Here is a 72,089-nt window from a genome sequence, read left to right on the forward strand (position 1 = left end):
ATTAGAATGATTTAGATAAATTAAAAGAGGAAATAAATTTTTGATAAATATAAATATCTTTGTCATTGAGGTTGATAGTTATAGTTAATAGTAATATTTTTATATTTGATCAAACAATTGGTTTGATTTTATCGTGTAGAAATTTCTTGATTTGAGTCAACATATTCTTATTTTGATATACTAAGAGAAATTATCCATAGTTGAATGTACAAGGATTATATTTTTATTAGGTATAAAATAAGAGAAATTATCCATAGTTGAATGTACAAGGATTATATTTTTATTAGGTATAAAATCATGTGATATTTTATCCATAGTTGAATGTACAAGGATTATATTTTTATTAGGTATAAAATCATGTGATATTTTGAGAAAAAATTATTATATAGCTTTTGGGGATAAAAGAAAGATATTAAAGTAAAAAATAATATACAGGAGAAAGATGTTAATGATATATGTCAGAGTCATTAAAAACGCACCCAAAAACCCCTCTGAATGGACGCCAAGTGTCAAGCAATGAGGAATGTGAAATCAGATAATGGAAGACAGGTGTCAGCAGATGAGCAGACGTTCGTTTAGACGTGGGAAGCAAAACTGATTTTTTGAAAACCCGTCCCATTCTCTCTGCATGCACCTTCTTCCCCAGAACCTGATCTTTCAATTTCTCCTCCTTCTCTCTAGAATCTCGCCCTTCTCTCTACCAAAACTCATCCTTTCTCTACTCCGATCTTTGTTTAGGCACCGTGAAAGCACTTCCGGCGTCCCAAGCTTCATTTTGAACCGAACAAGTTTCAAGTTTGAACGGGTAAGTGTATCTGTCTTTACTCGTTCGTCTTCCGCTACATGCAAACCAAGTTCTGGTTGCATGCGGGCATGTAGTCTAAGTTATTTTTGGTTTCATGTTGTTTGGTTTAGTTTGAAGAGTTGTTGATCGTTGAGAGTAGAAAGATTTGTAGTCGGACGAACCAAAACCTACCTTTAGGACGTTCATTCACGTATCAGGTAAGGGAAGCTTATTAATTTAATTTATATGATTATGTGTTGCATGAGCGTTCGTTGATTTGATTGGATATGAAAAATGAGTGTGCTATGTTATGATGCATGAAATGTATGAAATTTCTATGTTTGGATGCTATGAGATATGAAAAATGGATTATTGTGTGAATGTATAAAGGTATGAAACTGTATGTTAAGAACTGAATTTGAATAATAACGATTCTGGTAAGAAATTTCCTAAGAAAGTGTACGTACGTTACTGAACGGTCCTTGACCGTTCGGTTTTCTAGTGAATTGAGAGTTGTAGTGGATTCTTTCATTTGTGAAGAATCCTAGTTGAGGACGAGCGTCTACACTTCGAAAGACTGTGCTTGAGCGTTTAACTAAGCATAGTTTTGTCTTGATATCTTGTTAGTAACACCTGGTTTTATATCAAGTGTTCATCCTAATAAAGTGTTTGGTCTTACACCAGGCACTCTTTCTATCTCCTTAAACAAAAATTTTCTAATACTAGCATTCGTTCAAACCACTAAGGTTCACTCCTTATAGTGTTCAGTCTTTAACTGACATTCGTATTTCTTAATACTAAATCTAAATAATCTAAGTCCTCAAAAACGCTCGGTTTATTCATGAGAATTCCTCTATGTATTATTCTTTGAATCTCTTGGAGTGTCTGTGTCTATTGGCTTCGGCCTGGAGCTTTAGTGCTGAGTATAGTTTTCTTTTTAGATGCTCGGTTAAAGTTCTTAAGAATCAATTCATCTAATTGACTCATTTTGCAAGTTACGTTCTTTCTATTCATTGGCAGTGATATTAGATTGTACTTCGTTTCTTTCTCAAACCGATAGTAAACCTCTTGGTCTAAATTTATTCTGGAATTTGAGGCCCTTGGTCTCGCTCCAAATTGTTCAGTCTCGTTCTGAGTCAGGGTTGGACGTTCGGTAAATGGTCTCCGAACGGGTCTTGGTGTGAAATGGTTAAGTAAGATGATTATTAAAGAAAAATGAAGATAATGAGATATGGAAAGGTTGTAGTTTTTGGACGAGCGTTCCGGGGAGGAACGACTCATGCTTGAATACTGAAATTGGTAAAGTATGATTGTGGGCATGCTAAGCTGGCTGTTCATCTTGATGTTCCGTGGGTACTCGTCTTCACGTAGAGGAAGGTAGGTCATGTGTGGGAACGACAGGAGGTCCTAGTCCTTAGGGGTACTTTGGACAGATAGGGTTAACCTCGGGTGGCAACTGTTGAGTGTATCCCAGTTACTACATCACCCGGGTGCACGAACGCCTGTAGCTACACAGATTTCATACAGTCCGGACAGTCAGTCTAGTGATAGGCTTTGTATGATGCGTATGATGAAAGTTATCTTGTGTGTTGGATTGTTTGAAATGTATGTGTATGTATGAATTAAATTACATAAGCTTACCCTGTGTTTTTCTTGTGTTGTCTCGTCTTGTACGTCCGTCTTATCGTTGCAATGATCATCCGTGTGGATGTGAGCAGAAGGGGACGCGCTGTTGGAAGATGCACTGGAAGAAGAGAATTTGGTCGAAGTTGAAGTTAAGACCGAACCTTAGGACGTTCGGTCATTAGAGTAGCAGTAATGAGGCGGTCTTTCGCCACTTTCTCATCTTTTCATGTATGACCGTTCGGTATCTGGTTTTTGGTAAACCGTTCGGTCAAACTCGTACTTATGTATTGTTTAATTATAGAAACTCTTTCTGTAAGGCCGTTCGGCCATGCACGTACGTTCTTTTAGTGTAAGACTGAATTGAGATATTATTAATTGTAATTATTCTATCATATAGTATATTGCTGTATTTTTGGGATATTACAATATAGTTTTAAAGTAAAATTATCCAGAAGGAATAGAAAATCACTTTGATTATTATATATTGGTTATTATTTATCTCAAATTAAAGAGAATCTACAGAATATATTTAATAATAAAAGAAGTAATTCAATAAATTAATTAATTAATATATTAAATAGCCTAAACATTATGTATATGGTGATTTTTTTTATAATTACACTTGATTTTAAATATACTTTTAATTTTATTATTAATGATAATTGTAATAATTTTGTAAATAAACTACATGAGAAATAAATAATTTTGTAAATGTAGATAGATATAATAAAAAAATATATTAAGTATGGTTTTAGTCTCTAAATTTTGAAACTTTGATTTAAAATTAAAATTCGTTATTTTTTAAAATTTTGATATGTTTCATTCTTTAAATATCGATATAATTTTTTTAACTTAATTATATTCATTTATTAATTTTTTTAAGTGTTAAATATATTTCATTACATACTAATATGTGAGTTGTTTATATTGATTAATATGTGAGTTGTTTATATTGATTAATATGTTTTTTCACTTTAATACTAGATGGAAAACATTTTTAACATGTCAAATTGAATAGCATAAAAATAATTAATCATTCATAAAACTCATTTTTATTTTATACCATGAGTTTTTTTTTTTAAGTTATAAATTAATCTTATTGTTATTAATTTAAATATAAATTTAAATCTCATGGATAAAAATATTGAATATCAAGGTATAAGGTATATAATTGAAAGTCTCCCCTTTAATGTAAGATGTGTAATAATTATTTGGTTAATTTGATTGAGAAGATGATTAATAAAAATAAATGTTGTATAAGCATTAAAAATATATTTAATCCTAAGAGAATATACGTAATAAAAAATCAACTTCCAATCATTTCGTCTTGACATGTTAATTATTTTTAAACATAGTATTTTATATTATATTATAGATTTAAAAATACTTTGTTTAAACTTCGTAAGTTAAATTTAAATACAAATAGAAATAGAAATAAAATATAAATCCAAAAATAAATACTTGCAATGTCATCAAACTATTTGGATGATTATTTGTTACTCATTCATATAACCATTGCACCCAAAGAAGTGTTTTTCATAATTTAATGATTGTTATGACCATAAAAGAGCGTTTTGATTGTATGAAAGTGACATCCACCATCCAAAAAAAGACTTCACATTTCAGATGAGAAATGCCGGCAAATTATTTTTCACATTTCTGGTGACATAATCATAAATATTGTCCACACTTATATTTTAAGGATATTATACGTTTTTAACTTGGAATATATAATTATGATTGATTAATCATGTATTTAAATATATTCAAACGTTTAAATAATTTATTCCCCAAATAAAACAATACTTGTGTTACATTCCAAATCATTTAAGACCTTAAATTTGTTAAATATTTTAAAGCAATATTTATCATTAATTTGACTTCCTATATGATACTATTAGATATTAATATTTTTATTAGTAAGACTGTAATTTTAAAACTGTATAATTCACCAATTGAAAACTTTAAGAAATACGGATCGAAAAGAATATTGTATTAATCTTGAAATTTAAAAAATTCTATTTCAGTATTATAAAATTGCAAGAGGTATAGAGAAAAGAAAATTGAAATTTCACTAAAAAGATTACTTATTTGAAAAATTTGAAGGTAATCAAGCATACTGGTCTTGGTTAAGGAAATTTGAAGCTAATTTTTCATTCGTAGAGACGCTGCTGCATTCCAGGTATTCGTTATTTCTCAGATTTTGGCTTGTTAGTGCGATCGTGAATATAATATTAATAAATTTTTTGGGTTCACCAAGGTGTTTAAGTAGCGAGAAATGTTACATATTAATATAGATTGGATATATATTAATATTGATTTTTATTTGATACATATTATAAATATAAACTAATTATAAAAAAAAATCTTTTTATCATAAAAGATAAAAAAAAATATGATGGCAAAAAAAATATGTAAAAGTATATGAGGTTCAGGTCTTCAATTTCTGCCATGAAACCTCAGCTAATACTGCAAGAGACTGCTACACAAAACCAGTGGACCTTCTTCAAACACATGAACCTTAACAAAGTTAGTGAACTTCTAAAAGTTATGTATTTTTCAACAATTTTATCGTTTAATTTCTCAGTAAATCCACCATTTAATTTCTCATTAAATCCACCAGTCATTTCACCTGTTAATGTTTAGACAATTATATATTAATACAACAAGTAATAAATATAAAATCAATAAAAAAATTATACGTTTGTGTCGAAACACTATAAAAACAAATATATGGCAAAATATATTTTTCTTTAATTTTTACATGTTATTTCCTGAAGTGGTGTGTTTAAAAGAAAGTTTACCTTTTTACTGAGAAAATAAAGTGAGTAAAGAGGGGTATTTACTGGGCAAGGTACGTTTTTTCTTGAATGAATTCTTCATTCATTGCTTCTACTTGCAGGTGGGGGCAGGTTTTGGACTTAGTTTCAGAAAGTGATACTCTAATAATACTGTTTCACCCAAATCCATGAAGAAGAAAACTTCAACTTTCCACACCCGCTAAAAACCATTGACTTGATGAATCCAAAGATCACCGACTGAGTCCAACCGAAGAAAACCCAATAAAAAATGTCTCACAAATTGCCTTAAATCCAAGCACAGTAGTCACTTTAACCAACCTTCACAAGTCCCAACATCTAACACGTTTCAACCCAATAGACACAGAAAATGTACCACAAAATTGTTACATAAACTGCAAACCGTTCGTACAGCTATTTCAATCGACCACATCAGATTCTTATTCATTTCGAAAAAGCAAAACCCTCTTGTTGCTTTCTCACAAAATATATGCCTAATCTCGCATATTTTGGCCCAAAAATCAACTTATGCCAAGATATTATTCTGCCACCGATTTGGGTGTGCATCAGTGAGGAGAGTTCACTGTCTAATAGTGACTCGTTCCATGGGCAAATTTTCTTGCTCCCAACTCTCCTTCTTATAACGTGGTTTAAAATTTTTCTGGAAGTGAGAATAAAATCTAAGTGGTGGAGTGGGTTCCGCTTAGTTGAGCATTGATGGGTGCTAGGAACCTCGTTATGCTCAAAACACACATTGAATCTATCAACTTGTCTTTTGCAAATGGTTTTGTTTATGAAAACGTGCTTTGGGCTTTGGCTTCTCTTCGGGTTTTCTTCTACAACTATGTGCTGTATTCCTTGGGTTTGATTCTCAGACATATCTTCAGGTTTGATGAATTTTCTCGTTTGGGTTATTTCTATTTATAGTTTTTATTTTTATTATTTTGCTAAGAAACTGGAAAATTGAATAATGATTCCTTTATTTCATGTTTCAGATTTCATGCAGAAGACAGGGAAAGCGAACACCTTATTCAACATGATCCACTCGATCAAACCAAGAGAAATCAGATTGAAGATTCTAACATTGACGGGATCGCAGAGGAGTTAGCTAATTTGCTGTTTCCGATCTTTGATAATTTTTATGTAGCAATTGATGGAAGAGAAGGAGAAACAAAGTGCCCTGTTTTATTTGCGAAGGACTCCGATGTAAATATTCATGAAGATGCTGATGATTTACACGGAGAAACAAAGTCCTCTGTTTTAAGGGAGATAAACTCTGGTTTTCATCAAAATGTAAAGAAATTAGAAGGAGAAACAGAGTGCTTTGTTTTAGAGGAGAAAGACTTGGATGTGTATGAACATGGTAAAAGAAGAGAAGGAGAAATAGAGGGGTCTGTTTCCATGGAGGCCGTCTCGTGTGTTCATGAAGATGTCAACAAAATAAATGAAAATGAAACAGAAAGCTCTGTTTCCGCAGGGGCAGATTCCAATTTACTTCGAGAAGACGAAGAAGAAGGTTCTTTCTTCACAAATTTTGAAGCCAGTGATTTGGAAGAAGAACCAAGTATGCTGACCTTCAGTTTCCGTCAAAATTTTATAGCTCCGAATGTTTCCCATAATCTATTTTCCAGTAATGAAAATATTTCAAAAATTGAATCTTTAGAGCATCATTTGGAGGAAGGCCTTGTTTCTCAAGAAGAACTGAGAAACATCACATCCATTTTCACTTCTGATCCAATCTCTCAATGTAAAGCGTTTTGTTCAAGTGATTTATTTGATGATGACATTCTAAACGATAGCACGTTTCAATCTGATTCTGGGTCAGAATCATGCAGCAACAACAACAATGACTATTCGGTAACACTTGAAGTTCTCAGTTCTAGCCCTTTTTGTGAAGTATTTGATACTGAGAGCCATGAGGAAAATACATATGAATTTCGTGAAGAATCTCAATATTCACATGACAGTGAAGTCTCACACGATCACAATTTTGATCTTGTTGAGGACAAAACTGAAAAGGAAAGTTCTCCATACCATGGAGAAGACACCATGTGGGAAGATAAATGGGATGAATCAGATTTTGACGAAGAAGAAGAAGATGACGATGACTTTGAATGGGAGAATGATGAAGTAGTGCAACAATTGAAAATGGAACTTAAAAATGCCAGACAAGGAGGGCTTGCCACTATTTTAGAAGAGGAAGAAGAAGCAGAGTCTCCAAAAGTTGTTGAGGATCTAAAGCCACTGAAGATAGAAAAGAAGATAGAATTCAAAGATCACATTGTTGAAATTCAAAAGGTTTATAGGTGCTATGCAGAGAAAACTCGGAAACTGGATGTTCTGAATTACCAGACCATGCATGCAATTGGTGAGGACCAATTTAATTTCATTTCATTTGCATGCATTTCACCTTAGATTGGGACATGATCTTTTTTTTTCATTGAGTTTTTCATTTATTTCTTTGGCAATAAACTTGTTCTTGGTTAGTGATTGACTGCATCACGGATTTTTCTGCTGTGTGTAGGACTTCTTCAACTAAAAGACCCACCAAAATTGTTTATCATCCCAAAATCTACCGTCCAAAGCATGAAGCCACTAATATCTCAAAATTTGTGGCCACGCAAGGCACTGAATCAGATATCTGATCCTATACTGAAGTTTATCGAAGATCTGCACGGAGATTTGGAATTGGTGTATGTTGGGCAAGTTTGTCTCTCCTGGGAAATTTTGTGTTGGCAGCACAAGAAAGTTAAAGAGTTACAACAATATGATTCTCAATGGCCTCGCAGCTATAATCTTGTGGCGGCTGAATTTCAACGATTTCATGTCCTCATGCAACGCTTTTTGGAAGATGAACCATATCAAGGTCCAAGGATTCAAAACTACAACAACAACCGTTGCGTCATTCGTAACCTGCTGCAAGTTCCACCCATTAAAGGTAACAAAAAGCTTAACTTCAATTCTAATTTTACACCTTTGATTGCGAATTATTGATGTAGGTTTATGGGGAAAATGTATATTTATAACTTATTTTTTAAACTTATCTATTTTTTTTAATTATCTTTACTACTATTTAAGAAGGGCATGCCCTACTTTTTAAGTATATCACATCAATAAGAGATTATATGTAATGATATGTCTACATCGTACTAAATTTTTTAAATTATGAACCAACAAAAAGTATTTAAATTAATAAAAAGTACACGTACAAAAACTAGTGAGATGTTATATTTGTAATTAACTATGCTCTTATGACTTTGTACAGATGACAATACGAAAGACAAGAAAATAATCAAGTTGGGTGAAGAGTATGCAATCAATAGCGAAAGGTTGGCAACAATCATCAAAGAGTCGATGCAGGTGTTTTGGGAATTTGTGAGAGCAGATAAAGATTATGGCAATGTGATCAAAGCTTCTCATAAAACAGGAATTGATCTCAAGGACGTAGCAGTTTCAGAAATTCTTGGGAATGTTCGAACTCAATTGCAAAAGGTTGGTTTTTTCTTGAAAGATTTACATTTTTAATAGGTTGCTTGACACTGTAAGATGATTATGATTGATCATGAATGTTGCAGAAGGAGAGAAAGCTAAAAGACATTGTAAGGAGTGGGAATTGCATAGTGAGGAAGTTCCAAAAACAGAATGAAGATCATATTCAACTTGATCAAGAACAGTTGCTTGCTCAAGTGGGATTGAGATTGGTGTCAAGGGTGTTACACATGAAAAAGTTGAGAAAAGATCAACTAATGTGGTGTAATGAAAAGTTGAACCGAATCGATTTTGTTGGCAGAAAGGTTCAAGTGGAGCCTTCTCTTTTGTTTTTTCCTTGTTGATTAATTCTTTTGGATTTATTTCGCAGAAAATTACACACTAGCATATACAGAAACAACACTTTTTATGTTATACATAATGTTGACATGATGAAATACTAAATCAGTTTTAGGATCAAATTTGCTTTCATTGTAGTGCGTGTTTGAGGGGAGGTGTAAGGAAGAATTTGCTTTAACATTTTTTGTTCGTTATATTTTGTTAACTTAGCCATTATATTACTTTTTTTTAGTATAGCTACAATAACAAAGGTTTTAACCTATATAACTGCGTATGAACGACTCAACTTTCACCATTCACCATTAAGCATATTGTTATGAAAGAATAAAAGGCCCTCTTAATTATATTAAGTTTATATTGTTTACCTAAAATATATGCCATTTGATTTGCTTTTATTTTAGAGACAAAAACCTGTTTCAAATTCCTTTTTACTTTACAAAATTAATGGTAAATATTAGATCTTTTTATTACGACTATCTTTAATCAACTTCTAGACAATGAGTTGAAAATTTAACTAACCATCATCAAATCTTTGTATATATTGTATTTTTTGTTTGATGGTTGAATAAAATGAATCAATTTATCTTTAATATACACTAAAATTTAGTAACTGAATTAGTCACCAATAGAAGCAAAAACCTTAATTGCAAATCAATTAGTTATATATTTGAAAATTGATCGTTCAACAACCATCAAAATTTCAGTCGCTAATTGATTATTAAAAATTTGATCACCATTAATTATTGGAAAGTAATTTTGCAATTGAAATTCCGGTCACCAATAAGAACAGATTTTAATTTAATAAAAATGGTTTTGTTAAATTTGTTGTAAATAGATACGATTTTTAATTTAATTAAAATAATAATCGGTGGTTAAATCAATGAATAAATTGGTGGTTAAATCAACTGCTTATATATAATTTTTTCACTTACTTATAAATGTTGAATATTTAATTATAGTAAATAACAATAAATTCAAATGTATAATGTAGTAAAAAATAGTATAAATTTCCATATTACATGTTCCAACATAAAATCAAAATGAAAATAGTTCTAAATACATAAGCAAGTTTTAAATTCATCTTATAATTAAACTTAACTAAGGTTGATGTCAACTACCATCACTAGAATAGTCACTACATCATCTCCATTGTTACGAGGGTTAGATGGACCTAAGGTAAAATTCTTCAATTGGATGTGTCATAAAATAATATTCATATGCTCTTTTTGTTGGCGTACGTGTTCATTCTGTTGCTCGTGATCTTGTATCAATTGCATCATCTTTTCTTAAAATGTCTTTGAAGTGAAGGGAAAACACTAGAAGGGGGTTGAATAATGCTTTCATAACATTTTTTCTGAGCTAAAGGGCTAAGTATGATGTACGTAACACTCATGAGTTAGTTGTGCTTTAACTGTAAAGGCAATTTTATGAAGATCGTTTACAGAACTAGCTCAATATTTTCCAATAAATGTTTAAGCAATAACAAGTTAAAGGAATAAACGCCAGCTAAAATTTTGATGCTAACTTTGAGCGTTTAGAGTAATTGCCTTCATCAAGAGCCAATTGTTTATAGAGAAAACTATAGCACACAGACAATTTTTATACCGGTTCACTTGTTAAAGCTACATCTAGTTCTCCTCCAATTTAACTTACAGGGATTAATCAAATATTCAATGAAGTGCAATTGAGTGTTTTAAACTACTCTTGGTGTTCCTAGTCTTATTGAGTAATCGTTGTTTCTTCTAATTAGTTGAGTTTGACTCACTTCTGATTGCGTAATATTATTCACCATTCATGGTATCGCTAGACACTTCTTGTATCACTATGATACATCGTCTAGTTGAGTATCACCTACTCTTGGTTGTGAAGTATTTTTCACCACTCCTAGTATCCCTGATCAGCGAATAACCTCTAGTTACCCTAGACCAGTTGAGTATTTTCACCACTCATGGTTTCTTAATCAACAAGTAACTGTTAATTACCCTTTACTAGATGAGTATTCACACCACTCTTGGTATCCTCAGTCAGCAAATAACCTTTTGTTACCCTAAATTGGATGAGTATTCACACCACTTCTGGTATCCTAAGTTAGCGAATAACCTCTTGTTACCCTAGACTAGATGAGTATTCGCACTACTCCTAGTATCCCTAGGCTCTCCTGGTATCCACTGATACCGCCTAGTTGAGTTTCATCCACTCTTGGTTGTGCAATAGTCTTCACCACTCTTGGTATCCCTAGTTAACGACTAACCTTTAGTTATCCTAGACCAGTTAAGTATTCACACCACTTCTAGTACTAGACAATTTCAGTATCTTCTTATATGTTGCCTAGATTTCCTTAACTTTTTAGAGCTAAGCTGCAAGTGTTTCGATTCTCTGCAGTCTACACACTCATAGGTGTTTCTCTCCTCAACAATGTAGTCTGAACACTCATAGGTGTTTCTCTCCTCACTCTTTTCTCTTATCTTACAAAAGTAAGCAAACAATACAATGAAGCTCAAGAGTGTTGTTTGACTTTTCTTTTTCTCTTCTTTTCTGGAGCTCTTTTTTTATTCCTTGGTTAGGGACTTTTTCTTTAATAGCTCAAAGAGATTTTCTTGCTCAATTGATGATAATACATCTTCATGTTTATCTCTCCTTCATCTTCATCATCTTCTTATTTTCTATTTATACACCTTGATAATATAGTCGTTTTGACGATGTTTGTCTTGAGATTTAATAAAATGACTGTTTGTCATAGCTAGTCTCAAGATTTGTTTTCTTTTGGCTATTGGTGTATATTTCTGTTATAGGATAGTCCTTTTGTCAGAGTAAACGTGCTTTTCAAAGCTTTATCAAAAACAAATTTGACTTCTTAATTAGCACAACGGTAAAAAATAACATATTACTGTTATCTGAGATATGAAGTTTTTAAGCACTATAACCTTTAAAGAATAAAAGAATCAAGAACTTATGTACACATAATAATTCTTTTTGTAACGGTTTCATAAATATATACTAATATGAATGATGAGTAGAGGTGGACAAATAGAATTGAACTGCACTGTAATACTAAAATGTGTACTGAACTAAAAACTAATTTGTCTAAACTGAACTGTAAAACAATTCAGACAAACTGAACTAAACTGTTTTTTGTTTTATCAAACTGGACTGAACTGAACTATACTGAATTGTACTAAACTACAATATAAACTAAACTGAACTACTAACTATATTAATTTTAAACTGAATTGTACTAGTTTTGAAACTGAATAGTATAACAATACATGATCTTTTTAATTGAAATTTATTTTAATATTTATTTTATTTTATTCATAAGTGTCTTACAAATCAACTTTTTAATTATTTGATATTATTATTTTCTATTTTATTTATATTTCTTTTATTATTATATGTGTATGGAAATTATTTTATTATTTATTTATTTATTTTATTTTATTTTATTTTTTATTTATTTATTTATATTTATTTTGTCATGAATATTATTTTACTTTTATATTTATTTTTTTAATTTTTTATTTATATATTTTTTGTTTTATATGTGTATATAATTTATTTTATCTTTTTATCTACTTATTTTATTTTAAAATAATTTTTTATTTATATTTATTTTGTTCCCTCGTAAAATTGTTTTATTAATCAATTATTTATTATTTATATTTTATTATGTAAAAATTAAACTAATATTTATTGATTATTATATATAATAAAAGATGATACTACAAAAATTACTCTTAATAAACGTTTGTTAATTTTTTTGTCATTTGATATTTCTATAATATTAATTATTTTTGCTACATTACTATTTTTTTATGATATTTCATTATATATTCATTTAATAAAATTTAACGTTAAAAAATATATTTTAGTTTTAGTATGTAAAATACTATCATTTAAAAATAATAATATTGATATTTATTTTAAAGTAAGTTGATTTTTAAAATAAATAGTTATTTTAGTGCATGCGCTTACACACATTTTAATATCATTAAAAGTTTTTTTAACATATTTTTACATATTTAATAACATGTTAAAGAATATAGTATATTTAAAGTATTATTTTTTATATATAGTCTTTTGTTTTATGATTTATATTACTTAATATGTAATAAAATTAAATTTTAAAAAATATATTTTACTTTTATTACTTAAAATAATATTATTTAAAAAGTAATATATGTTTATTGATAAAAGAATATAAAAGTTTGTGATAAAAAAATTTTGTCTTAAAAAATTCATTATTAATTTTTTATTTGAACGGTTTTTTTTATTAATATTAACGTTTTCTTAACAAGATGGAGTAATTGAACGAGAACTAGAGAAGAGAAAAGAATAGATACAGTTCTCAGAGTTAACTGAACCGAAAGTGTTATAAGTTTAGTTTTTAAAAACTAAACCATAAAATAGTATACTGAACTTTTAGTAAAAGTGGATCAGTTTTTTTAAGTATAATATAGTATAGTTAATTATAGTATAGTACAGATCAGTTATTTTTGCCCAACCCTAATGATGAGCTTCTATATATAAGTGTTAAAAAATGTTTATTGTAACTGACTATTTGTACATTGTGTTTGGTATTAAAACTTTAAAAAAATTTGCTTGACTTTTTGTCAACACTCCATTATTATGTTCAATTTGATGAGTGAAATCACATGTATTTGAATAAGTATGCTAAACATTACTAATGACACTTCTTTAAATTAGGTTGGTTATGCATGTATCAAGATCTTCTTTTGAAAATTTTGAAACTCTTCTTTAGAACATATAAACAATATTCTTGATAGTCAAATATTTATTCGAGATGTACATTAAAATATTAATCGTATAACATTTCAAACCTGTGGTAGTTTATGAAGTTGAGTTATTTCATGATATGTTTAAAGTTGAGTTATTTAATTATATCTTCTAAACCAATTACAAATTTTACAAATAAATAAATAAATTCTTGAAGATATTATCAATCAAATTTTATCATTTAGAGATAAAATAAAAATTTAATTACCTTATGACATTTATGCATATTTCGGTGTAGGAAAATTTATTAATTCAAATAAATGATCTAACTATTTATTATATCAATAATTTTTATTTTCAGGTACCTATTTAGAATTGACATAGGAGATGAATTTTTTGTGTGAAGATCTAAGCTTAAGATTTGTAAGTTTAGTTAAAACTTTTACTTATATATTAATCATTGTCATCTTTAATTGCTAAAGTTTTATTTTATTAATACTTAATTTCTTATACAATTTATTCTTAAGAAGAATTTTTCACTTTTAATTAATTTTTTCAAAATATATAATCAATTATAATAATATTGATTATTTTTTATTAATGATGTTATGCATATTATTATTTAGAGTTTCAATCATTATGCATACTTGAAGCTATTTTTTTTTTAATTTAAAAAGGAAAATTGTAAATTTTTGATAAGTCTTATATGTGAAAAAAGTTCATATATGTAAATAGCAAAGTATTGTACCATTTAAAATTGGTTTTAATATTATCTTAATACAAAAATTCTTAATTTAATTCTAAAGTTCTAAAAATTTCGATATACGTATAATCATTTTAATTACATATGGTAATTTATAATATTCGTATAATTGGTAATTAATAATTTGTTAAAAGTGGCCACTATGGCTCTTGTGAAAATTTTATAACAAAACTAAATAATTATATGTAAATAATATTTAAGTTAAAGTTAAAATAAGATATTTTACATGATTTTTAATAGTAACTTTAATTTTTATAATTAATATTACTATTATTATTATTATTATTTACTAGTGTATGTTCATATTTTTTAAGATAATAAAAAATAATAAAGTTATTGTCATTGTTATTATTATAATTATGAAATTAAAAATAAATATTTTTTTATAACTTTATTATAAATAAATTTTATGTACTTTATATGTTATTTTTTAATTAAAAATATTTAATTTAAAAAAAGATCAAATAAAAAAATTTTAAAACTTTAACAATCGGTAAATTTAGTAAAATAATTATTTTAATTTAATTTAATTTTTATTTAAAAAGTAAAATTGAAAAATAAATATGTGTACCAAAAAGAAATTCTTTATATATAAATATAGATTTAATATATAAATATTATATATTTCTATAATATTTAATTTAATAAAACATTAAGTAAAATAATTATCTGCATATATATATATATATATATATATATATTATATATATATATATATATATATATATTATTATATATATATATATATATACACACACACACATTAATTTCTATTTTATTTTGTACTAAAATAAACACAAGTCTTATTACATTTATGCGTCCATATTTTTTAAGTGTTTTTAATTGTATTATAAGTTAATACAATATATGTAAATTGATTAAGTTATGTAAATAGTAAAAAATATTTTAACAGAAACTATAAATATAATAAAGAAAAAAAATTAGTTTTATATTAAATATTTTAAAATAAAATTAATTTTAAAAAATAAGATAAAAATTATATTTTTTAAAATTAGTTACCAATTATATTTTAAAAATAAAATAAAAATAAAAATTTGTATATACAAAAAAAAAACCTATATATATACACACACACTACATGTATTATAAAGAAATGTACAAGATTTAATCCTTTTTCTGACGTGTGACGTGTAAAATTCGTGACCGTCCAATATCATCCAATGCAGATCCTCTTTCTACCCTTGGATTTAGGTCGTGAAAAAACACTCATTTTATATATTACCCCTGCGCTTCTTCTTTCTTCTCCTCCCTGCTAGCCGTGGAAGAGAAACCCTAGGTTTTGAAAGCTGATCGGAAACAATGGTGCAGCGTCTCACCTACCGCAAGCGCCACAGCTATGCCACAAAATCCAACCAGCACAGGGTCGTTAAGACCCCCGGTAATTTCTCTTCACCAGCTTTGTACAGTCGTTTATCTCGATTACGTTGTGCCGTTTTGCTCGCCAGGGTTCGGTTGAGTGTAACTCCGTGCGGTGTTTGATTGTCAAATGTAGGTGGTAAGCTGGTTTACCAGAGCACGAAGAAGAGGGCCAGTGGACCCAAGTGTCCTGTCACTGGAAAGAGGATTCAAGGGGTATGCAATAATTTTTTTTCTTACATGGGGATTTTGTTTCTCGAAAAGGATCTTTAAAATGTTTTTCTTTTGAAAGCTATGTGACACATGATTTGATTGAATTAGTAATTACTGATGATGAAAAGATTGTAAATGTGCTTGGGAAATATTGGTTCGTGCTTCTGCTTGTATCTTTGTAATTGGAATTTTAAAGTAGTTAGTGTGCAGATAAACCTTTTTTGATCTGGTACATCAGCAAGATATGATGGGTTAAGAATTTCTGATGTATTATGTAGTGGATGCTTTTGTATGAAGGTATACAAAGGGCCAAAGACACTCGGGAAATTAGGCTATTTTGGTTTTGGGACCTGGAGAAAAATTGTTCCAAAAGAATGCTTGTCTTGATAATGAATGGTCTTAACGCTAGCAGAAGAATACTGCTAATATTTGATTGTTTTTTTTATTGGTTTTACTCAAACTTTACTTTCTTAGTGAAAGTCAAAGATTATACTGTTTGATTTAGAAAGCCCTATGATGCATACTTTTAAGAGTCCCAACGTCCTTGCTACTAGTTTTTGTTTTCAACATTTTTAACTATTTTACTCTCTACAGTTAGCAAGCTAGATGTTATTTTACCGTTATCCTAATCGACCTTTTAGCGCTAGGCGTATGGCATACTTTTTGGGGCCATCCACCAAGCTTGAGAGTATTCTTTATTTCCTGAATTATATTCCCTCATTATTTTTCTGTGGTTTTCTTTTTAAAGGAGTCTTCGGTTTTCTCTGCATGGTCCATATTTCTTTGACTGGTAGCAGATTATGTATGAATGATGCAAAGCATAATATGGTGGTTATTAATACTTGCTTGGCTATTAATTGCAGATTCCACATTTAAGGCCTACAGAATACAAGAGATCCAGGTTATCCAGAAACCGGAGGACTGTGAACCGGGCATACGGAGGTGTGTTGTCTGGAAGTGCTGTTAGAGAAAGGTTTGTTTTGATCAATCTTCTTATTCTGTGGTGTGTTTAATTTTCGTTGCGCAAATTGATAGAGTACGTTGCTCAATTTTGTGTCCGGTTCTGTAGAATTATTCGAGCTTTCTTGGTTGAAGAGCAAAAGATTGTGAAAAAGGTCCTAAAGATCCAAAAGGCAAAGGAAAAGCAGGCATTGAAGAGCTGAGTTTAGGGAAGCGATAAATCTTTGAGAGATTTTAGGTTTGGTGGTTACCGTAAAGCATGAAATTTATTATTAGAGCTGTTTCCATGTTAATTTGTGCTTGGCTTTGTTGAACACATTCTAGTGTTAACTTTGTCGACAACTCCATTATGATACAATTTTGGATGTCACGATTCTCTTGTTGGATTATCGATTTTCTGTTAGTATATTTAATATTGCTCTTAAACCTGTTCATCTAGAATAACACTCCTTTGCCACTGCAATTTTACCAAACGAACCAGTGGTTTTAAAGTTTGGAAGGGCAAGTTTACTAATACCAATGGTTTTAGTAGATGCATGTCTAGTTTAGACGACTTATGTGGGTAGGTAAAATAATATTTGGTATACCAAATTTTGTGGGGATGATCGTAGGCATTGCATATTAGTAGTGAATCTTCTTGGTGAAGATACCACTTGTATGAATATGACTTCTGTTTGCATTCTACTACATATTCTGTAGTTTTATTTTTCCGCATTGCAATATAATATCATACTCCCATAAATGGTTGTTTTGGTTTCAAATGAAACTGCTTATACAAGAATCTGTTTGTATAAACAACCTCAAAAAACGTTGCTCTTCGAGTATGTAAATATGGTTAGAGAAGATGTTTAGTATGAAAGTTTGAGGACTTTTATATAGGACTTTCTACAGTAATGTTTTAAGCGATATCGTTTTGAACACTTGTTTTAAGAATGTTAGCATTCGAGTGAACTTTTGTAAAATGCTTGGTAAGACTTGAGAAATTAAGTTAAATAAATTATTTAGTATGTATTTTATATGTTACGAGTTCATCCATAAACAATGTTGCTAAACAAAAATTGATGATTAGAACTTATGATTGTCATTGGTATAAAAACAAATATTTATGTATTTAATGTTGTTCCAAAATTATGCTTTGAATTAGAGAATAATTAGTAGTCAAATTATTTTTAGTATACCAAGTTCGTTATAAGATTTATGGAATTAAATAACTAAATAAGTTATGAAATTGTGCTATTTATGAACTGGTGAATTAAATATTTGATAGTTTGTTGTGTAAAAGATAGATTAAGCATAACTATTTTTAACACATAATACAACTGCAGTGAAACTTGTAAGAATAACGTGTTTAATATTTGAATGTTATAGAACTTTTCATTACTGGTCCCACGTTTCTTTGAGCTGTATGATTTTTTTCTTCTTGGAAATATAGGTGTTAGGATTCCTTCACTAATCTCCCATCACATAAAACGTTTACAATAAATATCAAAATAAATAAAGGAAAATCGGAGTATTTCACACTCTTTTACCAATTAATTTATATAATTAAATGGAACAATTTTATTTAATTTAAAATAAGTATTGTTTAAAAGTTTCAAGTATCACATTCACGAAAGAAACAACACTACAAATTTAATCATATTTCAGAAGAGTTAACAAAACATGTTTAACCAAATTCAAACAAGTTTCAATTTTCGTATTTTGATAAAAATGCTCTATGTACTTATATTTATAGAATTTATCAGCTTATATTTTGGAGTACTTAAAGCTTTGTTTTAATCAAATTTGATGTTAATTTAACCATTATAAAAAATTTAAATTATTTTCCGAACATTTTGAGATGTAGATTTTGGGAAAACAAGCTTCTTTCACAGTGGGTGGAGAGTTAGATTCAACCTAGTTTTTTTTTTATTTGTTTTTTTATATAATTTCTTCTTTCTCTTTCATTTATGAATGGCTAAAGTCTTTGTTTTATGTTGTGGAAAGATGTAACTTCATTAAACTCTCTTGTATTATAAATATATAATACAACATTATATATATATATATATATATATATATAATTTTCTTTGTATTTTAATATTAATGTTTTATTTCTAGGGTTAAATATGTTTTTAGTCCCTGAACTATTAGACGATTTTGTTTTTAGTCCCTGCTCAGAACTTTGATGGTTTTTAGTCCTTATAGTTTTGAAACTCTGAGTATTAGTCCTTCAAATTGAACGGTGTTAAGTTTTTGTGGAGGTGGCAAACGGCGTTGCCACGTGAAATACCAGTTGCCCTCTTCTCTTTCTGCCACGTTCTTGATTGAAATCAAATTAACAATTAGGGTTCTTAATTGGGCAATTAGAGTTCTTAATTGGGGCAAAGTTAATTAGGGTTCTTAATTGGGGCAAAGTTAATTTTTTCAATTGGAGAAAATTTCACGGAACGACCACCGCAAGGAAACCTCGTTTCATCAAACGCCACATTTGAGCTGGGCTTCTTTTCTCCTAGCGAAAAAAGTGGAAGGAAATGTTCACTTAGTTCAACATGGAGGAACAACATATCCGGGAAAACGGGTGACACCAATCTCTTTCCTTTGAGGCAAAGCAACGCCCTAAAGAAGAAAGGTTCCCAGGAGATGAAGAACCCATAAGTGGGGTTTGGGATCTGTGAAGAGAAAGTGCAATTTCCATAGGCAATAGCAAATGTTGGGAACGAGGAGGGAAGATTAGAATGAGTGCCCCCAATTCCTCGTAGTGAGGAAGGGAACTTGAACATGGATGCAAATGTGAAGAATAGCAAAAAGTGAGATTTGGAACGAGTCGGCGTCAGAAACATTGAGGTTTCCGCCCAGGTAGGTTTGGTCGTTAACATCTACATACTGTTGCAACAACCACATGAACATTGACGTTGTTTCCAAAGTTCTCACATGGGCCATCGAGTCCACTTAGTTCAACATGCTGAACCCAAGTTCTTTGCCCCCAGCTGCAGCCACGAAGAAGAACCCAACTTCTTCAAATCTCATTTATAAAAGATAACGAAGTGCTCTTGACTTAATCTCAGTTCAACAGTTAAACATCCCATGTGGCAGAGAGTGAAGGCAGAGATCAGTGATCACGTGGCATCGCCGTTTGCCACATCCACAAAAACTTAACACCGTCCATTTTTAAGGACTAATACTCAGAGTTTCAAAACTATAAGGACTAAAAACCATCAAAGTTCTGAGCAGGGACTAAAAACAAAATCGTCTGATAGTTCAGGGACTAAAAACATATTTAACCCTTATTTCTATGACTCATGTTTGTTGTGGATAATAACCATATATTTTTAAGGATTTAGTGATTGAAAAATACTTTCATTGTCTTGATTTGAGACAAAACAACCAATGAGTCATATATCTAGGAATAGGTTATGGTTTTATCTGGTCATCTTTTAATCATTGAGCTTAAAACAAATCATTTGGTTGAATTACACAAGGAATTGAGACTTATTAAAGAAATTTAGGTTACTTTCACTTAAGAAATTAGGGTTTCGAATAAACAGATGTTAATTTTGAAAGGCAAAATATTTATCACATTACAAGAGAGAGGTATTAAGTTAAGTCTAACCTCGAAAGTTTTAATCTTTTGCATAAACGCAATCTATTAGGTTGTTTTTCGTATTTAGTATATTGATTACTCTTAACAAATTCATAAGCCTCTTTAAATGAAACTAAAGGTTCGATATTTCCAAATCAATGTTTTCTTTTAAAATTCAGTTAAAAATTATATAACAAAATAAATACTATAATTGATTTGGTTTAATATACAATTTTAAATTTATTATTATTTTTATTCTAAAATAATATACCACTTTAAAAAATTATGAAATATTTTATAATAGAAATTTTTTGAGACCTATTACGATTTTTTATAATTATTATCTTATTCATAATTTTATTTTTTTCTCATATTTGTTAATAAATTACAATATATAATCAAACTATAAAATAAGTCTAAGCCAAGTGAATTTATTAGGGTTAGATTAATTTATACATATAATATATATTATATTTATATAAATAAATTATTTCTTTTTATTTATTTTAAAATAAAAAATAATTAAATAATTGCATGACAAATTTTACAAAAAAAAGATTTTGATCGGTTTCAACTTTTTAAACACTTTTTGGTTATTTTTTTTAAGTAATTGGGTTTTGAAGAATGATTTAAATAAGTACAACTTGATTTGCACTTTACTTTTTTGCATGACATTTAGTAAATTTAATATCTTTATTAAAATTTTCTGAGATGACATTTTTATAAAATATTTAATAAATTTACAAACATTTTTAATGAAATATTATTTTTAATAAACATTTAATAATTTTAAATTAATTAAATATGAAATTTAAAAACATTTAAATAGATATGCTATCAATAAAATAAATTAAACAGAACACTATTAAAATCTGACAAATTTATAGTTGTAAGAAGTGTTATTATATGTTTTAAATAATATTAATAAGATACTAAATATTGGAATTGATGTATTATCAATAAATTTCGCTTGAACAGAAAGTGTAATAATATTTATTATTGAAATCTTTGTTATTAGTTCTGCTAATAAAAAAATATATTAAAATATTATATTGAATAAATATTGTAGTTATTGTATTATTTATGAAATTGACTTAAAGCAAAACGTTTCATTGTCACTTTTCCAAAATATACGACATGCATATATAATAAAGAGAAAACATCACAAGAGGAAACACACACAAATATAGCACGAACACAAACAAGCAAGTGTGAGCTAATTATATAAAAAAAATATACAATTAACAGTATGTAACATACTAGGATAAACTCTAATCAAAGCAGTTTAAAACATACATCCTAACATGTTGAATACTACACTTGACTCGTCCGGACTTTAGAATGATGGTCGAGCTATGACGGGTCTTGCACTCGTGGTGGTTTATGAAACTTGGGTTCCCCACCCTACCACACTCACGAGGTTAGCCTGTTCCGAGCCTTGAGGCATACTGGAAGCCCCCAAGACTAAGACCTCCCGCTACTCCTCACCACATGGTGCAATCCTTTCTACGTGAAAAGAAAAACAATTGGAGTTTCAGGATGACTCCCAAGACTGAGCTCCTACTCTCATTCTAAACACTAAGAATCTCACCAAGAGATTTTACACAGATGGAACTTGGTTTACAACTTGGATCATATTTCCACCACTTTATAATCATACACTTTTTGCTACAATCCACATACTTGTTTGAACATCACAATACAATACTATAGATGTTAAAGAATGCTTCACAAACAAAGCAAAGAACACACTAATCAAACGTAGCACAAGAGAAAATTCAGAGAAAATTCAGAGAACTAGGCCCAGCACTTGTCGTACAGCGCACCACCCTCGCATGACGAGACTGGCGCTTTTCGCATAGCGCACTCATCCAGCTCGCCTTGCAAATTAAGTCTGAATAAGTATCAAACTTTGGGTCTCTCGCATAACGCACCCACGTCGCATAGCGGGAGACGAAACAAAGGCCAATCCCCTGCAAGGAATCGCTATGCGAAACAATTCGCATAGCGAGTCTGCATAATCTGCAGAACGCCCAATTCTGCAGATTATGCCCACTTGCACCCTCTAGACCAATTCTAGTCCTCTTTCCCATTTTCTAAGACCTTTAGATCGTGATTATGTCTCAGTTAAGCCTGTTTATGTGATTTCTAACATTCCTCTAAGGATTTTCATGTGATCAAAACTCACTTCACTCTCTACAATAAATCAACAACCTAATGACCTAAGATCCATTCTATTGTTTTTAACATGTTTTATACCTTCCTTATGTGCTTAACAAGTTACATTTAACCCATCTAAGTTGCCAAACTGTCCTATTGTGCTCTAGACCCCAAATGCCCAATTTCAATACCTCACTTCCCTTGAACTAACCTAAAACTTCTGCTTAACTGTTGAACTGTTTACCAAATTAACACTAAACAGAAATCTCACCCCATCCCCTTCCTACATGTTCAATTTACAGCCCTTTTGTTCATCCAAATCGATTCCCAAACAAACCACTACAGTCTCATCAACCACACATATCAGTTCATAACATCCAACATGCTTAAAATATAAAATACAATCCAACAACACATCAGTTCAACAGTCAACATGTATACCCATTTATAAAACAGATTCAAACAAAACAAATTTAAAAATTATAACTAGTTCCCCTTACCTTGTAACAACAGTACAACTCAGTTCACAACAAGACCTCAACAGTGCCTTACACAGCCAGCACACACCCAGACTCTACAACCCACTAAAGTGGAGACAAAAACAACTCTTAGAGATAGAATAGGCAGAGAATCTAAAGGGGAAAACTACTGGCTACATGCAACTAGCAAAATTGCATGCCCTAGGTTCAAGAGAAATGGAGAAACAGAAAAGAATGACTTACCCGCCCAAGACAGAAATTAATCAGATGGATGGGAAGCTCTCGACTCCGGGAACGCATGAACACCACCTATTTGACAATGCAACGGTTGAAATTTGTGAAAGGGTAAGAAGAAGGCAGAACAAAAAGAAGAAGAACAGAGTTTAGAGAGAGGTTGGGGTTTAGGCCAATGAACCAGACATCTTAAAAAAAAATTCTACTTTTAATGGTCAGTGCACTTTAATATGAAGGGTCTAGTCTCATTAGCTTAAAACACTCCTCAACCCTTCCCTTATTTTTCAGGACATTACACATAGCATAATGACAAATTTAGTTGTCTGGAGTGTTAAAAAAAGATATTAATAAATATTATATGATCAGTGAATCTTATTTAAAAGATGTTTAACATCACATTATATTTAATAAAAGATTAAATATCATCAATACTTAATTTAATAATATTTAACAAATAACAAACGTTATTTTTTACTTAAATGTTTACAGGAAGAATGATTTTTCTTTTGTTAATCTTATATAACTTATTCAACCAGGAGAAAAGCCAGAATGGAGAGTTGTCATAGATTAATTTTTTTATATTGGTTTATTTAAATTCAAGAATAATTAGAACGCAGTTAAATCACCAATATTACCACTAATAATTAATTCTAATTTTCACTTTTCCTATTTGTTTATAAATTTTAATATTTAATTTATTTTTATCCGTTCATTATTTTTTTTATTATATCCTAATTTTAGAATATAACTCCTCCAAAATTAAATTAGATTAATACATAGTATTAGGCATAAAAAACACATAAGTATATAAAATATATCATTATTCATGAAACATAGGATAATTCTCAAGATATATAAAATTTCTCATTATACACAAAAGAGTTATATAATATAAAATTATATATCTACGCAACAATTATTTTTCGACAAACTATCAATCATCATCTTACTCATATCTCCAACTTGCACTATCCTCCACTCACGTATAACATACGATCATTGGAGGTGGATAAACCACAATTAAACACAAAAAATAGAATAAACTATAGATAATTTAAAACTTATCATTTTTAAATATAAAAAAGTATACATTTAGAAATTGAAAAAATAACTACAATGCTTTGACAAATCATAAAATCAACATTCAATCATAAAGGTTTTCATAGCCTACTCATATACTAAGAACCATAGACATAACCTCCAAATGAGTGGTGTATTGACTATCACCCTAAGACTTGCACCTGTCATTACTCAATCACTCATATCTCTCAAGAGCTATAATTATAACGTGTATAGGTCACTTCCCAATCCACAAGATCCAATTATCACAGTAAATATTCATATGCTTAGGACTAGCTGTTAAAAGTTTAGTTCGATCCAATGGTTAACGAAGCAAAAATTCAAATTTTTCAGAGATGACTCAGAGTAGGCAAACCCAATTCATCCAACAAGAAGTTGGCTCGTCTAGTGAGAAAGCCTTCCCTACCTCTCTACTAAACCCAGATTGGCACTTGCTCAACGAGTAGTTGACTCGCCCAATAAGTTTGCACAACTTAGAAATCATGACAAATTTGTGAATCTATTTTCTTGGCTTCAAGGGGTACTTTTATGCATTTTCACATATCAAAACTAGTGTTTCCAGTTAAAATATACCATCTGATACCAATATAGTCAAATTTACCAATCTTTAAAGTCAAACCATCATCAATCACAATTTCACACATAAAGATTTTAACATAACTCTAATGAATGATAAATATGTTCTTTTAGTCTCACAAAGTGTTTTTCTTTTCTCTTTACAAATCATAGTCAATTCCAACTTATTAGATGCACTATTTGAACCCAATTGAGTCAAATTTATCAATCTTAGAGACAAGAACACTAACAAATCAAAATTTCACATATGTAACTCTAATAACACTATCAAATAAGCCAAACACAACCTACAATTCTTCAAACCAACCAATTTATCTTATTTAACAATTTTAATTACTTCAAACAAATTAATACTACAATTCCATACATCACGCACCATCATCATATAATTCACATTTCATTAATTATTAGTAAGAATTAAACTAAAACTAGTTTTCCTTAGTTGGTGAGAGAATATCCTTGACTCAAAGTTGCTCTTAGTGCTTTAGTTCTAACAAGATACTCTAGTTACCTACACAAATATCAGATTACATATCTAAACATATAATTACGACCACAACTAAACAAAGATTCAATTTGAGCTATTTTAAGCCTCAAAATACTAAACTAATTCAAAAATAGAACAAAAAAATGAACTTACTAAGTTTGAGATTCTTATCGATCATAATTGTAGACCTCTTTATCGTAAACCCACTGATGGTCTTTGATCGTCATACAAACGAGACACAAACTTAATAATTTAGAAAGAAGGCATAGGAAGTTCTAGAAAAAAAGTTTTCTAAAGATACTGATTTTTTATAAAATAAAACTCAATTAATGTCAAATCTATTTATTGTTGAACATTTTATAAATAAAATAATCAAGTGTTATTATTAAAAACATTACTAATATTAAACTATTTCCTAGGTTCTTAAGGTATTTTTTAAGTGAAATTAATATTTCTTTTTGAATTATTAGAACATTTTTAAATACCTCACCCAACTGCTACATTTTTAAACGGATCTTTCATTACATTCCTAATTGTTTTTTATTATTTTAGTTCTTAAAATGGTGAAAACACGTTATATTTGTAATATTTCTTGGATTGAAGACTGTAACATTATAAAATGGAAGAGATGAATAATAAAAGGAGGTGGATTTGAAATGAATTTGAGTATATTTGAGAAAAAAAATGAGGTAAACGTGAAGTTGATTGAATTAAGAGAAAAATGGTATAATTTAAGAAGATTTGAGATAAAAATTTGTGTATAATTTAATGGATACGATAGATTAAAAAAATATGTTTTAATAGATAATATTAAATGATTCTATTTGACTCTTAAGATAAATGTCATATAAATTTAAGTATAAATAATGGAAATTATGTTAAAATAAAATTGAAGTTACTATTATAATTATTAGTATTATTATTAAAATAATAATTACATTACTATCATTATTATTATTATTGAACAGAAAAACTATAGAAGTAATCGAATAAAAGAAATAAAACAATAGAATCAACAGAATAAAAACTACATAAGCACAAAAAAACAAACAAACTGGGTAATAAGAGGGGAAACAGTGAAGAATTGATTTCCTTGGCTGCCCAAAACCAATTCTTTGTATTCAAAAGGGGAGAATCGATTCTTCCCTCCTTAAACCGCATTCTGCTTCTCCCAAAATCTATGAAATATGCACTGCATAGGGTTTTATTGTTTTATTTTTTTTCCTCACATTCATCACCACCAAGGAGCAACACCAAAGACTACCAATTGATTCTCGCGGAAGAAACAATGGTTTCTGGCTGAAGAAAGAGTAAATTCTTGAAGATGGGAATCGGTTTTCTCCAGAAATATCTGACTATGTGCATGACAAATACTTTAAAAAGTTAAAGAAAAATTCACTTTCTACTAATACAGGAAAAAGTTAAAAAATTTCACTTTCTACCCTAAAAATCATAGGATCATAACCGACATTTTATGTGAATGACCTGTCTTTCCTTCACAATCTTCTCATTTGGGTGAAAGCTCTCGCGAGCTTCATCTGCAGATCCTCACTTTCATTATCATTCAAGTCAATGAAACTACACGCATGATGCACTTGCTTTTCTTCACTTACTAACAGTACATCACCGGAACCAAACATATAAAGAATGTATAAAGAAATTCAAGACAAAAAAATGGATAATTAAAAATCAAAAGATTGAAATTGTGAGTAAAAGGCACAAGACCATAAATTATAAGTTGAAACATACAATGAAGATTTGATTTTAATAGTAATTTTTTGTAATTGTAAACATCTTTACAATTATATTTATAATTACTAATAAAGTTTTAAGTAAAAGTTACTAATAATTTCAGACATGTTTGAAAAATGGTGTCATCTGACATAAATGATTTTTGTTTTCTTTTACAAAAGCAATTTATTAAAATATTTGGTAATGAATAATGCCACAAAGTCAATAAGATGTTCAGACTTAGTTCAAGGCAGCTTCGTGGATATTGCACGCTGCTTGGATCAATTGTGTGATCTTCTCTTATTGTTTGACCCATTACAGCACCTACCGATTCCTTCACAATCTTCACAACAAGTTCCATTTTTTACTTCTGAAAGTAAAGGGTGTTACATAGGTACCATCATGACACAGCTACCATCATTATCACGTTCTTCTTCTTCTTCTTCCACTTGTGAAGGGACCCATGATGTGTTCCTCAGTTTCAGAGGCGATGACACTCGAAGTGGCTTCACTGGCAACCTATACAAGTCTCTTTGTGACAGGGGAATTCACACCTTCATAGATGATGAGGGACTTAGAAAAGGGGAAGAGATTAGACCTGCTCTTTTCAAGGCTATTGAGCAGTCTAGAATTGCCATTGTTGTTTTCTCTGAAAATTATGCTGACTCAACTTACTGTCTTGAAGAACTTGTCGTGATCCTTGAGTGCATAATGAGAAAGGGGCGATTGGTTTGGCCAGTGTTTTACGGGGTTACTCCATCTTCTGTGCGGTTTCAGAAGGGTTCTTATGGGAAAGCATTGGCCAAGCATGGAGAAAGATTCAAGAATGACCAGGAGAAGCTGCAAAAATGGAAGCTAGCTCTTCAAGTAGCTGCTGGTTTGTCCGGTTCGCATTTCAAGCTCAAACAAGGGTACTCAGCTGTTTTTGATTCTTACAAATGTTGATTCTGTTGTTCTTTCTTTTCTTTCTTTTAGTTTTCTGATATCCTTCAATATAATCGGGAAACAAAAATTCAGGAAAAGAAGTTCATAAGTCATAATATAATCCTTCACAAAGATAAACTGAGATTTGAATTTGTGAAAGAAACTGGGCAAGAATTTGATGCATTTTGGTAACTTCATATGTATTTTGTATTTGGGTAGGTATGAACATGAACTTATTCGGACAATTGTTGAAGAGGTTTCCAAAAAGATAAATCGTAGCCCTTTACACGTGGCTAATTATCCAATTGGATTGGAGTCTAGAGTGCAAGAACTGAAGTTACTTTTGGATGTTGGATCTAATTGGGGAGTAAGCATGGTTGGGATTTTTGGAATCGGGGGAATAGGTAAGACTGCAATTGCATGTGCAGTGTACAATGCCATTGCTGATAAATTTGATGTTCAGTGTTTCCTTGGTGATATTAGACAAAAATCAATGAAGTATGACTTAGTACAACTTCAGGAGACAGTACTTTCTGAAATGGTTGGCGAGAAAAGTATCAAGTTGGGGAGTATTAATAGGGGAATGGCAGTTATGAAAAGCAAGCTTCAAAGAAAGAAAGTTCTTTTGATTCTTGATGATGTTGATAAATTGGAGCAATTAAAGGCACTTGCTGGTGATCCTTCCTGGTTTGGTGATGGCAGCAAAATCATTGTCACGACAAGGAACAGACGTTTTTTACGAGTACATGGTGTTGAAAGAACATACGAAGCCAAAGGGTTGGATGATAAAGAAGCTCTTGAGTTGTTTAGTTGGCATGCTTTTAAAAGCAATGAAGTTGGTCCAGGTTACTTGGATATCTCTAAGCGTGCAGTATTTCATTGCAATGGCCTTCCATTGGCTTTAGAAATAATAGGTTCTAACTTGAATGGTATAACAATGTCTGAATGGGAAGCCGCATTAGATACCATTGAAAGAATTCCAGATGAAGATATTCAAGAAAAACTAAAAGTAAGCTACGATGGTTTGAAGGGAAATGAAAAGGAAGTTTTCCTTGACATGGCTTGTTTCTTTAGAGGCTACCATTTGAAAGATGTCATAAATTTATTGCTCCAAAGTCGTGGTTTCTCACCCGAGTATGTTATTCGCATGTTGGTAGATAAATCTCTCATAAAAATCGATCAATATGGTTTTGTGCAAATGCATAACTTGGTAGAGGACATGGGCAGAGAAATAGTAAGGCAAGAATCACCATCAGAGCCTGGAAAACGCAGTAGATTATGGCTTTATGAGGATATTGTTGATGTTTTAGAAAATGACAAGGTACGTGTACTGTTATGTTTTTCTGTTGGTTATTTGAAAATATAGAATGCTGGAATGAGTGAAACTATAACATATAGACTGTAGTGTACGTATTTTATTGAGCAACATTGCAGGTTTTTATACAGCAAATAACTGACAGAAAGATGATAGCATAACAACTAGCAAACTAGTGCCTAAAAAATAGCAGATAAAACAACTTTATCCTATCAGTCAACCCGACTTTTATTTTCCTAAAGAATAGCATAAAATCTGATTTTCAGGTTGTTAATTTCCAATAGTCATTCAATCAACATTCCTCCTAGACCTTGAAACTGCAAACTCCAAGTTTTTGCCTAAAGAATTCAAATTTGGATTTTGGAAGTGCCTTAGTTAGGATATCTGCTACTTGATTTTCTGTTTTATAGTAGATTAGCGTCACTTGTCCTCTTTGAACCTCTCTTAGAAGAAAAAGCTGTCTTAAAATGCTTTGTTTTGCCATGAAAAACTGGATTATTGGCAATTGAAATTGCAGCCTGGTTGTCCACTGCTATCTTCTTGTTCCATATGAAAATCTGTCATGATTTTCATTGTCCAAAGAGTTCTATTTAGAGCAGCAGCAGCATCCGCTGTTGATTGGGCTATAACTGAACACCATGAGAATCAGTAACCAGATAGGGGCTTCTCATGTCATCAACACATGCCCAATCATTATCCAAATAACCATGAAAAACTTAAACTTTCAACTTATTGAATTCTTGAGGTAAAAGGAACATTGTAATCCTCTTTCACGGCTTCCTAAAGATCCAAAGTCTCTAGGTAGTTTTCCATTTTCATGGCCCATCGGTCCTAGCTTTCTCCATCAAGAATAGGAGGAGCAACTAGGGAGAAACTTATTTCAGCTTCCATTTTTCAGGTCTCATAATATGATAGCTCTTGATACCAATTTGTTGGTTATTTGAAAATATAGACTGCTGGAATGAGTGGAACTATAAGATACGGACTGCAGAATGCGTATTTTAATAAGCAACATTGCAGGTTTCTATACAGCAAATAACTGAAAGAAAGATGCTATGCTAGCATAACAACTAACAAACTAGTGCCTAAAAAATAGCAGATAAAGCAACTTTATCAGTCAACATGACTTTTATTTTCCTAAAGAATAGCATAAAATCTGATCTGCAGTTTGTTAATTTCTAATAGTCATTCAATCACTTAGACAAAATTGTTTTGACAAGTATGCTATAGGGCCATGATTCTTAACTTATTTTTTGAAGGTGTATTCATAAAATTGGTTAATAATTGGACAATTTGCTTTACGACTTGGAAACTTGTCTAAATTTGTACATGATATTCTCGACAACTAATAACTTGCTTATATTCTTTTGACCGAAAAGGGAAGTGATACAATTGAAGTAGTCATGCTACACTTGCCAAAGAATAGGGAAGTTCTATGGAATGGAAGTGAGCTCAAGAAGATGACAAACTTAAAAATGCTAACTATTGAAAATGCTGACTTTTCTAGAGGCCCTGAATATCTCCCAAGTAGTTTGAGAGTACTAAAGTGGCGGGGATATCCTACACAGTCTCTGCCACCTGAATATGATCCAAGGAGACTTGTTATGTTAGACTTGTCTATGAGTCGCAATATATTGGGCAAACAACTCAACCTCATGGTATGCACAATTGATATCTTTCTTGAAATATTGTTTGTTTTATATATTTATATTCATAAACAGCATGTGGAAATTTCCAAAACTAATTATTTTTAGTTTGGCTTACCAGAAGTTCGAGTCTTTGAGTGAAATGGTTTTAAGAGGTTGCAGATTCATAAAACAGGCACCTGACATGTCTGGAGCCAAAAATTTAAGAAAGCTTTGTCTTGATAACTGCAAGAATTTAGTAGAAGTTCATAATTCCATCGGACTTCTTGACAAACTAACATGGTTCACCGCTATTGGATGCACCAGTCTAAGGACTCTTCCCCATAGCTTCAAGTTAACATCACTTGAATATCTGTCTCTCAGAAAATGTTCAAGCCTCCAGCGTTTGCCAAACATATCAGAAGAAATGAAACATATGAAAAATCTTGACCTTTGTGGAACTGCTATTGAACAATTGCCATATTCGTTTAGGAAACTCACTGGGCTTAAATATTTAGTACTAGACAAGTGCAAGAGGCTTAATCAGATCCCAATAAATATTTTGATGTTACCAAAACTTGAGAGATTGACAGCTGTAAAATGTGGAAGATATGTAAATTTGATCCTTGGTAAAAGTGAAGAACAAGTAAGATTGGCTTCATCTGAGTCTTTGAGAGATTTTAGGTTAAACTACAATGATTTGACACCCACCAGCTTCCCCAATGTAGAGTTCTTAGTTCTAACTGGCTGTGCTTTCAAAGTTCTTCCTGAATGCATCGGCCAATGTCGCTTTCTAAAGAATCTAGTTTTGGACAACTGCAAGGAGCTTCAAGAAATCAGAGTGGTTCCTCCTAAGATAAAATATCTGTCGGCAATAAACTGCACATTATTGTCTCATGAGTCTCAAAACATGTTGTTGAATCAGGTAAGGTTTCTTACTCTCTTTATTAATCTCACAAGCGCAGTTGTCAAATGCATGTTGTTAACTGTTAAAACTCATGATGTTTTTTCTACATATTGTGGCTAACAGAAATTACATGAGGGTGGGGGAACAGATTTTTCCCTTCCGGGAACAAGGTTACCAGAATGGTTTGATCATTGTACTAGGGGACCATCCCTGTCTTTCTGGTTTCGTAACAAATTTCCAAGGATGACTCTAGCTGTTGTTGGAGTTTTAGACAAGCAAGGCAGTTTTCCCATGTCAAGATTCCACTTTCTCAGCAATGGCATTCAAAAGCTGCATTGCCATTTCACTGTGCAATCAAAATTAATCACATATCATATATTCTTGTCCGATGTGCTGCTAAAGTCCTACAATGGTGGATTGGAAAGTGTGTATGGGGAGGATGGGTGGAACCATGTTGAGGTTTCATACGTGGGACCAAGAGTCTTTTCACATTCATGCAGAACCAAGAAAGGAACCATTAAATGGATGGGGGTTCATGTTCACAAGCAAAAAACAAACATGCAAGATATTCGGTTCATAAATCCTTGGTTTCCGAAAAGAGCACATAGTGAAGTTTCCAAGGCTGATCTGCAAGAAAGTTTTCAGCCTTTGCCCAAAAGAATCCGTGTATCACATCGCAAGGAAATTTGTGAGGCACCACAGATGAAGCAGCATGAAGCTAACAGCAGTTATCACGGTGTATCACAGAGGCTATGGTTGGCAATTTGTAGCATTGCAGCTCCTCTGAATGTTAAAGTACTGATGTGGAATATTTGTCAGGATGATTTGCCAACTTTTGAATACCTTTTCAGGAGAAAGCTTGTACTTAGTCCGCTCTGCCCCATATGTGGAACGGAGCCTGAAACTGTTGAACATGTGTTCCTGTTTTGTCCATGGACACGACCCCTTTGGTTTGGAAGTGATTTCCAGTGGTGCGTTGATGTTAAAGAAGTTCAAAGCTTTCAACTTTGGCTTTGGCATAAACTGATGGAGATTCAAAGGGTATATCCAGAAAATGCCAACCAAATATCGGCTCAGGTAGGAAGCATTTGTTGGTCTATCTGGAAAGGAAGGAATGAATTTGTTCTTGAAGGCAAACCTGTCAATCCTTTGATTTTAAGGTAGCGCCCTATGTGTAAATGATGAGAATAATTTTCACATTTTAAAGGAGATTTGCATGTATTATGTGTTAAACTCAGAGAAGATATTGAGCCAAAAACTGTGTTTCCTCATGCTGGAGAATTTTCATATAAATACACATGATTACAATCTGTCAAACTGATTTTCAGCCCACTAAATAAGCTAAACTGCAATATATATATTAACTACAACTAATTATCCTAATTAACAGAATAACCATTACAAGTAAATATACAATTGCAAATCTTTTTCCATTCATTCTGTTGACATCCCCCCTCAAATTGATGCTGGTGAATCTACAAGCATCAATTTGCCAAGTAGAAAATTGTGACGCTGGCGTGGCAACGATTTAGTGAAAATGTCAGCTATTTTAACAAATGTTGAGACATGTGGTAGATTGATGACTCTACAATCATACGCTTCTCGGATAGAGTGACAACCGACCTCGATGTGTTTCGTCCGTTCATGGTAAACTGGATTTGCTGCAATCTGTATGGCACTGGTGTTATCAACATTCAGTGGAGTTGGTTGTGCTTGAGACAATCCAAGCTCTGTAAGAAGACCACGTAGCCATATTATTTCAGAACAAGCAGCACACATTGCACGATATTCTGCTTCAGTGGATGACTTTGAGACTGAATCTTGTTTCTTACATTTCCATGAAATAGAAGCATTCCCTAGGAACATACGCTAGCCAGTAGTTGATCTCCTAGTGTTTAGACAACCAGCCCAATCAATGTCACTATAAGCTTGGAGTTAAAGAGATGAATTACCAAGAAAGAATAAACCACGACTTGAAATACCAAGGATATATTTAATGATACGCTGCACGGCTGAAAAATGAAAGTGTCGTGGAGATTGCATGAACTTACTAACAGTGTGTACAACAAAAGAAATATCAGGGCGAGTGATGGTCACATAGATGAGACTACCAACTAGTTTTCAATATTGAGTGGGATCGTCAAGAAGCTCTCCTTCATGTCGTCTATATTTAACATTAACTTCCATTGGAGTGTCAACAGGGGTAGCATTGGTGAGTCCCGCTAGCTGGACCAAATCTTGAATATATTTATGCTGGTTTACGAAAATGCCTTCAGGATGGTAATGCACCTCTAAACCAAGAAATAATTGAGATAGCCTAACTCTTTCATGTGAAAATTTAAATGCAGCATTTGTTTGATTTTAGAAATAACATCTTGATCAGAACCAATGACCACAATGTCATCCACATAAACAAGAAGTACGACGATGCCTTTAGGAGTCCGTTGAAGGAAAAGTGATGGATCATACTGACTTTGATTGAAAGAAAAACCAAGAAGAGTGGAGCGAAACTTTTCAAACCATACTCTTAGGGCCTGCTTCAATCCATATAAAGAGCGTTTCAATTTGCAAACAATATTCGGGGAGAGGGTCGACATACCACCAGGAAGTATGATGTAAACTTCCTCCTTAAGGTCACCATGGAGGAATGCATTTTTGACATCCATTTGATGTAATGACCAAGATTTGGATGCAGCAAGAGCAAGGATAGTACGCACAATAGTCATCTTGGCAACTAGAGCAAAAGTCTCGTCATAGTCTAGGCCATACTTTTGCTTATTTCCAAGCACAACCAGTCACGCCTTGTAACGGCATATGGAGCCATCCGAACGCAACTTTATAGAGAACACAAACTTGCTACCTAAGGGTTTAACAGATGGAGGACATGGCACTATATCCCATGTCTGATTTTCTTCCAAGGCGAGAAGTTCGCTTTCAATAGCTTTTTGCCAACATTCATTCTTCATTTCCTGTTTATAAGAAGAAGGAATAGGAATAGATGATAATGTTGTTGTCATGGAACAAATATACCTTTCTAGGGGCTTACCAATGCGTGAACTGCGTCGTAAAGGAGCTGGTTCTGGAGCTTGTACTGGATCAACATCCAAGGAATTATCTTGAAGGGGCCATGGGATTGTGCTAGGTGATGATGAGTGACAGTATTTCGCCTTTGATAGGTCAATAGAGGTCTAGATGATGACTGACATGCAGAAGAATTAGAAAACAATGGCAAAACAGAAATTGGAGAAGAGAACGAGTCATGATGGTTTGCAAAAAAAATATACACTTTCTAGAAAAATGACATTTCGAGAGACCTGAATCCGATGAAGGTTAGGATCATAACATAGAAAGCCCTTTTGATGAGAAGAATAGCCAAGAAAAGCACATTCAACAGATTGTGCAGTGAGCTTGATGTGTTGGTGTGGAGGAAGATGGACATAACATGCACAACCGAAGATACGAAGAGTGGAGTAATCGGGTGGGTGACCAAATAATCGAGTGAAAGGAGATGCATAACTTATAGAAAGAGATGACAATTTGTTTATAAGATGAACTACAGTGCAAAGGGCTTCACACCAAAATCGTGATGGCACATGCGACTCCAGCAAAAGGGTGTGGAAAAGATCTATTAAATGGCTATTTTTCTGTTCAGCTACCCCGTTTTGTTGGGGGGTTGATGGACATAATCTTTGAGATAAAATGCCATTGGATTGCAAGAATTCCTGAAATAAGTGTGATGTGTATTCTCCCATTATCGGAATAAAGAATCTTGGTTTTGGAGGAGAATTGGGCCTGAACATAAGCATAAAAGAATTTGAAAGTGGAAAAGACTTCATCTTTTGAGCGCAGAAAATAGACCCAAGTGAAACGACTATAATCATCAATAAAAGTTACAAAATATTTGTAATGAGCATGAGACATAACTGGTGCCACCCCCAAACATCACTATGGATGATATCAAGTGGTTGTGTTTCATGCGACTGATTTGTTGGAAAAGGTAGAATTTTACTTTTTCCAAGCTTACAAGGAATGCAATCAAAATGAATATTATTAAGAGATGGAGTGTGTTTATTTCCAAGAAAACCATATTTGAGCATGTCATGGAGTACATTTGAGTTGGGATGCCCAAGGCGCTTATGCCACACTTGGTGATCAAGAATAGCAGAATTACAAGAGACGAAAGGCAAAGAAAGACTTGGAGACAACGAGAAATGGATGGGAAAAAGACGTCCAACTTTAGGCCCCTTCGCGATTATCTTCCTTGAGTTTTGATCTAGCACAAGACAACCAGACTGTGAGAATTGAACTCGACAATCATTGTCGACTAATTAACAAACAAAAATGAGATTACTGGTCAAACCAGGAGCAACAAAGACATTTTTTAGAAATGAAGAAATATCACCAGTTTCTGTTATAGGCAATTGATTTCCGCCAGCAGTATGTATCTTGAGATTCCCCAAATATTTTTGTATATTAGTAAGGAATCGAGTATTGTTGGTCCTGTGGTTGGAAGCCCCAAAATCAAAGTATCATGGTGAAGAGGAGTTATCTGAGAATCCCAAAGCAGAAAAAGCTGAAATGATCATTTGTTGAACCATTTCAAGGGTCAAAGTTGGAACATCAGTAGTAGCATTTTGATGGACAAGTGTTGGATTGGCAGAACTGTTGGGAATAGAAGAATCAGTTGTAGTGGTAAAAGCTGTTGTAGGTCGTTGTGGTAGCCTTATTGGGCATTCCTTAATAATGTGACCATCCTTTTTACAGTAGTTGTAGAATTTTTTTGGACAGGTTGAAGCATAGTGGCCAAATCGCTTGCAACTAAAACATTGAATAGTACTCATGTCATGGCGGCGTGACTTCCCTTGTGCCACGTATGCTATTGGAACAGTAGACAATTTTTGTTCTTCAATGATGGACTATGTAAGAAGACGTTGTTCTTCAAGTAACAAATAATTGAGACATACATCCAACGATGGGACATGATCTCTATGCATGAGATTGGACCGGATACCTTCAAAGTCAGATCGCAATTTCATGAGAAATTGGTCACATTTAGTAATATCATGAATTGTTTGTACGTAACTTAGACCTTCAGAAGGCAAGTTTGCATAAACTATATCAGTGTATTCAGCCCAAAGATTCATGAATTGAGAGTAAAAATCAGAGATCGAGAGACTATCATGTTTAAATATAGCGATGTTATGCTCAAGTTGGAATCGGCGAGCTGCATTATTTTGACTATAAATTTTCTTTAGGCTAGACCACATTGTGGCTGCAGTCTTGTAAGGGCGAAGATTCAGGACAATGTTCGAATCAATGGAACCAAGGATACATGCCATGACTTTAGCATCTTTGACTGCCCATTTGGCATTAGCAACCGTATCTTGGTCTTTGTTAGGGGCAGAAGTTCTGCCATCAACATGACCCCACAAATCTTTTCTGGTGACAAAGATTTGGAATTGAAATGCCCAAGCTGAGTAGTTTTTCTCATTAAGGCGAACGAATAAGACATCATATTTTTCGGAAGCCATGGAACTAGGGAAATAGGAAACGAGAAAAAAAACCCAAGAAGAATCGTGAAGCAGGATCGTGAATCTAGGACGAGGCTGGAAAACACAAACTAGGTTTTGGGATCGTAACCTAGATTAATACCATGTTAAACTCAAAGAAGATTGAACCAAAAATTGTGTCTCCTCTTGCTGGAGAATTTTCATATAAATACACATGATTACAATCTGTCAAGCTGATTTTCAGCCCACTAAATAAGCTAAACTGCAATATATACATTAACTACAACTTATTATCCTAATTAACAGAATAACTATTACAAATAAATATATAATTGCAAATCTTTTGTCATCATTCTTTGACATTATGTATCTCTACCTCCTTGTCCTTTTTCCATTTCTTTTCCGTCATCTCTTCGCCACATGCCACGAAGAAGCATGATCATAACAAGCGACTGCCCTCTTTCCATTCATGCTCACATTTCACCACTCTAGCGCAAACGTACACTCTGGCCAACTTTCCTTCACTCTGCATAGTTGCTATACTAATTTCATTTTCTTTTCACTCTCTCACTAGTATAGGGAGTCCTTGTTTTAAGGTATAAGAAAGATTTCTGAAAAAGGGGAACTATATTCTCATGTTTGATGTGTTAGAGAAATATTCCCAAGAGGAAAAGAGAAAAAATAATATATGTCAACACCCAATTTCGTCTGGGTAAGTAAATATTTAAAATAATAAAGAATAAGAGAATAATAATTAATGGTGGGTAAAAAGGGATAAAATAATGACTTTAATACAATATTTCTGAAATGTTAGTTTAATATAGTAATAATTTGAATTAATATTATGCTAATAATTATAAACAATAATTAAAATGGTATATTAACATAATTTGTTGCATCAGTTGCTTTTAAAGAGGAAAATATGATTTTTTGATAATAATGATAATCAATGTTTTGAATATTATTTAATTTATTTTGTGGCAACCATGACTATTTCTTTCTCTATTTTGTTTTATTGTCATTTAATTCACAATTAAGGCAATTCTTTCCCTATTTTGTTTTATTGTCAATTAATTCTCAATTAAGGCAAGATTTCCATAATATTGCAATATGTGTATATAAATACGCACTCTGCCATAGAGAAGGGTGGAGAAATTTTTTTTGAAATAAGAGAGATAGCAAGAGTACGGAAGAATATAGAGGAAAGTAAGTTCTCAGGTTGGAGGAATTCTGCCAAAAGAGATTACCAAGGGAGAACTGGGGGATATTGAACGCTAAAAAGGTATGTCGCCTCTGACACCATTCTTTGTTTATCTTTTTATTGTACTATGAAGTTTTCTTTTAAAGGTATGTTTTTCCCTATACACAAATAATGTTTTTTTTTAAATCATAATTTTTTTTATAAGTATGTGTTGGCCTATGGCCGGTTTCTTTCTTTTTCCCACCATTGTTTTTTTAATAAGTAAAAAAATACCAAATCTTCAAAATAAAAAAAAGATGTCAAATCTTGTTAAACCAAATCTGTTTTGGATTCACTTTTTTTTCAAAAGAATCTAAATCAATCAATAATAATTTTCAAACAAACTCACAAACCTTTTTCTACATAAAGAACTACGTGATCCCTGATTGTCCATTAAATGGATGTACGTAGGAGGACCAAGGTCAATTCTTGTCGGGTTCATAAAACAAAAAATATTTTTTTGTCTCTTAATAGTTTTTTTATCTTATTTTTTTTAGGGAAAATTAAATATTAAAAAAAAAACCACGTCAACCTTTTTACATTTAATTAAAGGTACTGCCTTTAGGCAGGCGTGATAGGGTGCTAACACCTTCCTTACGCGTAACCGATTCTCGAACCTAAAAATCTACTTTCCGCAGACCATGTCTTATTTTTGGTTTTCCATAGTTTTTCCATATAAATTATGGTGGCGACTCCACAAATTTATTTTCTCAAACCCGTTTGTTTTCGTTTGTTTTTCGGCTCGCCGTCCCGTCGCGATTCCGGTTGCGACAATATAGACATGTATAAAATTGACCTAACAAACAAAACAAGATTTTGACATATACTTCTCCATGTGTTTGATGTAGATAACTATAAGAAACCTAGTCATTGGCAAATAACTAAATATAGGAGGATTTTGTCATTACTCATTTTAACACATCTTCATATTATCGATCTTTGAACAAAATTTTGCTAAGCATATTTTGAGATATAAGAAAATCGATAGTTGATACCAACAGCTTCCATTTGCTTACCTACGTAATTACATTAAAGGATAAGTGACATACCAACAATGAAGTTAACCAATACAAAAACCAGAAAGACACCTGATCATTCTTTATGCTTTAAACTTAGCTTTGACCTTTCTTTGTTCGATTAAAAAAAGTATCGGAGCATACATGAAAAACAGTTTCCAACGTTCTGAAGTGGCTCAGTAGGGCTACAAGCATGACTATGTACTATGCAGATATTAAACTTAGAAACACGTTCATTGCATCATAGCAAAGAGGAAATGGGATACTATTTCACTATTTAGAAACACTAAAACTGAGATCATGAGGGGCCCGAGTACGTTTCAGAATCTGAACTAGAATCTAAACTTGAATCTGAACTTGTATCTGAGATCTCATAGCTATCCTCTTCATCCGAACCTTTTGTCAGTGTTGGCGGACAATATTCTAAATTATCTGCAAGATTCACATTGCGATCACACAACTTCCTTTTCCCTGAATTGTTGCAATGGTTCTCCCTCCCTTTGTTTGATATTTCAGCATTCAGAGACCACCTATCACCGTATTACAGATTATGTACAATGAGAAAGAAAAGGCTGATCTTACAACCTAGTAGTATTGATGTACTTATAAATGTTCTACATATTCTTTTTTATACTATTGCATTTATTGTATGAATTACTCCACCTTCTCTGTATACACATTAACTTGTTTTATTTGTGTATCAAGGTGCATCATCAAAGTTCAAGCGTTTAGTTTCCATTTGGGCACTCAGGGTCGCAAACAAATGCGGAAGGAGTCAAAGGGATCGAAATAAAAAAAAAAAACTTTTCATTGTAGATAACTTCAATGATTAAGTTGATTCGAGTTCAAGTCAAACCGGATTGAATCTCTCTTAAAAAAAAATTAATATAATTTATTATAATTAAAATGAATATACATTTGAATTTAGATTAGATTTGAAAAAGTATTCCTTTATATTCTAGATCCCTTGTATCCCTGTTCGTGTTAAAAGCTCACCTACCATTACCCCCATTAAAATAGAGTCTTAATTCTTAATTCTTAATTCTTGTATCATAATTTTAGTTAATTTTAATAGTATGTAAGAGAGGTTTTGATGTTTACGTTAAACAAGATAGAATCCAAGTCTATTGAAATTAAAATTTAAAAAATAGAAGAGTAAAGAAGAAAAGGTACCCAGTGTGTTGGTGAGACTGAAGTTTGTTGATGGAGGAGAGGTAGGAGTGTGGGTTCAGAGGGGTGCAGCTAAAACAGCACTCGGATTGCGATGCTATCCGAGTGCGCTTAACCAAACGAAGCAACGTCTCGTCGTTTTCAAGGATACATGAACATTCTCTATTACTCAAATCGTACAAGTCAAGCTCCGGCCACAGGAAGGCACTGATTAATTTGTGACCTGTTCTAGGAAGGAAATCAACGATGATAGCACCTCCACACATGCTTAATTCAGAAAAATTATGCTGCAACCAATTGGTCAGAAAATTATTGCATTATATGAAGATGTGAATTCGATTCTTACGCTGATAGATAAAGAGGCTGAGCTCGATGTCGCAATCAAAGAAACTTATCTCTGTGGGAATGGACTTCACATTGATGAAAATATCCACAAAAAGTCAAAAAGTTTCATGGATCCTGACAAACCCGGACTTTTTTTAAATATGAAAATATATTAATTTTTTAAAATATAGGCCTAATTATTCTTTTTGTCTTTATTTTGTTTGAAAAGTTACAAGTAGATCCCCGAAAAATTGACTTAATTACATCTTTCTAATAATATTTTATGGCATTAAACACATGTGTCGGTTCTTATTTTTCTTTTAAATTAATAGTTTTTCCAAAAAATTTTTGTTGTCCACGTGTCATGTCTTGTGGTGTGACATGTGACACATTCAGTTGTAATTTTTTTTAAAATGGAGTAATATTATCCCTATTCAAATTAAAATCAAATTTATTATTTTTATAGATATTAGATTGTTATATTTTAGGCTTAATAAGCTTACATGATTTCTATGTTAAGGAGTTTTTTTAGTTTAATATTCAGTTTTAAAAATATATATATTAATCTAAAGTTGTAAAAGTGATATGAATAAAGTTGTAAAAATGATATGAATAAAGTCCTGTCCTGCCTTGATAATAATGACATAAATTACGCGTTTACGTGTCTCTCTTTTTTATTCCTCTCAACATTGATTAAAAGGAGAAAGTGAATATTACTTCCTGCCATCTTTTGTACGTGATATTTTTCCCTTAAAACTGGAAACACACAAGACTGGAGAAGTGGTATCATCAATGAGGCTAGACAGATGAAACCAACACCGGTGTTGAAATGTGTGCAATATAGCTCCGAGTCATGGGTGTTGGACACTATCATATGTTTCAGCTCCTCCAAACTAAGGTGATTTCCCTTCCATTACATTCTTTAAAACATCACCCAAGTGCACTTGCAGGAAAAAGCCTTTCAGTACTCAAAATCTTCTGGGTTTTTTCCTATCCAAAATAGCACCAAGATTGGCTAATGCATCATTAAATTTCTGAATCCTGAGGAGGCCTTTGATAATAGATGTTTCGGATTGTGGGAATCTTCCTTTTTCCATCACGATATTGATAAACCATATTGATAAGTCAGACAAGGGTGTCCTCCCTTGATAAAGAGCAAAGACCTTCAACCAAGAACCAAATGACTGGAACTCTGGTAATATTCCTTTCTCCAACATTTCAACCGTAAAATCAACAACCTCTTGTATCGGTCCTCCACCATTACAGAGGCCACGAAAAAGAATCTTGTATCATACAACATCCGGAGGATCACCTTTTCCCATCATTTCTCTGAAAAGCCTCATGGCTTTGCTTGTTTTCTTCCTTTTGCAGAGTGCTTGAATCACAGGGTTACAAGCATGTGGAATCAAGACCATACCTTTCATCTGAAGAGATCTAAGGAGCTTAATTGCAATCTCTACTCTCCCCGCCTTACACAGCCCCCATAATAAGGGTCCCATAAGTTACAATATCCAGTTCACACCTCATCGACCTGTGGAAGATGAGGTTTGGTTGGTACTTTGTTGTAGCATATAGTCAGTAAGATTATATGTTTTTCGGTCAAAATATTCTTTTTCATAGTATTTTAACAACATCTAATTTACTTGTGTATGATCAGTCTAGGTTGATGTTTATAATTTTTATATTTTATTATAGAATAATTTTGGATTAATCATATATAGATAATGTTAAAATGTTATAAAAAAATATTGTCAAAATATTATTATCTTTTTCTCTTTTTTATTTCATAAAATTTGTTTATTTTTTTGGATAATAAATAAGTCTGATTAGAGATGAATTTAAGATAGAGACATATAGGCAGTGTTCGCTTGAACAGAGGCGAATGTGAGCGATGAATTGAGAGTGAGAAGGTGTTCGTTTGTGCGGATTTGCGAGCGACGAAATGATGTGATTTGCGAGATGGGGTTGTTTTTTTCATCCCACTGAAACGAGGAGATTTGCGATGATTTCTTCACAAATTACGTGTGTGCCCTCATGATTTTGTTAACTTCACAAGGATGCTGGCAAACGCGTAACCGGTTACGCGAACGCGTAACCGGTTACCTATTACGCGAATAGGTTACGCAAACACGTAATTGGTTATGCGATATATATTTTTCAGTTTTTTTTATAATTATTTTAACATTATAATTTAAAAAGATATACATTTTAATAAAATTAGGTATATTATATTTTCTAATTTATTAAAAATAAGTTGATTATTTAATTTTTATAATTTTTAAACATTAATTTTATAAATTATTCATATTTTTTTTTATAAACATTTTTACAATTAAATATAACATTTATATTACTTTTATAACTAGGGGCATTTTGGTAATCTTTAATTTCTACCAATTAAACTAATTTTTAAAATCTATCACATCAATCAAATCCTACACTAATTCTCACAAATTTTACTTCCAAATCCACTCTTAATTACCCACAAATCCACTCAAAAAAACAACTAAAAAATTACTCTCAAATCTATTCAAATCCATTCAAATTATCTCTTCCAAATCATTTCTCCCAAATCTACTCAAACGAACACAGCCATAAAGAAGAGAGAGACCTTAATTAAGGTTTTATTTTTCTTTTACTTCATCTTCTTCTTTTTCTTTTTTCCTGGTGCTGTAAATGGGAGGAGATTAATTCCGGTTGTCTTTTTCTCTGTGCTTTCAGTTTTGACATCTTGTTACTCTACAGATGACTGCCATTGACTTTTCCTTCCTATGTTTTTTCTTATTTTAGCTTATTTCTCTATTTTTTGTAATCCCTATATTTTGGTACACATAAATTTTTGAACCAGTGGGTACTCCACTCAAATAATTTTAATATATATTACTTAAATACATCTTCAACATTATTCCTTTGATTTTTTTATTAAATCGGCCGGTTATAAAATTAGTCTATATCATTATTTATTAATTATGTGACATGCATTCAGACGTTACACAATTAGTCTTTATCATCATTTATTAATTACGTGACATGCATTTAGACCTGTCACATTACTAGTTAATCTGAAAAAAACATATAACATTTTGTTATCATTAAACAAAAAGGAGTATCATTTAATTATTTTTTAAGATTCATAAGCAAATACAAAACATTAAAATTATATTTATTGTATTTACATTTACCAATAAATTTATTATTATGTACGGAAGTTGATGAGTAGAAAGAAAAGGTTAAGTTTGGTGAATTAATTGCCCTATTGTGCACGCAAGGTGATGTGTTTCTCTTTTAACGTTGAAATATCACGTCCAGAATATGACAGAAAGTAATATTCACTTTCTCCTTTTAATTAATGTTGAGGGGAACATAAAAGAGAGTAAAACACTTTCTCCTTTTAATTAATGTTGAGGGAACATAAAAGAGAGTAAAAAGAGGAGACAATGCAGATGAAAGAGAAAAAAAAGAGTGAATCTTCCTGCACCTCCCTCACCTCATCCTGCACCCCCAAATTTACCTATTTACCCTTTCTTTAATAAATAAATTAAATTTTTTTAACCCCACAAAAAGTAGCCACCGCACTTTGAAGTGCGTTTTACATTTTGTAGCCGCACTTTGAAGTGCGGTTATTAATATTCCAGAGCATGGTTTTTTTTTTAAGTTAAATTCCTGCAATCTTTTTTCCAATTTTTTACATGTTTTTTGATATTTTTTTTTATGTTTTTGTTATTATGTTATTATTTTTAATTTAAATTTATTGTTTTATGTTATGATTATTTATTTTAAATTTTTTTTTCATGGATTATGCCAACAACACGAAGTGATCAAACCACAGATTCAATTAAATTCAAAGAAAGAGTGTTACATATATTATGTTGAATTAAAAAATTATCTATATTAAAAACGCCATTTTTTGCTGCATATCGAAGTCCTACGTTTGCCGCAGATCGAACTGCGGCATGCACCTCCAGCGAGCCGCACATCGAAGTCCGGTTTGCGGCGTGCACCTCCAGCTACGTTTGCCGCAGATCGAACTGCGGCATGCACCTCCAGCGAGCCGCACATCGAAGTCCGGTTTGCGGCGTGCACCTCCACCTGAGTTACCTCGGTAAAACCTCAATATCTATCTAGTTAACCGTTGGATCAACCTGAAATTTTAATATGTAATTTATAACAAATAGTGAATTATTGTGACCATTCAGATTTGAAATCGGAGTTACAGATTTATAGATATTAATTTCGTATCTTCTCAGGGATCTCAATATTGCTTAATTTCTATTTTTTGATATCTATATTAACTTTCGGTGTTAATATTATATGCTATTGTTTTAAATCTGTAAATAAGAAATTTGTTAAAAACTAGTAGAGGAACGCTTTGGCTAAGGAAAGATTTGGTACTTAAGTTGTCCATTGTGACGCACCTCTCTTTCCTGGAAGTATACTCGACGAGTTTTTAACTTAAATCCTATTGAACAGATTATGTACTGTTAAATTATTGTGTAATATATCTTGTTGGAATATATTCAGTTTGTATGATTTCTGAAATAATTGGACTTTATTAGATTTGAATTTATGCATCTGAATATGATTGTGAATTATAATGATGTGATTTATGTGGAGAGTATGTGAATGTATGCGATATAGTCAATTTGTATGACTTTTGGGATGGATGGACGTGATGCATATTGGTGTATGCATTCTGATTTGGTGTTTGATGCATATTGGTGTATGCATGATGCATATTGGTGTATGCATTCTGATTTGGTGTTTGATATATATTGATGCATGCAATGTGGTTTAGTGTGTAACTCATATTTGTTTATGTAATTTGATCTGGTATAGTGAGCATAGTATGGTTTGATATCGAGGTATGTTTATTGTATTGAATTGTTAGCTCACCCTTACATGTGTGTGCTGTGAATGCGATGATTTTCCGTTATTTAAATGCGTGATATTAAAAAAATACGGGAGCAGATGAAGGAATGTCGTCTGAAGCAATACCAATGAAGAAAGAGATCGAAGATAAGTTAGAAGGATTCAAGTTATACTTAGGAGTTTATAGTTGAAATTTGAGTTTAAAATATGTATATCAACTGTGAATTTTTAAGTGTGAGATTACGGGATGTTACCGTAAATGTAATAATATGAATTATCCAATGTGAGATATTGGGATGTTACATTAATGGTATCAGAGCAGTTCGTCCTTAGGATGACCTCTGTGTTGTGGGTCTTCCTTGTCTTCTCTGTGAAGAATTGAGTCTAAATGGTATAATTTACCATTTCCTCCAAATCTAGGTAGTAGAGTATTGTGTCTAACTACTCATGACTTTTACCATAGATGATTTTCCTTTCTTAATTCTGAGGGTTTGAGGAAAGATATTAGAATTAGTTAAAGCCTTGATAGGGAAATATAATACTAGAGTTTAAGTTTCAAAGGATGAGTGAAGATGTTGGTGTTTAGAAGTAAAATTTTTAGAAGTTTCTAGAACAAAAATTAATAGATCAGATATCTTACGTTTCACAAAAAGGAGTTGAGTTCAAAGGCTAGATTTAGAGAAGCTTTGGATAAGCATGAATGTAGCAAGGTTTGAGAAATCAGTTTGGTTTAGTATATCAATAACGTTAAAAGTCAGAAGAGAAGGAAGTGTTGATGAGAAACAGAATGACATTGTGTGAGATTGGTAACATGGATTGATGTATCAGTGATGATTGGAATCTGAAGAAAGAAAATGGTGGAAGATTTGAAGAGAAAGTTTAAAAAAAAAAAAAAAAAAAAAAAAAAAGGATAGGAATACTGAAGTAGATTAAGAATAAATCAAATATTAGACGAAGAAGAGTAGATGAGAAGTTATATAAGGAATAAAGAGGATTGAGAGAAAGTTTAATAGGAGGAGAAATTTATAAGTTAAGAGGACACGAGATCTTTTATTGGAAGGATTTTAAGCTAAATGGATGATTAAAAGGAGATGGTTAGATTTTTTTTAGTAAATGTATTAGAGATAAGATTTGAGAGAATGTGATTGTGGTATGAGGAGTAGTGGAGAAAATCCAGGTACGAAAATTTTGGCTTTCGACTTATGCAAATATTTGGTATTTTTATGATAGGATTAAAATGTCATGATTTATGGTTGTAAATTTTATTGATTTTGGAATATTAAAGTTAGTAGAGGTAGTGTAGGTTGAATTGATATTATTATGAACATGACAAGATAAGGAAGAAGAAGAGTTTGGAAATAGATAAAAAGGAGGGTTGCAATGTGATTAGGGAATTTGGAATAATTAAGAAGTTGTAGGTTGTGATTGGAGAAATTTCATCAGGTATAGTTATATGGTAGTATTCAAACCTCAATAGTGATGTAAAGGATGGGTAAAGATTTATATGTCGCACCTTGATCTCTATCCAGTGATGTGTATGAGTGAACTTGTTTATACTTACTTTTAGTTCGCATAAGATAAAAATTTGAGATTTGGTTAACACTAAATATCCTTGGGATATGGTTTTGATCTCGGGGAGCACATTATAATTGAGGTTGCGTTGTGGTTGATTGCCTGATAATCTCTATAGACGAGTGGTAGGAAGTAACATGGTGGTTAAATGGTTGGGAAGGTGTACTTGCCTGAAAAAGTTCTTGAATAGAGTGGTAGGAAGGGATACTTGGCACAATGGTTTTGTGCTATGACATCTTTTGATGACCCATTAATTCTTTATATCTATGGGAGTTATTTCAAGTATTAGAGGATTAATTAGTGTAACCATTAAGCTATATTTTAATGTTATAGGATGGATTTAACTTATGTGGCATACGTAGTTTATTTAAATGGGTAGGTGCAGTACTGATAAGGAAGCTAGTTAGTTTTAAATTCGGCCTTATTGATATAAGTGGTTTCATAAATTATAACATTGTTGATTGAGTGATCTGTTGAGTCTTATCAAAGATACGCAGTTGTTAGGTACTGGGTTACGGATAACATTAAGTTTGTGGATTCATATTAGGTTAGGATGTGGGAAGGTATTTTGAGGACACAATTTATATTCCTAAGATTTAGAGTTTATAAGTTAATTCTTGAAGAATGTTTTAACTTAGGCTAGTAATGGTTGCTAGGAAAATAATTAAATAAAGGTTGAGGTAATTTGGAGTATAATCTTGAAAGAAGCTTGATTATTCTAGTTTTGTTAAGTATTTCAGAAGTGTTTATCAGGTGAAGAAAATAGTGGTTCAACATTTAGTGTGAGTTAAATAAAGGATGAGGACAAGTATTTTAGGGATATCTGACCAATGCAAGTGAAGGATAGATATTGTAGTCTAGAGTATGATCGAAAGGATGGTTTGGTCATGTTTCAATATGTTTTTAGAAGTTTATGGTCTTAAAGAATTGTGAGTTGATTGTTGAACATTAAGTGTAGTTAAGGGTGAAGGCAATATTACCAAGAATCAGATAAGTCCATCAAGGACGAGTGAAGGAAATGATGCATGATATTAAGTGTGGAAGGGTTCCTATGAATGTTATAAAGCATACTCAATATAGGTATTAGTTTTGGACAAGTTCTTGTTAAGTGGGTATAGAAAAGAAAACATAAGGATGAATTATTTAGTAATAGTGTTTTGGACTCCGTGTAATCATCAGAGTAATTAGAAATTTTACGGAAAATAGAAGTATAGGGTAAGGTGGAGCAATCTAGTAAAATTTTTGGTAAACATAAGTGGCTTTTGGAGGCGTACAATTTCTAGGAGTAGAAACTGTGTTGAGAAAATATAATGGAAAATTGTTACGGAAAAAGAACGATTCTTAGAGTTTTACATGGTCATGGAAGTCTTAAATAAGGATCTATAAGGAGAATCACTTTCTAGTTATAGTAGGAATGAAAAGTTTTCTCGAATCTTGTGATTATAGTTTATGAGTGATCTTGGCACAAGTGAAGAAACGGACAAGCAATTTGGAGAGAGCCCCACCTATTTTCATACATCCAAGGGATTTTAAGAATTCAGGGGCTGCCAATTGTCAACTAAAGACAAAAACAAAATCCTGAAGTTAAGGGGAAAATCTAATCTAAAACCAAGAGTAGTTCATTATAGGTTAGAGTAAAAAGTTGGAAGTTGAAAGTTTTGAGCTATAAGTGATGATTTGGCATAAGTTATTACTATGAGTAGTTAGGTTACATAAATCTGGTATGGAAGTTAATGGTTGATTATTTTTGTTTTAGGTGATGAGATTTTAAATTAAAAGGTTTTTGTAAAAGGAGGAGATTTTGGGTCTATTATTAAGTCAATTATGACTTAGGAATCTCAGTAGGTAGAAGTCGTATGTTGATTTTAGGAGAAAACCGTTAGAGTAATATCTTCTTATTAGTAAGTTCAACCACGAGTGTGGGAGAAGCTCTTCACACGAGAAAATTTCTCTTAAGCACATCAGTCAACATTCATTTAGTTTTAATGCTACTTAACTAAGAAAGTGTGTGTTAGATCTTTCTCACATTTTAGAAGTAGATGCGACTACAAAAAAAAAGAAAAGAAGATGTCTCATTAAGAGGGCAACCCCTAAGTATAGAAAACCATCGAATAGAATGATTTAGAGGAAAGATCATCTACTTAGTCAAAGTAGTTTGGGAAAGAAGAGTAAATGAATTTACAAGGAAATTAGAAGATAAGGTGAAATAATCATAACCTTATTTTATGTCCAATTTTCGAGGACGAAAATTTTTGTTGTTGGGGAGAATGTAAGACCCATAAAAATAAAAATATATATATATATATATAGTAGTAAATTTTAGCATTTTATTAGTAATAATAATTTTAGTGGATAGAAAAATGTAAATTTTGGATATAAAATTATAGTAATTTTATAAGGAGAAGTTAAAATTTTTGATAACTTATTTAGTATTTTTTTTAAGAAAATCGAATAGTAAAAATTGAATAGTGAATAGTAAAAAGTGAATAGTAAATAGTAAATAGTAAAAAAAAAAAAAAAAATAATAAAAATAAATTTTCAGCATTAAGATTCCTTAGCATGGAAGAAATTAGTAGGTAGAAACTAAGATCAGATTTGGTGAGTAAATGATTAAAATATTATTTTTTAAATAATATTAAAATAATAAATAATATTAAAATATTAATGAATAGTAAATTTTTTTTACCTATAAATAGCCATAGGAGGGAAGGGTATTTTGCACCAAAAAAAAAGAGGAATCAAGTGAGAGCTTGAGAAATAGAGAAGAAAGAGTTAGGGAGAAATTTTTAGTTGCAAGAAGAGTAGAGGTTCTGAAGAATTTCAGGGAAACAAATTCGGAGTAGGAGATTAAGTCTGGAATAGAGGTAAGGGGAGCTAATCTTTCTTGTATATGATTTTTATCCATGTTATGATAATGAATATGAGTTATGAGTATGTTAAAATTTTGGTAATGGTAGTTATCTATTCACTTGTATAAATTTAGTTTTCATGATTATAATTTTCTTATTTTCAAGTTAGTATGGTAAAAAATTTTCTTTTAATTATTTTGACCGTTGGATTTAGCTAAAATTTTAATATATGAATCTTAAGACCTATTTCTTCACTTTGACCGTTGGGATTTGTAATTAGAAGTCTGTACTTAGAGAAATAAATCCTGCATGTTTGAGTAAATTAATTACCCCTGTAGATCTATTACTGAGTCATCTCGGTAAAATATATATTACGACTTATTTGACCGTTAGATCAACTTGAAAATTTTATATATGATTCCTAAGATATATTAATACACTTTGACCGATCGGATTTTTAATTGAAAGTCTATGGTTGGAGAAAATAAGTTTTAAGTTTTGAAAAATCTGATGAACACTATATTTCTGTTCTTAAGTTATCATGGTAAAAATTTTATATATATTTCATTTACCGTTAGATTGAGCCCAAAATTTAGTATGTAATTCATAAGACATATTAAGTCATTTTGACCGTTCAGATTTGAAATTAAATGTCTGTGATTAGGGAAATTAGTTCCGCATTTTGAGTATAACCAAAAACCACTTAAAATTCTGCACCTGAGTTACCTCGGTAAAACCTCAATATCTATCTAGTTAACCGTTGGATCAACCTGAAATTTTAATATGTAATTTATAACAAATAGTGAATTATTGTGACCATTCAGATTTGAAATCGGAGTTACAGATTTATAGATATTAATTTCGTATCTTCTCAGGGATCTCAATATTGCTTAATTTCTATTTTTTGATATCTATATTAACTTTCGGTGTTAATATTATATGCTATTGTTTTAAATCTGTAAATAAGAAATTTGTTAAAAACTAGTAGAGGAACGCTTTGGCTAAGGAAAGATTTGGTACTTAAGTTGTCCATTGTGACGCACCTCTCTTTCCTGGAAGTATACTCGACGAGTTTTTAACTTAAATCCTATTGAACAGATTATGTACTGTTAAATTATTGTGTAATATATCTTGTTGGAATATATTCAGTTTGTATGATTTCTGAAATAATTGGACTTTATTAGATTTGAATTTATGCATCTGAATATGATTGTGAATTATAATGATGTGATTTATGTGGAGAGTATGTGAATGTATGCGATATAGTCAATTTGTATGACTTTTGGGATGGATGGACGTGATGCATATTGGTGTATGCATTCTGATTTGGTGTTTGATGCATATTGGTGTATGCATGATGCATATTGGTGTATGCATGATGCATATTGGTGTATGCATGATGCATATTGGTGTATGCATTCTGATTTGGTGTTTGATATATATTGATGCATGCAATGTGGTTTAGTGTGTAACTCATATTTGTTTATGTAATTTGATCTGGTATAGTGAGCATAGTATGGTTTGATATCGAGGTATGTTTATTGTATTGAATTGTTAGCTCACCCTTACATGTGTGTGCATGTGAATGCGATGATCGTATAATGCGTGATATTATACGGGAGCAGATGAAGGAATGTCGTCTGAAGCAATACCAATGAAGAAAGAGATCGAAGATAAGTTAGAAGGATTCAAGTTATACTTAGGAGTTTATAGTTGAAATTTGAGTTTAAAATATGTATATCAACTGTGAATTTTTAAGTGTGAGATTACGGGATGTTACCGTAAATGTAATAATATGAATTATCCAATGTGAGATATTGGGATGTTACATGCACCTCCAGCGACTGCGGCTCTGATCCTTGCCGTGCCACTTCCAAATGGTCCTATACTAATCATCATATTATTTAATTGATTTAATTTTTTATATTATCGTATTAATGAAATCAATTATATACTTGATATAAATCTAAGCAATTCTTCTTCATCTTGTTTCCTTCTTCTGTCCCCATTTGAAATGAATGCAGCATGATGGTGACCTCGAGGGAGTTTGACGGTGGAAGGAGAAAAGATATATAATATAAATTTAGAGAGTGAAGTAGTTATTGTGCAATGGTAGGTGTTAGATACAGTGCTCCCAGGTGGCAAGTGTTTAGTAACCGCACTTCAAAGTGCGGCTATAAAATACAAAACGCACTTCGAAGTGCGGTGGTTACTTTTTGGGTTAAAAAAAATTAATTTATGTATTAAAAAAAGGGTAAATAAGTAAATTTGGGGGTGCAGGCTGAGGTGAGAGAGGTGCAGGAAGATTCACTCGAAAAAAAGTGTAGCAACATATCGTCAACGGAAACTTCATTTATATAATTTTTACAATTTTAAAATCTGTGAATACTAAACTAAAAAATCACTTAAAAACCACTTAAAAATTAATTAAGTTTTTAAGTTTTTTTATTATAATTAATTTTTTAACATATTAAATTAAAATAATTAAAAAAATTATATATTAAATTACCTTTTTTTATAACAATAATAATAATTAAAATTTAATTTGTAGATATTAATTATTTAAATTACATTTATTTTTATTGTTTTAATTATGTAATAAAAAAATTATTTTTTAATATAATTTCATTTTAAATTCTAATATTTTTAAGTTCGAAAAGTATTTATTTATATTTTTATTTTACTTTTAGTTAGAAAATACTTTTTATTTATCATATAAAATTATTATATTTATTAAATAAATTTAAGTTTCATTCACTTAAAAGTACTGTATTACTAATCTATGTTTTTTATAAGATTAAAAATAATTAATTTAAATGAAATCTGTTAGATTGTTTTTAAAAATAATTTCAAAAATATTTAATAAATAATTTAATTTTAATATAAATATCAATATAACATTTATATAAATAATAAATTTGGTCTCAATTTAGAGTGGAATAACTTTGTTCCATTTAAAAAAATTTGAGACTAGATTGAATCCGAACATATATAAGAACTAAATTGAATACAAGACAATGACACTAACACATGTCACTATTCTATATGTAGCACTCCCAATGTCACGTGTCACATCACAGGACCTAATATGTAGCCAACAAAAATTTTTACAAAAAAAAAGAAATAAATTAAAAAAATAATTACGATCGTGCTAACACCACTAACACAAAAATAATTTTTAACGTCTGTTATTTTAGGCTTTTGACGTCTGTTAAATGTCCGACGTCATGCTAGGAGACATAAATTGATGTCTGTTGTCTTTGAACAGACATCAATTCACGTTTGTTGCATGTATAACAGACGTTAATTGACATCTGTTGTAAGAACAATAAACGCCAATTTATGGGCTTTTTGTAAAAAAAAATATTGTCGCCGTGAAGGTGAGGGAGTAGACAGATGTCGTTGTGAGGGTGAGGAGAAAAATGCGCACAATAACGATTCGAAAATCGTCGTCGCAGTTGTCCTAGAATGCGCCCAAGAACTGCACCAAAAGCCAATGAAAACGAATTTTAATCGGTGCAAATGAAAGATAATGGTTCCAAACGTAATATAATTAGTGAAAAATAATTTTAAATGGTGCAAAGTGGAAGAACATTAATGGCAAGCGAAATAGAGGAAGAGGATGAATGCAGCGAGACAGAAAACGCATAACTGGTGAACACGAACGAAGCAAAAACTCAAACGAAAACGCGAAAGAAAGTGAGGCTCACATTCTGAGTGTTTGGGGTTTAAAAGGGCATTCGACGACGGATCTAGACGTCGGCCCCCCTCTAGATCCGTCGTCTAATGTGTATGGACGTCGGCCCCTGCTATGTTTGACGTCTAATGCCTACAAAAGTGACCTTTCAATTCTGATTTTGCAGTTTCTGGCAGAGGATTTGACGTCTGATTTGGGGGTACCGACGTTTATTTTCAGACCTTTTTAACGTATGATCTGGGGTCCGACGTCTAAAGAAGGATTTAATGTCTGATTTGGGGGCCCCAACGTCTATGTCGTAAAAAAAACTAATATTGACGTTTAAAATGAGATATTTTTGGACCTTTTTTACGTTTGATCTGGGGGACCCGACGTCTAAAGAGAGATTTGACGTCTGATTTGGGGGCTCGACGTCTATGTTATTAAAAAAATTAATATTGGCAAGAGATATTTTCGGACCTTTTTGATGTCTGATCTAGGGGACTCGATGTCTAAAGGAGGATTTGATGTCTGACACTGGAAGAACCGACTTCTATGACGACGTTTTATTTACAAAAATGTCACCAGTCATTTTTTACGTTGGATTTTCGGCGGTCAGACGTTATAGCGTGACGTTAAAGGCCATTTCTCCACTAGTGCACATGTCATGTCTTTAATGTCGTTTGTAAAGTACTAACGAAAAGAAATTAATTGAGTCAATTTGTAAAGATCCATGAAATGATAAATTAGAATTGATAGTACTTTTAAAATAGTTGTTTTAATATTAAAATGGTTAAGTATAAATAGAAAGTTTATAAACGAGTTTCATTTCTTTAAAATACGCTATCTCTCTAAAAATTACTTTTCTAGAGTTATTTGGCTTCTCTCTAACTGTTCTCCATCCGTTAGAGTGTAAATGCGTTATTTGTACACGTCTCTTTGAAATCGTTCCACTAAAACTTTCTAAGTAAAATAACATATACATGGATAAAAATAAAATAAAAACAATTATAATAAAACAAAAATTGACAATATTTCATGATAGAGGTTCTTAGGATGCCTTTTCAATTAAGTAACTCTAATTGATTATTGTGTCTTACAAAACTTCACGTCCTTAATAACAACATGTCCATCTTGATGATAATTGGTTGAATAATCAAATTTGCTTCATCTCTTTCGTAACATTGTCCTTCAAATTTTCCTAAATTTTCAAGATAATGTTCTCCTTGTAGAAAATATTAAAATTAGCTATGACAAAAGACTAATTTTATTTGTCCCATGGTTGATGCCAAGATAATCTAGCAAGAAGTAGGGAGACTCTTCAGCTAAAGCATTCAGTGTTTTTTCTTTTTCTTATCCTTTCTACATATACTCTATAGGTCGACCCTTTCATTTCCTACATGTCCCCACTAAATTAAATCCTCTTTTAAAGCCTTTACGCTCAATTAATCTTTTTAATGAGAAAACACTAAAATCTTTACTATCTGCCTCCCTCTCGTTACTTGAATGTCGTTCTTCTTTATAGGCAGACCTGAACCTAACAAAATGATAATTAGACTTGAGCCTAATCATATGATAAAATATGGGCCAACCATCATATAATCCCCTTAATCTTTAGCATCACATACCTAAATACTAATGTATAAGTAAAACCTTCTGACTCTGATAGAGAAAATACCTATCATCACACACACAAATACGAGGATATGGCTAAATTGAAAAAGTATATGAGCGTACTTGATTCCATGCGTATAAGTGGAAGAGTGTGTTCCCTTCGGCATATCCAACGGTTGAGTCATGTTTGGCCTAATGGAGCATATTCAACACCATGTCATGCATGCTTATGTCGCGAATTTGTGTTTGTGTCCACTTCCAAACATGTTTGACCTTCGACCAAGGACAACTCAGGTTGACCTTTGCTTAGGCATGACTCGAGTCGGCCTTCGACTATGAACAACTTGGGTCGATCTTCAGTCGGGGTTGCATGGTCGACCTTCGATCTTGATTGAGTTGGTTGAGGTCAACAACTGAAGTCGACCTTTGACTTGGGTTGACACAACCCTACTTTTAACCGGGCACATACAGGTTGTTGACCTGTAGTCTAAACTAACTTGGGCCAACCTTCGACTAAGACTAAGACAAGTTGATTTTCGACAAACGTTGACTCACCTGACCTTTGCCCTTGACCTACTTGAGTGGGCTTGACTAGAGTTGATCTTTGGTCTAGACAAACTCAAGCCGATGTTCAAACGAGATCTGTGAAGACTGATTTTCGGTGGAGACCGACCCGAGTCAATATTTGACCAGGGTCAACTGAAATGCATCTTCGATCGAGGCCGACTTAGGTCAACCTTTAACAAGAACTAACTTGACTTACTTTCAATTAAGACTAACTCACGTTAACCTTTAAACTAGTCGCTTGACTTGACTTAGACACGATTTTTAATTGTCAAAACCAAAAAATTATTTAACCTAAATCCAATTAAGTGGATTGAAATTTGGATTTTCAAAATCTTATAAGAAAAATAAATAAGTAACTAAGAAAATTTGAATATAGAAATTTCAATTTCACTCAGGTCATCGCGTTTTGAAAGTTCCACGTTGCTTCCAAAATTCTTTCTACAAACATTAGAGTTCCGATATCTTGTCTGGAGTTACAAATTAAAAGGGTTCGGAGTCCTAACAAAAAGATCTACATGCATGAAAGCTAAATAAAAATCCAATTCATATACTGGCTAATCCCTGCTTGTTAGAAATGGCTTCTAATTTCGATTGCAGAATAAGTAGAAGTGTATCACAAGGACAAAGATGAAGTATCCCAAAGCACATTTGACTTCCATGCATCGCCAATACTGAATGGAAACCCAATGGATCGCACTGTCTCCGATTGTTGGTCTCCAACACGAGGCACGTTCACGTTAGGAATCTTTACCAACACATTGTCGTCGTGGTTGCCAAAGCTTCCTTGCATCTCACGTAGTAGTGGTATTTGGTAGCCGTTACTATGCTCCTGTAACCCACCAAAGTTTGTGCACATTCCCTCAGAGGTCTTACTATTAAATTCTCCAAGCACAGAAGTTGAGGTACTCATTAGCATTGAAGAAACATCCATCGAAGATTTAGCACAGTTTGTTGAAGTTTCAATAGGAGATGAGAATATTAAGCCACTGCTAAGGTCTCCATTTGAAATGGGTAACAGATCTAAGGGCTTGTAAAGCATTAATGGATTAATAATTGGTCTGTTATAAGAAGCTAGAATATCTATAGGACAAGGGGTGCTGCTACTAGTAGTGGTTGAATGTTGTGAGTCATTATTATTAAAAGTACAAAACTGGCTGGCTAAGCTAGTTTTCTTTGGCAATGGCATGTTTTCTGTAGAAAATTGGTTGCCATATCTATCAGTGGCTAACATATGATCTGATGTGGTGGTTTCAGGTAAGGGTGAGACCCAAGAGTGAGAGAGAGCTCTTTGTGCTGTAGCATTGGTTTTCTTGAAGATTCTGCAGATTGCCCAGGTTTCCTGCAAGTTAAAAAACAAGTTATCAGCAATAGTCAGCCAAATACTTGTTGCAACCTGGAAAAACATTGTCTCCCACTGTTTTTCCTATATCAGTTTAGATCCCTTGTAAATATCAAATCAACTAACAAATGGGAAAACATGACTACAGTTTTGAAAAATAAATTCTACTTTCATATCGCCATTCATTTTATTTCCTTGTTTCGTATTTTCTCATCTCGTCACTTATTATTTTTAATTTTTTTTTTCTTATCTCGTATATTGTCTACCAACTTATGAGTCCAAAATAAGATGATATTAGAATTTTACATGAGAGTATAAAAGGGTTCTTATACAAATGTTGATATCTTATACAAATTCTAAAGGCATAAAAATAATCTACATCAGGTATAACAAATAATCCTAAGGAGTGACATGAAAGGAGGTTTTTGAAATAGTGGTTTTAGAAGTTTTACTCACGTTAGCAGGAATGGTCTTGTCCATGAACTTCTTAGGGGATGAGGATGAGTTAGTGAGAGAAGGTAGTCTAAACTCATGCATCATCCAATCAGTTTTAATCCCTTTGGCAGCTCTACCTTTGTAGAACACTAGGGATTTCTTCAGACCAATACACTTGGAACCCTCCGAGGAATATATAGGGCGATCCGTCCCTGTAGCCTTCCAGAACCCAGCTCTAGTTACCCTATTAGGCCTTGCACTGTTCCTATACTTTCTGTCTCTGGGGCAGTAGAAATACCACTCTTTCTCCCCAGTGGTCGCCAACTCTACACATCACAACCATATAAAAAATGAAAACCTTGTTAGATACTTTGATAAAGTAAAAAGGGTGCAACAATTTGTACGTGAATCAAGCCAGTGTGTATTCTCTTACTTGGAAGATCCCAAGGATCATACTTATAGATATCAAGCTGCTTGATGAGCTCAATAGAAAGTGGCCTCTGCTGAATCTTTCTCTTTAGATAAAATCCAACAAGCTCCTCGTCTGTTGGATGGAACCTGAAACCCGGTAGCATAACCTCATCCAGTTTCTCACCATTATCATTTCTCTCTTCCATGTCTTAAAACTATTCTTTTCTACCAAATTAAGCCTAACTAATCTTTTGTTCAGTGACAGATAAAGATAGACCCTTTCTGTGGCTGCTATAAGATTTAAAGCAAAACTTGTGAAAAAGAGAGAGATGCGGTTTAAGGGTTTGAACACATCAACCCTAAAAGAAGTGTATTAGTTTGAGTTGCTGTTTGAGAAGAGAAAAAGATCAAAGAAGAGGAAGGAGAGAGTGAAATTCACTCAATGTGAAGAAGCCATTATATGCTTCCTGAAAAGGGTTCGGCATCCGAAGGTTCAGCCACCTTTTGTGGTGAAGTTTAAAGGAGTGCGTGTTTTGCGAGGTTTGGTTTAGCTCATATGTACATAAGAAGAAGAAGCAAAAGGCAAGGCTATTAAAAAGAGAACAACAGTAAAATACCAAGAAACAAATCAAAGTCATGGAGATTTTGTGACTTTTATGACAACCATTTTTTTCTGTGATTAGTTTATGACCCAAAAGGTGGAATCTCAATAAACCACCAAACTAGCAGCATCTAGGGATTACGAGCAAATACCATTTCAACATTTTAATCTCATGAAAGCTTATTAGGCTTATCCGCTAGAAGCCAAGACAAAGCAAAGTTCCAAGAAAATGATATATTTTATGCATTGTGTTTGTAACTTTTGAAATATCATTTGGAAACGTGGACCAGAACCAGATTCCAAAACACAGCTCAAATATATATAATTCAACACAAAATTCCAGTTAGACCAACCTACGATTATATTATTAGTTTCAAGTCTCCTCAGAGTCCGAAAATCCCGTTTCTATTCCATTCCCCACAGCTTCTATTCCACTGGTTTTGTCAGGATGAAAAGGTTTAATACTAATAAACAACTATTTCGTTTGTGACAAATTTCAGATAACAACAAACGGACGTGTGATCAAAGTCTAATGTGGTTGAGGGACCGCTTAAATTAATTATTATTGTACACCTAATAAATTACACACATGTGTTTGCCACCGATTTATCTAATGTCAGAACTGTGTTAACTTAGAACTGCAGCATGGTGCTTCAGCCTATGATACCTTATTTCTCTCGGCTTTCTTTTCTGTCAAAATCTACTTGTTTCAACCTTTCTCTTAGCTACAAAGGCTTTATAATGTTCGCAGCGTGTGATTAAAGCAGTTTAGTTTGAAAACAAATATTTTCTTCATGACTTGTAAAATTTAGAAATGATTATTTTTTATGAACTAAATTGACACCTTTTTTTTCAAATATATATGTTGATACCTTGAAGACATAGGAATATACATTTTTTCCTTCGATGACTGTAAAATACAATAGGCAATATATATTTATAGACCTGGCGTCATATATGGAAGGACAAACAATTGGGGAATATCATGGTTTTTTAAAGAAACATTTTTAATGCATAAATTAGAAACATACTTTTAATCCACAAAATGGCGTCAAAGTGGCGTGAAAAAGAGAAGCTCCTAGGAATTAAATAAATGCATTTTGAACTCTAATTAATTTATTCTTTGTTGTTGTTGTTAGAAAGGAAAACATTTTTTTTAAATAATCTTAACGTGAGTCAAAATCTCGAATAAAAAAAAATAATTAACAAAAAAATTCATAAATTTATAGTCATAAGGTCTTTTATTAAAAGTATGTCACTAGTACAAAAACAGCATACAACGTCGAATATTTTGGGCCTTTCACGTCGAATTAGAGAACAACGTCATATCATGAGACGTTAAATTGACATCGAATTTAAAAAATTCGACGTTAAATTTAAGGTGAAATTTTATCAATAAATGACCTTAACAATTTTTTTATTTTTTAAAATTAATTGTGATCTTTTTTACAACTCTACGAGATCTGAAAAGCAGAAAAACAACAAATTTCAATTTTTGGTATTTTGTAAAACATGAACTATGAACGTGTAATATAATATCAACAACAAACAACAATGACAAACAACAAACAAGTCCAATCAAACAACAAACAAGTTCAATCAAACAACAACAACAAACAAGTTCACCCAAACAATAACAACAAACAAGTTCTACAAACAATAACAACAAACAAGTTCTACAAAAAATAACAAGAAACAACTTCAACAATAAGTTCTTCAAAACGAAAATGAAAACTAACCTTGGTTCATCAGAATAAAGTGTTGCCACACGTGATAGAGAAAGCATAATGCGTCTTTGAAGGACAACAACACGAAAATAATCGGTCAAAACAAACAAAAATTCATACCTAAAGTAGTAAATTAACATGCATTTGTATCAAATGAAAGAAATACTACATGTGATAGTCGTCAAACTTCGTTCGAGAAAAATTTGAGCAGAGAAGAAGGTTTTGCGCTAAGATAAAGTGAATGAATTTTCAATCTCCCGCTCAAATTTTTATTGAATTCACTAATTTTGATGTCTAACGCTAGGGCATTCGACGTTTTATATCCTTTAACGTCGAATTACAATTCTGAACGACCTTTAATATTTGCATTTATTTACAAAAATGCCACCAGTCATTTTCAACGTTGGCTATTGAGTGGTTCGACATTGAACGCGTGACGTTATACGCTGTTTTTGCACTAGTGTGTTAATCTTTATATAAACGATACTCATGTCATATATATATACATATGTATATATATATATATATATATATATATATATATATATATATATATATATATATTACTTACAAGATGAAATTGTTGGGAAATGATTTCGTACTTGTTGAGATAATTTTGATGGCGGTTCTAGAAAGATGTGAAACATTTATTACGTTAACTTTAGAAAACAAAAAATATTTATCTATAAAACTTTAACAAAGGTGATACATGTTTTGCGAGCACAAGAACAATGAAGATTGATGATAGAAGATAATGTAGTTGTTGGTGTTTTACTTCATAATGAAGAGAATGCTCTCATAGTAAAAAAAAAAAGGGAGAAATACAACACACAAATATTTTCATATTAATTGTTTTTATTGCAAGAAAAATAATATTCAACCCAACAAGTGTTGGTGGAGGCCAAATGTAAAATGTCACAAATGTAGTCAATTGAAACAAGTGGAAAAGGTATGCAAATCCCAATATCCTTAAGAAAATGTCACTAGTGCAAATTTGGCCTTTTAATTCGTGTGATATACTTCAATTTTGAAGAAAACGAAACATATCAAGATGAGGTGACAATTTAAAAATTTTTGTGAACTTATAGATCCAGAGTCATATGAACAATAGCCATATGCCCTTTTTTTGGCTTCAGTTATTCCATAATTGAAGTTAAAGTTGTGCAAAATTTTCAAAATTTTTCAAAATTTTTGCTACTTTTTTAATTATTTAATTTAAGAAAGGAGATTTGGCTTCAGTTTTTAAATAACCAAATATATATATATATATATATATATATATATATATATATATATATATATATTCGTGTGTTAATTGTTTGAATAAGAGAAAGTTGAACGTAACCGAAATTAGGAAACACTTTATCTATGATGGTTTCCTTTGAAGTTATACAACATAGACGTGGCACGACTAATTAATAAATTTTCTTATTGTCTCCTAAACTGAATATGTTTTCGATTTCACCATGGAAGATCAACTAGAAGAAGATAAATTAGAGGACATAATCTGCGGTGTTGACACAAAAGCTTTTTTCCAAGTGCATGTTTATGAGACGATGCCACTTATGCGAAGACTCCGTTATAAGTTGGTTTAACTAAGTTCACAAGGTTCTCAAAGGTGTTAAGGCTCATGAATTTGAAGGTGATCAATGGATGGACCAATAAAGTTTCACATAATTATTGACATTGTTGATGATGGAAATACATTACCAACTCGTAATTATGATGTTAAGAAAATTCTTTATCCAATGGGTATGGAGTATAAAATGATACATGTTTGTCCTAATGATTATATATTGTACAAGAAAGAATTTAATGGTTTGAAAAAATGTTCAAAATGTGGGTTATCATTATAAAAGCCAAAGAACAACAATGAAGATAGTGGTCAGATAGAAAATGATGGTTCCACTTTGAAAGTAGTTTGGTACCTTTTAATTGTGCCAACAATTAAGCGTTTTTTCTCGAATCCAAAAGATGCTAAAAATTTTAGGTGACACGCAGATGAGAGAACAACTAACAAACTACTTTGTTATCCAATTGATTCAATGCAATGAAAAATATTAATCTTGATATTCCCCAATTCGGTTAAGAATGTAAAAATCTTCGATTTAGTTAGCTACCGATGAAATGAACCTATTTGGTAATTTAAGTACCAACCACAATTGTTAGCCTGTTATATTATTCATTTATAACTTTTCTCCTGGATTGTGCATGAAGAGAAAGTACATGATGTTGTTTACGATGATATCTAGTCTAAGGTAAGCTGAAAATAACATAAATGTTTATCTTCGCCCATTAGTTAAAGACTTGAAGTTGATGGGGTTGCAATATCTTAGTCCACTATTTTGCTTTTGAAACTTTCATGATGCATAAATGACATCACTGTTGTCGCCACTGTTAGAGTCAGCGCCGCCACCACCATCACCGTCAATGGAACATTAGTTCCAACCGGTGACCACAATTTTTCTCGTCCCAACCAAGCAACCACAACATCGTCGAGATCACTACCGTTAGAGTCCAAACACGCTCTCACGCACTGATCATAGTTTGTTTATGCTATACTTTCTAGCCACTCATGATAGCACATGTGTCGTTGTCTCTGGCGCCAACCACCTTCATTGGACTTATAACGACCTCATCTCTCTAGATCTGACTTGGTTGTGTTGATTGAGTCTCTTTTGAGTTTTAGGTTTTTACTCTCTCTTTGCTTGTTTATGGCTTTTGACCTCTCTTCGATCATGGTATCTAGAGCCTAAGGTTCTTTAGAGGAAATTTTTTTTGTTACCTCTACCACTACATTCACCTTTGTTGGCGGTGACGCCATCTACCGCTGTCGGCAATGCTATTTTTTTTCGTTGTCATCTACCGTCGTTACTACAAAGTTCTAGTTTCGATCGACGATCACACAGTTTAGATCGTCTCGACTAGGTGACTATCGTGTCATCATTGACGCCTTCATTTGAGCTTATACATGCTTTCAGCGCCGCTTGAAGTTTTGGATTTGCTTCCTTTTCCCGTAGTGCATGTGGCACGTCTTGTCTTCTCTTAGGCAACGATTTAGAGCGTCGAGGTCACTCTTTTTTCTCTTTCAGGTTCATCATGCATGGTCGCACGTCCTGTCTCCTCTCAAACAGTTATTTAGAGTATCTTGGGTTTTTAAGATTTATCTCTCGTTTATGAATTGTTTCTTTCGCGGTTGTCTCTTCTAACCTCTCTTTTGTCACCATTGTATTTGACCCGTTTATATATGTTTTTTCTCCCGTGGCAAAGATGATTTTTGTTAGTTTATTTATAGTTGTGGTGGCTCTTCAACAATGACCTCTTTATCCACTGGATGCATTCCTCAATGGTGATTTGTAAGAAGAGATTTACATGGAGCAACCTCCCAGATTTGTTATTCAGAGGGAACCTTTTGGGTTAGTATTTCGTCTTCTATGTTGTCTTCACAAATCATTTAACAATTTGGTATCATTCCAGTGTAGAAGTAGATATTTTCAGCAAGTCCAAGCTTATTACTAATATATTAGTAATAAGCTTGGTAGATACGATTTGTATGTCCAAGCTTGAGGGAGAGTGTTAGATATATTATCTTTATCTTTTATTTTTAGATAGCTTGATATTTTTTCTTATTTATATTTTGGACTTAGTTCATATTTCGGACTTAGTTCATATTTCTTTTATTATAAATAGAAGACTTTATGTGTATATTCAACAAAAAATAGATCAATTACATACATAATTTTCACTATATTCAAAAATCCTAAATCATGTAATTTGTAAAGGTTTTTTATAACCTCCACAAAATAATCTCCACATTATTTTTTTAGTCTAAGGTCTCTCCACCACGAATCCAAGCTACAATCATTCTTATCATATATAAAGCTCTCATGACGCATTCTTAGAGTGCAGCACCCCTTTCCACAAACCTGACTCATCACTTCCCAAAATCTCCACTTCCATTTTGCTATATAAGAGTTATGTTAAAAAGTCTGGGTTCCTTAATCTCTAAATCTCCCTCTTCCTTTGTTTTACATGTAGTTTTCCACTTGATCTATGTAATTTTCGTACCATCTAGATCCCTAAAATAAAATATCTTTGTATTCTCCTAACCATTTTCCCCGTGGCTTGTGGCATTTTAAATATTGATAAATAGTATAAGAGAATGATTGAGAATATTGATTTTACTAGGGTGACTTTTGCATAGTATATGTATCTTTTTTTCATAAGTTAGCCTTTTTACTTTTGATATGACTTCCTGCCAAAATTATTTCCTTCTATGATTTCTCCCCACGTAAATGTCAAGATACTTAAAATGGTAATCTGATATTGTACAGCTTAATACTGCCACAAAGCTTTCTATCATCGAAGACCGAACTCCTATACCTCTTAACGTTTTTGTGACAATTAACTTTAAGCCCTGAAGCTATTTTGAAGTGTGTTAGGATATTCTTTAAGACTCTTATAATATCAACTTTAGAAATGAAGCTTCTGTCATTAGTTAATTGGATCATGCTTGTCTCAATTTTTTTTATTATCACTCTTGGGAATAGGGCTAATAAAAGACGCACTATGGAAGCAATTTACCTCACTTTTATCCATTTTAACATATTCCTACAACGTCATGATAAACTTGGAGTTAAAATCGTCGAGTCCAGGACTTTTACAAAGTCTCGTACTGCTTCCTTAATCGCCTTCTCTAAAAACCTGCTAACTAACAAGGTATTATCTTCCCTACTGAATTTTGGAAAAATGTATATTACCCGACCTAACTCTTATTCCTCCACACTCTTTAAAACTATTGTGAGAATGGGTATGGATATGGGTAATTTGATCTAATTAAGTCGATTTAGATTTCAAATCAAATATATTCTATTTAATTAGATGGATATGGATAAAACTTTTGAAAATCTAATTTATATCTACCCTTACCTACAAGCATATATATGAATTGATTGTCTACTCACGAAAAGGAGAATAAAAAATTTTCACCATAACCAAGATCACAATTTAAATATAGTCAATTAAAACACTTTTGATTTGTAAAAGTATTATCGTTTCTATACAACCACATGTAGAACAAATAACAACAAGCCACTCAAGTTAAGGGCTTAGGAAAGAATGTAAAACTATACAGGACCTACTTCAACGATTGAAAAGTATAATTTATATATATAGGACCTACTTCAATAAACTAATTTCAAAACTAAATTTCAAATGCTTTTTTTTTAATCAAATGTCTTGTGATACATTAATAAATATAAATAAATACAACTATTCAAAAACATTATACCAACATGATAATACTCCATATGATCATATTATTTAGTTAAAAATGTTCCGTGTGATGATAAAGGATAAATAACTTTGAAGGACTTGAAATATATAAAGTTACAATAATGTCTAACATGGTAATTTTTTTTAACAAAATAAAAAGTATTATTTAGTTAAAGATATAGGATTGTTTAAGGTTATATAATAACACACTCATAATATGAATACTTTACCTTTTTCTCTTTTTCTATACTCATTTATTTTTCTACTCATTTTCTTTTTTGTTTAAATATGGATGACTTAAGTATTAGAGAGCATCATTTATGTGTGAATACTTTCATTTGATGGTGTTATATTTAGTCAATTGTCTTAATTCAACTCATATTTAAAGAGATTAAAGATTCCACCTCATTGAAAATTTAACAAAAAAATGTTCAATTTCTAATAAAAACAATAATGTTATATATTTGGTTGGAAAATAAGATAAGGGAATATGAAAATATCCACAATATGTTAAAGATAAGCTTCAGTAGGAAATTAATAGCACTTAGTTGGTTAATATGATCCAATAAATAAATTAAATTATGAATGGAGAATAAATATGCCTACATTAACATAAACCAATTTCCCCCCAAATTAAGTTTTATTTCCTTTTTCCTTGCCGAGTTAAGATTTATTCTATTTTGCATAATATTGACAAAGTTGGGTACTTTGGGTAGACATTGTTACCCATCATTAAGTTTGAGGTTGACATTTTCACTTATTATATAGTCTTAATCTAACATGTTGTGACCTATTTCATATAAAAAAAATTATAAACAAGTTAAAAATAATAACTCTAATTAGATTTAAAAAAGTCATTGAATTTTGTTTACTATATCATATTTCTAACGGAAACATGTAACATTAGAAACATAGCAATAAGAATCTTGAGCGAAGATGACTTTTATATATTTTTTAATTAATTTATAAATATTTATCTATTGCAATGTAAAAATGAAAAAAAAAATATTTATTAAAATAAAAAAATTGTTAATTTTTTATTTTTCAATTTAAAAAACAAAACATTACCATGCTTAAAAGGACCGAAAAAAAGTTCGAAGTTTGAACCACTCAAATGACAAATTGTCCAAAAATTTAGTCTACCTTTGCTTTTTCCTTGACCTAGCCTAGGGTTTGCTTCCCAAGCGTGAACTAAAGTTTACCGTCCACGTTCCTCTTTCTACGCCAATTAAACCAACTCTCTAATTAAAGTTCCACACTCCAAATAGTACTATTATAGTGATATTAAACTTTCATTAATAGCGTAACCAAATAATTAATTACATTAGGTATTTATTCAATTAGTACAACTGGGAATATGTATTGTCTAAGGCTCATGGTTAGGCTTTGACCTTTTTTAAAAGTTATTTAATTAAACAAATTAGGTTTGAGTTTATAAAAGAAAATACATCTGTTTATTTATTGAAATATAATGAAAATTAACAAATTATAATTGTATATGTAATATTTTTATAAATTAAAAATCCCATATCATAAGCAAAATAAATATTGAAGATAAAGGATTATATTACTAAGAAAACAAATTTTATTATAACTTATTAAATTTATGTTTTATATGGCTAGGCGTAGTGACCCTCCTATATTATTTGTTCATTCAAAATTTAGTTTGTTAGCATATTTATGTTATGTAATGTGAAATATATTTTGAGCTGGGTTAATTGGTCAAATTAAACTTTTGAAAATAAATCAGAGTAAAAAAATCTTTAATAAACTAATAGGTTAGATCATGCATTTTTTCATATAAGTTAAACTTATTTACTCGAAGCCTAATAAGCAAGGTTAACCTAATGTAATGGTGATTGTCATTGCGATGCAATTACAAAGTTTCCGCTAGTATTAATGCTAGGAATACAATTACGACTGTAGAACGTTTTTCAAATGTCTCTTTTCATTTTGTAAGATATTTTAGAAAAAAAACGTCAGACAAAAATATAATTATTTTTAATACTATACTTAATCAATATACTTCACACATTAACTGTAAATAAATAATTAATTTGAGATTATAGAAATAATAAGAATTTACATGATGTTTTCATAAAATTCAAAATATTAACTAAATTATTTAATGTATGTTTGAATGCCTTAGACATAATAGTGAAACGGAGAAAATAGTGAAAACGAATGCGCCTCAGATAAAAATCTTTGGTCATTCTTTTGTGGTTTATGAACTTTCTTTGGAGAAATTCCACGCCAAATAAAAGGGAAAGAAAATTACATAAAACCGAATTTAATGAAAAACAATGTTAGGAATAATATATATATATATATATATATATATATATATATATATATCTTGTAATATTTTCATACTAATCATGTTAATTTTAGCTTTCATGTACGCAAGAAGTTTGACTTATAATGATAAGAAAATTATAGTTAAATTTAAGGTTTACGGTAAAAACATTGATAGAATCCAAATTATTCTTCTAAAACTAAGTTAATTACCAATTAATTTCATCTAATTAAACTAATTAAATTCAATGAATAATAATTCATACATTCAAATTATTTTTATCTCTTACATAGGATCACTAACATTTTTTATCTTTCCCTATCTCCTTGTGTTGTGTTCCTTTTCTTTATGCACTACTTCCCCTGCATCTGCTGAGCTTCACTTTGTTCATCCTAATCGTCGACAACTTGCAAAATGAAGCAAGTTCTTTATTGAGTCTACATCTTCTTGCGTTTGACAATCGTGTGTCCATTCTCTTTTACCCACCTCACGTCATCATCGTTGTTTCCTATCGTCGTCTCGCCTTTCATCTCCACCAACAATCTACTTTCACGTCCTCATTTCATTTCTTCTCCAACCTGCATATCGTCCCTTAGTCCTCGTGATTGTGCGCCATCACCTGACAGCCTAAATATTGTCTCATCTTTTCGTCATGCCCCAGGCCCTACCATTAATGTTGTCTTTAACCAACTCTGCACATGGCTCCTCATCGCCACTACTATAGTCCTTCTCGTGTAAACCTGAATTCCACCTAGCACTCATTATCTCTAATATAAAAAAATAAATCCCCTTTGTGATGGAAATGGAGAAGGATCATTATGTGTTATGTGGGCTAAACATTTTGAAACTCATGCTCAAGTTACTAGATTTCTTCAACATATCATCCCTCAACCTAAGAAGGAATGTCCAACTCCAACCAATGTTGATCATGAACAGTGGACCACCCTTGATTCAACTATACTTTAGTGGATCTACTACAATATCTCCTCGCTACTGTCATGGAGAAAGGTTCTACGACTACGGATACCTAGAATTTTTTAACTGCAATTTTTTAGGACAACCAAAATTCTCATGTTGTTGTTCTTGAGCAGGATTTCTATTCCACTAGCATGAATGACTTTCTAAATGTTTCTATATAAGTCAGCTCTTAAACAACTCTCTAATCAGTTGAGGATTGTTAATGCTCATGTCAACAATCATCATTTGGTTCAATAACTTGTCTTTGGTTTGTAAGAGCCTTTTCATGGTGTGGCAACCCTCATCCATTAGAGCAACCTTTTACCTTCTTTTCTCTAGGCTTTCTCTATGATGACTCTCGAGGAATTTGGTCTAGCAAAGATGCAAAACACGACATCTAGGTCCGACCACAATTGCAACAATCAAGGTCTCTCTGGTGGACGTGATTAACGCAATGACTTCCACTCAAATGGTTCATTTGGTTTGTCTAGCTCTTTTGATACAGTTCCTTCTCCATCATGGCAGCCACCTAAGTATACCCCTTGGAATCCCTACGGTGGGACCTCTCCTTGGGACATGCCTCCTTCTCCTTATCCCATATCTTAATGAACTCGCCCCACAAGCCTTAGGCCTACACCACCTCAACTTTCCCAACACTAACCAACATTGCCACTACTATGTACATCATGTCCTTGATGACTCCTGACAACATATGGTACATTGACATTATAGTCTCATCAATTCAGCGGTATCACAAGTTAATCTTTTATCTTATTTTAATTTGAGTCATTTAAATCAAACACTTATTATTGGTAAGGATCAAGGTATTCTAGTCTAGGACTTTAGTCACACAACCCTTCCTACCTCAAATCACAATAAACCTCTCAACCTTAACCACGTCTTACACACATTGCATATTATCAAAATTTAATTTTTATACGATAACTCTTTATTCACAATAATGTTTCTATTTCCTTTTATCCTTTTGGCTTCTATTGTTTTTATTTCAAGACGAAAATCCCTCTTTTGAGATGTGATAGTGTTGGCGACCTTTATCCCATCACTACTCTCACTCATTTTGTTAGTCTAGCTTCCAGTGTCTATTATAGTTGTCTTAGTTATCCCAATTCTTCTATTTTACCTTCTTTTCATAAGAATAAATTCATTCCATGTGAACATTTAAATTACAAAATTATTTGACATTCTTGTGTGTTTGAAAAACATGTTAAGTTACCTTTTATGTCATTCAATAATGCTACTTTGATGCCTTTTAATATTTTACATAGTGATTTTTGGACATCACTTGTTTTAAGTTCCTCTAGTCATCATTATTATGTTTTATTTTTGGATGATTGCTCTGATTCCTTTAGGTAATAAATCTCAAGTTTTTGAAAAGTTCACATCTCTCACTAATCAAATTTAAACACAATTTTCACAAAAGTTATATGTTTTCAATGTGATAATGTGTGTGAATATGGCAATACTTTATTTCATCAGTTTTGTGATGATAATGATCTTCTTTTCTAATTCTCGTGTCTTACACTTCTTCCTAAAATGGCAAAGCAAAATGTAAAATCTAAACCATTAACAACATGATTTCCTTGCCCATTTGTTCGGTCCTTCTTTGTTTTGGCATTAAACCGTTCAAATGACCACTTATCTTCTTAATATACTTCCTCAAAAGACTTTGTTCCCCTCTCCTACCATTAACAAACTACAACCTCAATTGACTCTGTGTGTTTTCTTAAGATATTCTCTTAATCACAAAGGTTATAAATATCTTGATTTATAGCATAAAAAGGCAATAATATCATGACATGTCATTTTTTATGAAACATAATTTCATTTTATCTATATGTCTTCCTCTCCTTTCTATACTTATGACCATTTCAATAATGACATACATCCTTTTTTCTTCATCCATGGATTAACCCTGGCCCAAATCCTTTACCTAACCCACAATCCACTAAATTACCCTCCCCATGATCCAACATATCCACCTCCATTATTAGTCTATCTACCTCACCTACTTGGACCAACCTAACCTACCTCTGAACCATACACCTCCACAATGACACACCCCTCCTACTAGGACCATGGCTACCCATAGCATGACAAGTGTTTACAAACCCAACAAAATCTTTAACCTTTTTTGTTTCCATTGATGACCCAACCATATCAACTCTTCCCAAAAACCACATAATTTCTTTATCAAACCCTAATTAGAAATTTTCAATGTAGTCTAAATTTAATGCTCTAATCAAGAATAATACATAGGATTTGGTTTCGTGACCTTGTGATGTTAATATCATTCATTTGTTATAATATATTAATTATTGCAAAAGAACGTTAGGTTAGTAACGTTCTCTCCAACGTTCAGAAGTGATTTATGGATGCAACGTTCAATTGTTTTAAAGCTACAACGATCATTTTCTTTATTGCAAGGTGCTTTATATGTTCTATAAGTAGAGCAACTATT

General features: G+C 31.8%; 5 protein-coding genes and 1 pseudogene across 5 annotated transcripts; 3 read left to right on the top strand and 3 right to left on the bottom strand.

Moving 5' to 3' along the window:
* Positions 1-5,531: 5,531 nt before the first annotated feature.
* On the top strand, positions 5,532-9,168 carry LOC124843059 (uncharacterized). Its single transcript, XM_047319688.2, has 5 exons — positions 5,532-6,095; positions 6,204-7,576; positions 7,733-8,146; positions 8,474-8,700; positions 8,784-9,168. Exons 1-5 carry the CDS (start codon positions 5,926-5,928, stop codon positions 9,039-9,041), a joined length of 2,442 nt encoding a protein of 813 aa, XP_047175644.2. The 5' UTR covers positions 5,532-5,925; the 3' UTR covers positions 9,042-9,168.
* Positions 9,169-15,773: 6,605 nt separating this feature from the next.
* LOC124843062 (large ribosomal subunit protein eL34) lies at positions 15,774-17,509 on the top strand. Its single transcript, XM_047319691.2, has 4 exons — positions 15,774-15,932; positions 16,047-16,126; positions 16,987-17,096; positions 17,193-17,509. Exons 1-4 carry the CDS (start codon positions 15,854-15,856, stop codon positions 17,284-17,286), a joined length of 363 nt encoding a protein of 120 aa, XP_047175647.1. The 5' UTR covers positions 15,774-15,853; the 3' UTR covers positions 17,287-17,509.
* Positions 17,510-27,631: 10,122 nt separating this feature from the next.
* On the top strand, positions 27,632-33,480 carry LOC124843061 (disease resistance protein RML1B-like). Its single transcript, XM_047319690.2, has 5 exons — positions 27,632-28,303; positions 28,536-29,637; positions 31,011-31,289; positions 31,399-32,181; positions 32,287-33,480. Exons 1-5 carry the CDS (start codon positions 27,795-27,797, stop codon positions 33,325-33,327), a joined length of 3,714 nt encoding a protein of 1,237 aa, XP_047175646.1. The 5' UTR covers positions 27,632-27,794; the 3' UTR covers positions 33,328-33,480.
* A 2,919-nt stretch (positions 33,481-36,399) lies between these two features.
* LOC148206152 (uncharacterized) lies at positions 36,400-37,307 on the bottom strand (annotated as a pseudogene).
* A 2,666-nt stretch (positions 37,308-39,973) lies between these two features.
* LOC124843060 (uncharacterized) lies at positions 39,974-41,477 on the bottom strand. The gene is made up of 2 exons (XM_047319689.2): positions 41,103-41,477; positions 39,974-40,459 (listed from the first exon to the last, which is right to left on the bottom strand). Exons 1-2 carry the CDS (start codon positions 41,363-41,365, stop codon positions 40,228-40,230), a joined length of 495 nt encoding a protein of 164 aa, XP_047175645.1. The 5' UTR covers positions 41,366-41,477; the 3' UTR covers positions 39,974-40,227.
* A 15,499-nt stretch (positions 41,478-56,976) lies between these two features.
* Positions 56,977-59,271, bottom strand: LOC124842565 (protein FEZ-like). Its single transcript, XM_047319074.2, has 3 exons — positions 58,778-59,271; positions 58,366-58,670; positions 56,977-57,909 (listed from the first exon to the last, which is right to left on the bottom strand). Exons 1-3 carry the CDS (start codon positions 58,959-58,961, stop codon positions 57,184-57,186), a joined length of 1,215 nt encoding a protein of 404 aa, XP_047175030.1. The 5' UTR covers positions 58,962-59,271; the 3' UTR covers positions 56,977-57,183.
* Positions 59,272-72,089: the final 12,818 nt, after the last annotated feature.

This window comes from Vigna umbellata, chromosome 1 (assembly GCF_029865625.1).
Source record: "Vigna umbellata cultivar VRB3 chromosome 1, Vumbellata_1.0, whole genome shotgun sequence".
NCBI lineage: Eukaryota > Viridiplantae > Streptophyta > Magnoliopsida > Fabales > Fabaceae > Vigna > Vigna umbellata.

What these genes read in the sequence shown, in the direction of transcription:
- LOC124843059 (XM_047319688.2), top strand. Translation starts at nt 5,926, where the DNA reads ATGGGTGCTAGGAACCTCGTTATGCTCAAAACACACATTGAATCTATC. An exon ending in ATTCTCAGACATATCTTCAG is followed by an intron (nt 6,096 to 6,203) that starts GTTTGATGAATT and finishes TTCATGTTTCAG; the next exon opens with ATTTCATGCAGAAGACAGGG. An exon ending in TTCGAACTCAATTGCAAAAG is followed by an intron (nt 8,701 to 8,783) that starts GTTGGTTTTTTC and finishes TGAATGTTGCAG; the next exon opens with AAGGAGAGAAAGCTAAAAGA.
- LOC124843062 (XM_047319691.2), top strand. Translation starts at nt 15,854, where the DNA reads ATGGTGCAGCGTCTCACCTACCGCAAGCGCCACAGCTATGCCACAAAA. An exon ending in CAGGGTCGTTAAGACCCCCG is followed by an intron (nt 15,933 to 16,046) that starts GTAATTTCTCTT and finishes TGTCAAATGTAG; the next exon opens with GTGGTAAGCTGGTTTACCAG. An exon ending in GGAAGTGCTGTTAGAGAAAG is followed by an intron (nt 17,097 to 17,192) that starts GTTTGTTTTGAT and finishes CCGGTTCTGTAG; the next exon opens with AATTATTCGAGCTTTCTTGG.
- LOC124843061 (XM_047319690.2), top strand. Translation starts at nt 27,795, where the DNA reads ATGACACAGCTACCATCATTATCACGTTCTTCTTCTTCTTCTTCCACT. An exon ending in ATGTTTTAGAAAATGACAAG is followed by an intron (nt 29,638 to 31,010) that starts GTACGTGTACTG and finishes TTGACCGAAAAG; the next exon opens with GGAAGTGATACAATTGAAGT. An exon ending in GCAAACAACTCAACCTCATG is followed by an intron (nt 31,290 to 31,398) that starts GTATGCACAATT and finishes TTGGCTTACCAG; the next exon opens with AAGTTCGAGTCTTTGAGTGA.
- LOC124843060 (XM_047319689.2), bottom strand. Translation starts at nt 41,365, where the DNA reads ATGTGTGGAGGTGCTATCATCGTTGATTTCCTTCCTAGAACAGGTCAC. An exon ending in CAGTCTCACCAACACACTGG is followed by an intron (nt 40,460 to 41,102) that starts GTACCTTTTCTT and finishes ATACGGTGATAG; the next exon opens with GTGGTCTCTGAATGCTGAAA.
- LOC124842565 (XM_047319074.2), bottom strand. Translation starts at nt 58,961, where the DNA reads ATGGAAGAGAGAAATGATAATGGTGAGAAACTGGATGAGGTTATGCTA. An exon ending in TGATCCTTGGGATCTTCCAA is followed by an intron (nt 58,671 to 58,777) that starts GTAAGAGAATAC and finishes TGTGATGTGTAG; the next exon opens with AGTTGGCGACCACTGGGGAG. An exon ending in ACAAGACCATTCCTGCTAAC is followed by an intron (nt 57,910 to 58,365) that starts GTGAGTAAAACT and finishes TTTAACTTGCAG; the next exon opens with GAAACCTGGGCAATCTGCAG.